General features: G+C 30.7%; 2 protein-coding genes across 3 annotated transcripts; both read left to right on the top strand.

Moving 5' to 3' along the window:
- Nucleotides 1-50,688: 50,688 nt before the first annotated feature.
- LOC105116298 (NAC domain-containing protein 72-like) lies at nucleotides 50,689-53,349 on the top strand. The gene is made up of 3 exons (XM_011013582.1): nucleotides 50,689-51,170; nucleotides 51,335-51,603; nucleotides 52,523-53,349. Exons 1-3 carry the CDS (start codon nucleotides 50,918-50,920, stop codon nucleotides 53,201-53,203), a joined length of 1,203 nt encoding a protein of 400 aa, XP_011011884.1. The 5' UTR covers nucleotides 50,689-50,917; the 3' UTR covers nucleotides 53,204-53,349.
- Nucleotides 53,350-62,427: 9,078 nt separating this feature from the next.
- Nucleotides 62,428-64,919, top strand: LOC105116297 (uncharacterized). Of its 2 annotated transcripts, XM_011013580.1 has the most exons (5): nucleotides 62,428-62,448; nucleotides 62,687-63,238; nucleotides 63,355-63,478; nucleotides 64,151-64,261; nucleotides 64,352-64,919. In XM_011013580.1, exons 2-5 carry the CDS (start codon nucleotides 62,688-62,690, stop codon nucleotides 64,880-64,882), a joined length of 1,317 nt encoding a protein of 438 aa, XP_011011882.1. In that variant the 5' UTR covers nucleotides 62,428-62,448; nucleotide 62,687; the 3' UTR covers nucleotides 64,883-64,919. The 2 variants fall into 2 exon arrangements, with proteins under 2 accessions (XP_011011882.1, XP_011011883.1); XM_011013581.1 differs by lacking the exons at nucleotides 62,428-62,448; nucleotides 64,151-64,261 and having other exon boundaries at nucleotides 62,646-63,238.
- Nucleotides 64,920-68,484: the final 3,565 nt, after the last annotated feature.

Here is a 68,484-nt window from a genome sequence, read left to right as displayed (position 1 = left end):
AGTGTCGAAGTAATAAATAACCCAGCAAGACCGAGGTCGAAGCACAGGGAGGTTAATTGTTCAAATTATAAATACAACAACAACAACAACAACAACAACAACAACAACAACAACAATAACAATAATAACACTAATAATAATAATAATAATAATAATAATAATAATAATAATAATAATAATAATAATAATAGAAGAAGAAGAAAAATAAAAAGTAGAAGTTGATAAGAATTTTGAGATGGAAGATTAATATAAGGATTAAACAATAATAACAACAAATGTCAAGGTTAGAGGATCCAATAATGGTATGTCAAACAAGTATAGTATAAACTCTTATTATTCAATTGGAAACCACACACAAAGGAGGTTCCAATCATATTATAAATTGCTAACATGATTACATTAGTTATCTTATTTGATTAATGCTAATACTTGTAAATCTCATCAAGCATTCATGATTATAACTTATGTTAACAACAAATCAAGTTTCTTTCATAGCTCAAGTGTCGGTTATACCATACAGTATGAGTTATGAAATTTCCAAGTATTTGTTATACCAAGTGTTATACAAGGTCCTGTTTGTTTCTGCGTTTCAAAAGCGCTTTTAAAAAAATTTGAAATTTTTTTATTTTTTTATTAACTTCAAATTAATATGTTTTTAATGTTTTCAAATCATTTTGATGTGCTGATGTCAAAAATAATTTTTAAAAAATAAAAAAATCATTGGCATGTATTTTGGCGTGAAAAGCTATTTAAAGAACAACCGCAACCACACTTCCAAACAAGCCCGAAAGATTAGCCATTTAACAAGCAAAGTATTAAAGAGTGAACAAGATAACTTGTACCAAGTGTTATACAATATAAATCAAGATTAGTCATTTAACAAGCAAAGTATTAAAGAGTGAACAAGATAACAAATACAAAACATGTTAGTATCAAACATTAAAGTCCATGTTAAGTTTACACTATACTTGTTTGACATAATATTAGTGGATCCTCTAACCTTGATATTTTTTGTTATTATTATTTAATCCTTACGTTAATCTTTCATCTCAAAGTTCTTATCAACTTCTTATTTTTCTTCTTCTATTATTATTATTATTAGTGTTACTATTACCATTACTACTACTAGTATTATTATTATTATTATTATTATTACTACTACTACTACTATTGTTGTTGTTATTGTTTGCTTGACCGCTTTTTATGATCAGTTTGTTTTAACTCGCAAGTGCACGAGTGTGCGATGTAGCAATTAACTCGGTAAGATCGAGGTCATATCCACAGAGAGCTAGATCTAGAAATTAAGCTAGGTAACAAAAAAAAACTCAAGAGAAATTAAATTAACAATAACTTGGTTGAAAATAATTGATGGATTTGTTTTCAAAGATGAAAAAGTGTAAATAGATTTTAATTGACAAGAAAAGGTAAGTCTTGGTCCAAATCAATTTTAATGGTGATGTATTGGTGATTTCTTCAACATATATAAGATAACTCAACCTAATATCAACGATGGTGATATTAGATCGGTAGATATTACAATGAAGTTTAGAAAGATGAAGATTGATTATTGCTTAAGAATGAACAAGTACTTTCATATTAAGTAAGACATTGAATCAAGCAATCTCTATACCAAAACTAAAGTTTGTGCATAAAAATTCAAGATTATAACATTACCTAAATGATTTCTAAAATTTCTTTGCAATAATAAATCATTCATGAAGAAAATGAGAAGATAAACATTAAGATTCATTCATATCCTAAAGAACTCACCTCAATCACCATCATCCTTGATTTGGCTCCAAGAAAGAGATTAGCCAACCATGATTATATATAAGAACACTTCAATAAACATGAAATAACTTGAATCAAACTGAAATAATAAGTTTTACAAACTAAAGAACCGAAATCTATAAAGAAGAACACAACACAATTTCAGAAAAAATTCAGACACAAATCTGACTCTATATTTGGACAGCAATTTGACCCTCTTAGAAGCCTCCCCTCAAGATGTCTATTAGAGACATATTTATAGGAAATTCTGTCACCTTTCCAGATCATTAAAGAATAGCTCATTTGGACACCTGAGTCACAAGTTATGGGTAAAATACCGAAAGGTATTCTGAAAAATCAAATCAAAACAGCTTTGCAACCACTTTGGTGCACGTTTTTCTTCCTCATTTATGAGCTATCTCTTTCTTCTTTTTGACCCCAAATAATGTAAAAATATCCCCTCCAGCTTTCCATCCATGTGCTTGCCTTTTTGGATCAATGGATTACCCAAAATAAATCAATTGTTGTTGTGTGGACATATAAGATCATGGATTGTGTTTGGGCTGATTTGAAGGTTGATTTGGGGCTGATTTGGGGCTGAATTTAAGCATCAAATAAGTATACAAATATACCTATTATTTGGGCTAAGATTGACATTGAAACCTTGAGTGTTTAATGGTTGAAGTTTGCACACAACATAAGGCAAGTTTGGGCTTGAAATAGATCATATTATATTCTTTTCTACAATTGGAATAGAATTGATTTTTGGGACAAATTTAGAGCACTTATTTGAACCAAGATTTGCTTCAATCTTCAACTAAATGTCTCTTCAATTCTTTGTTCTGAATTCCGACGTTGAATTTCCTGAATTAATTCATTTAAGCTCCAAAAACCTATCGAAACATTAAAACAAACTTCATTACTAAAAAGCACATCAATTATTATAAAAAAAAACAAATAAAAACAATAAATACATATGTAAAATAAGAGACTTAATGACACTTTTGATGCACAATCACACCCCCCAACTTAGATTTTGCTAGTCCTCAAGCAAAACAAAACATAAAACCTTTGAAATAAAAGGAATAATAACAATCATAATTAGGCTTGATTCATCACACTTGAAGGACCTATCATGCAAACATTGGTATCTTTAACTTAGTGTACACAATAGCAAATAAAGAAAAATAAGCATACTCACATTCTCTAAATCAAACATCCATACAAAATTTTCAAATACAGTCATATTTATCATGCAACCAATATAATTGATTCATACGAAAACTCAACTTGTAATCTTCCCTTCTCACCAACACAAACAAGGTAGTAAATTAGAGAAATATCTATATATTTTTTCTTTCTTTGTTTTTTTCTTTTTTGAAGATATGATTTATTCTTTGTCTTTAAGTAGTCACTTCCCTTTTGACGTGAATACAAACATTTGTGATGAATGCACCCGGTTACTCACAAAGTCACAAACTTAAAGTGCTTTGCATACTCATATTTTAAGCTGCCGTTTGACGTAAAGATAAACATTTGTGATGAATACCCCTAGTTACTGAGCAACTCAAAACATTGGAGTACATAGAACTTTGTACACATTTATTTATTTATTTGTGTAATAATTATTACTCTATTTACTTAAACCTTGTTTAGGACTGGATCAAAAGGGATAATCACAAGTAAAGCATCATACTCATCTTTCATGCATAATCACACAACTCACACAACTTTTACAAGGAAAGATGTACTTCAGTAATCTTAAAAAAAGTATGCTACATCTTGCTTTATAAGATATTATCTATCCCAAATTAAAGCATGCAATGTTCAACATAATAATGAATTCAAAAATGTAATGATGATCCTAAACAAGTCTCATTCACATACGAATGCAAGTTTTTTTTTTTTAACAAGCATGGTTATCTCAAGCATTCAACATAATGAAATATCTAAAATTAAGTTTTACATTATCCTCAATGTAAAAGAGAAAGAGAAGAAAAGTATAAAGATTAGAAAATTGTTACTCCCCTTCTGTTTTCAAGGATGAATGGCTGATTGAATTGGGCATGAGCTGGCTTCTTGCTTGATTTTTTTTTTTTAACCTGCATATCACAACTAAAAGAAAACATTGATTTTTTTTTTTGAAAATAAAGAACCTCACACCCCCCAACTTAAAATAATGCATTGTCCCGAATGCATGAACAAGAAAATATAAGAGATGGAAGAAAGAAGAAAAAAATAAAAATGAAAAATAAAAATAAAATAAAAATAAAAACTCATTACTTCTAATACTACAATGGTATTGGATCTTCAAGATCCAATGTCTCAACTTCAGCCACAACGTTTTCAAGATAAGGTTTCAATCGATGACCATTTACTTTGAAAATATTTCCATTCTTGGGATTTTCTACCTCAAATGCACCATGCTCAGAGATGGATTTAATCACAAATGGACCAATCCATTTTGTCCTCAACTTCCCAGGAAAGAGATGTAATCGTGAATTATACAAGAGAACCTTTTGACCAACATGAAAGGATTTTCTAAGAATATGTTTATCATGCAAAGTTTTCATCTTATGTTTTGAAATTTTTGCATTTTCAAATGCATCATTTCTCAGCTCCTCTAATTCATCCAATTGAAGCTTTCTATTTTTGCCAACCTCGTTTTCATTGTCATTGAATTGCCGGATGACCCATTATGCACGGTGCTCAATCTCAACAGGGAGATGACAAGGCTTTCCATAAACTAGCCTATAAGGAGACATTCCTAAAGAGGTCTTATAAGCAGTGCGATATACCCATAAAGCATTAACTAGTCGTAGGGACCAATCTTTACAGTTTGGATTGACTGTTTTCTCTAAAATGTTCTTGATCTCCCTATTTGCCAACTCAGCTTGGTCACTTGTTTGTGAGTGATAGGGGGTACTGACCTTGTGAATTACACCATATTTTCTCATCAAAATCCCAACGGGCTTGTTACAAAAATGTTTTCCCCCATCACTAATCATAGCTCGGGGCATGCCAAAATGAGAGAAAATATTTTCTTTCAAGAATTTGACCACAACTCGATGGTCATTGGTTCGAGATGCAATGGCCTCCACCCATTTAGACATATAATCAACAACTATAAGGATGAATTGGTAACCAAATGAACTTGGAAAAGGTCCCATGAAATCAATCCCCCAACAATCAAATATTTCCAAAACAAGGATGGGCTTAAGGGCATCATGTTACGCCTAGTGAGGCTACCTAGTCGTTGGCATCGGTCATATGCAACACAGAAGGCATGAACATCTTTAAACATGGTGGGCCAATAAAAACCACACTGCAAGATTTTGGCAATGGTTTTCTTGGAAGAGAAATGCCCACCATAGGCTAATGCATGACAAAAATTAATGACACTTGGAATTTCATGATCAGGGATGAACCGCCTAATAATTTGATCAGGACAGTATTTAAATAGGTAGGGGTCATCCCAAAAAAAGGTGCGCACATTGCGCAAGAATTTTTGTTTGTCAAGTTTAGACCAATGAGAAGGAATCTGATTTGTGGCTAGGTAATTTGCTATGTCAGCATACCATGGAGAACCAATGTAGGAGACAGTACCTGCACAAAATAAATTTTCATCAGCAAAGAGTTCATTTATTGGAGATTCATCAATTATGGTCTCATAGCTTGAAAGACGAGACAAATGATCAGCCACTACATTCTCTACTCCCTTTTTATCTCGAATTTCAAGGTTAAACTCTTGGAGTAGGAGGATCCATCGAATCAAACGTGGTTTGGCATCTTGTTTTGTGAGCAAATATTTCAATGCTGCATGATCAGTGAAAACAATAACAAGAGATCCAACCAAATAAGACCTAAACTTGTCTAATGCAAAGACCACAACTAAGAGTTCTTTTTCAGTTGTAGTGTAATTCAATTAAGCATCATTCAAAGTCTTGCTAGCATAATATATGACATGAGGTTTCTTGTCTTTTCTTTGCCCTAAAACAGCCCCAACCGCAAAATCACTAGCATCACACATCAGTTCAAATGGTAAAGACCAATCAGGAGCTTGCATGATTGGTGCAGTTGTCAACAACCCTTTAAGCTTTTCAAAAGCTTCTTGACATTTTGATGTCCAATCAAATTGGACATCTTGTGACAACAAGTTACACAATGGTTTGGCAATGGTACTAAAAGAATGAATGAATCTTCGATAAAAACCAGCATGTCCTAAAAAGGATCTCACATCTTTCACAGTCCTAGGGATAGGTTATTTTTGAATGATTTCCACTTTTGACTTATCTACCTCTATTCCTTTTGAAGAGACAATGTGACCTAAGACAATGCCATGTGTCACCATAAAATGACACTTCTCCCAATTGAGTACAAGATTGCTCTCTTCACATCTTTCAAGGACTTTTTCTAAATGCATTAGACACAACTCATAAGAATCCCCATAAACTGAAAAATCATCCATGAAAACTTCCAAAAAATTTTCCACCATGTCACTAAAGATACTCATCATACACCTTTGAAAAGTGGCTAGTGCATTATACAAACCAAAAGGCATTCTTCTATAAGCATATGTACCAAAAGGACAAGTGAAAGTGGTTTTTTCTTGGTCTTCTAAAGAAATCTCAATTTGGTTGTAACCTGAGTATCCATCAAGAAAACAATAGAAAGCTCTTTCAGCTACTCTTTCAAGCACTTGGTCTAAAAATGGAAGCGGAAAATGGTCCTTCCTAGTCACCATGTTCAATTTACGATAATCAATGCACATACGCCATTAAGTTTGGATTCTAGTTGGTACCAGCTCATTATTTTCATTCTTCACTACCGTGACTCCAGATTTTTTAGGGACAACTTGGGTTGGACTAACCCATTTTGAGTTTGCAATAGGGTAAATGATACCTGCATCAAGTAGCTTAAGCACTTCACCTCTCACTACTTCCTTCATGTTTGGGTTCAATCGTCTTTGCATTTGCCTCACAGATTTAGCCTCTTCTTCTAGATAGATTCTATGTGTACATAAAAGAGGGCTAATTCCTTTCAAGTCAGTAATTTTCCACCCAATTGCTTTCTTGTGTTTTCTCACCACTCTCAAAAGTTTTTGTTCTTGCTCTATGATAAGTTTTGATGAGATCACAATAGGATATGATTCATCTTCCCCTAGAAATGCATACTTAAGATCACTCGGTAAAGGCTTCCTTTCTGGTTTATAAGGCTAGACAAGAGATGCCTCAACTTTCACATGGGGTGAAATCAAAGGCTCAAACGATGGGGTCCATTGACCTATTGACATAATAGGTATTGGATCTAGATAAGTCTCGAGTTCACTTCCTCATCAACATATTCCAAAGAACAAAATCTTTCATCATGAATTAAAGTTCTCTCCAATGGATCCTTGATCCACACTCTCTCAAAGTGTTCTTGACAAACTGTTTAGATCAAATCTACCTCTCTAATGTCCTCATGTTCCCCAATTTGTTTGGAGACATTGAATATGTTCATCTCTACAGTCATATTCCCAAAAGACAATTTCATCACTCTATTCCTACAGTTAAATAAGGCATTGGATGTAGCTAGGAAAAGTCTCCCTAAAATGACTGGGATGGGAGCATTAGAACCTTGAATTGGTACGGTGTCCAACACTACAAAATCAACAGGAAAGTAGAATTTATCTACTTGGACCAACACACCCTCAACGATACCCCTGGGAATCTTGATTGACCTATCAGCTAATTGAAGGGTGATTCGAGTAGGCTTGATTTCTCCTAAACCTAATTGTTCGTAAACAGTGTAGGGTATTAAATTCACACTTGCTCCTAAATCCAACAAAGCTTGATCTATCTTATGACTTCCAATAATGCATGAAATGGTAGGACAACCAGGATCTTTGTATTTGGGAGGGGTCTTAAACTGGATGATGGCACTAGCATGTTCAGTCAGAAAAGCTCTTTCTTTCACATTCAATCTCCTTTTGACTGTGCATAAATCCTTAAGAAACTTTGCATAAGATGGAACTTGTTTAATTCCATCAAGGAGTGGAATATTGACTTTCACTTGTTTGAACAATTCATAGATTTCTAAGTTCATAAGATCTTGTTTAGGTTTCCCTAACCTTTGTGGAAATGGTGCCTTAGGAACAAATTCTAAATCACTCACTTTGACTCCAATTTTTCTTGAATCATCTCCTTTCTCACTCATCTCTTTCTCATTTATCTCACCTTCTTTGTCACTCAAACTCTCATTTGTCACTTGTGTTTTGATTCCCTCTTCACTTTCCCTAGATTTCTCCTCCACAATACTTTTAGGAATCCTAAAACCTATACCTTTGTCAACAATCTTTCCACTTCTAAGGGTAGTGATGGCTTGGACTTGTTCATGGTTTGAAGGTTCACTAGGTGAGGATTCACTCATGTGTACCTGACCTCTAGGATTGGGCATTGATTGAGCTGGGATTTTTCCCTTCTCTTGAATGCTTAGTGATTGAGTCAACTTAGTTAGTTGACTTCGAATGTCATCTAAGGTCCTATTGGTCTGGTCTTGGAATTTGTAAGCTTGGTTGTTGATTCCTCTTTGCGTTTGCATGAATTGTTGAAGAGTGTCCTCTAGGGATCTCTTATGAGGTGGTTGGTATGTGTTATGTGTGGGAGCATGAAATGGTTGGGGTGGAGGTTGAAATGTTTGAGGTACTGAAGAGCCCTCATTTCTCCATCCAAAATTTGGGTGGTTCCTCCATCCAGGATTATAGGTCTCAGAGTAGGGATTGCCTACTTGGTTTGGAAATGGCTTTCTAACATTACTTGAATTAGAAGTTTGGCCATATAGCACTTCCTTGAAGGCTGGAATGGTAGGACACTCAGTTGTCCTATGCCTTTTGCTCTCACAAACAACACAACTTTCCTCTTGTTGTTCACTCATGACATGCACTTTTTTAATCTCAAGAGACTCTACTTTCCTAGCCAATGAGGCTAATCTAGCATTGAGGTCATCAGTCTCTTTCAATTGAAACTTCCCACTTGAATGAAAAATGGTGTTTCTAGACTCAACATGAACTGGGAGAGAAGTCTCCCATTGCTTTGTGTTTTCAGCCAATTGATCAAAAAAATCAAAGGCCTCACTTGGTTCTTTGTCATAAAACTCACCATTACACATGGTTGACACTAGCTTTTTAAAATCTGTGGTAAGAGAGTCATAGAAGAAACTCACTAACCTCCACATCTCAAAACCATGGTGGGGGCATGCATTTAACAAGTCTTTGAACCTTTCCCAAGCTTGGTGAAATGACTCATTTGGACTACAAGAAAAAATTCATCATTTGACGTTGTAAGGCTGCTGTCCTATGAGTAGGGAAGTATTTTTTCAAAAATTCAGCTTGCATTTCTCTCCATGTACCTATAGACCTAGGACGCAGGGAGTTTAGCCAAAGCTTGGCTTTATCCTTTAGAGAGAATAGGAATAATTTCAGCCGAATAGTTTCTTCAGTGCATGTTCTATCAATAAAAGTATTACATACCTCTTCAAAGTCCTTAATGTGTATATATGGATTTTCAGAATCCATACCATGATATGTGGGAACAAGTTGGATCATGCCTGGTTTCAAATTGAAAGCTTGTTAGTTCAGAGGCAAGATAATACACGAAGGTGTACTTTGTCTAGCTGGGTGAAGATACTCTCTAAGAGTTCGAAAATTAGGTTGATCATTGAATTATGGAGGTCCATTACCTTGAACACTCCCTTCACCCTCTATATCTTCAACATTAGCCATGATGAAAAAATAATAATAATACAACAATTATATGAATATGAAAAGAAACGAAAAAAGAAAAAGTAATAATAATATAACAATTATATGAATATGAAAAGAAAGGAAAAAGAAAAAGAAGATTGCAAATAAAAGTAAATGAAATGTAAAAGATAAAGTAATAGCTCAAAAATAAAAATACAACAAATTAGAAAATTCACACTTCAACTAATAAGCAATATTAACAATAATAAACATTAAAAGACAATTATAACAAGCATGAATAAAGAGGCGGTAATACCAGCCAAGTACAAAAAACAAAAACAAAATAACAACAATACAACTAGATAAAATAAAATAAACAAGAGGCGGTAAAACCAGCCTTATAATATAAACAATAAATATTATAAACTAATTAGAATAAACATCAAAAGAAAAATGGTTGAACCAAACAAAAGCTAACAATTAGATGTCCAATAGTCCAATATCTGAAAAGTTGAGGTCAATTTTCTTGAGGCGGTAAAACCAGCCATTTGATTTTTTTTTTCAATTTTTTTGAGGTGGTAAAACCAACCAATTGATTTTTTATATATGATTTTTTTTTGTTTTTTCCAATAATCAAATCTAAATTTGTTACCTTTGCTTGCTAGCTCCCCGGCAACGGCGCCAAAATTGCTTGACCGCTTTTTATAATCGGCTTGTTTTAACTCGCAAGTGCACGAGTGTGCGATATAGCAATTAACTCGATAAGATCGAGGTCATATCCACATAGAGCTAGATCTGGAAATTAAGCTAGGTAAAAAAAATCTGGAAATTAATCTAGGTAACAAAAAAAAACTCAAGAGAAATTAAATTAATAATAACTTGGTTGAAAATAATTGATGGATTTATTTTGAAAGATGAAAACGTGTAAATAGATTTTAAATGATAAGAAAAAGTAAATCTTGGTCCAAATCAATTTTAATGGTGATGTATTGGTGATTCCTTCAAGATATATAAGATAACTCAACCTAATATCAACGATGGTGATATTAGATCGGAAGATATTACAATGAAGTTTAAAAGGATGAAGATTGATTATTGCTTAAGAATGAACAAGTACTTTCATATTAAGTAAGACATTGAATCAAGCAATCTCTATACCAAAACTAAAGTTTGTGCATAAAAATTCAAGATTGTAACATTACCTAAATGGTTTCTAAAATTTCTTTGCAATAATAAATCATTCATGAAGAAAATGAGAAGATAAACATTAAGATTCATTCATATCTTAAAGAACTCACCTCAACCACCATCATCCTTGATTTGGATCCAAGAAAAAGATTAGCCAACCATGATTATATATAAGAACACTTTAATAAACATGAAATAACTTGAATTACACTGTAAGAACACTTCAATAAACATGAAATAACTTGAATCAAATTGAAATAATAAGTTTTACAAGCTAAAGATCCAAAATCTATAAAGAAGAACACAACACAATTTCAGTAAAAATTCAGACACAAATCTGATGCTAACTTTGGACAGCAATTTAGACCACCTTGGAAGCCTTTTCTCGAGATGTCTATTAAAGACATATTTATAGGAAATTCTATCACCTTTCCAGATCATTAAAGAACAGCTCATTTGGACACCTGAGTTAAACGTTATGGGCAAAACACCAAAAGGCATTCTGAAAAATCAAATCAGGACAGCTTTACAACCACTTTGGTGCACGTTTTTCTTCCTCATTTATGAGCTATCTCTTTCTTCTTTTTGACCCAAAATATGTAAAAATGTCCCCTCTAGCTTTCCATCCATGTGCTTGCCTTCTTGGATCAATGGATTACCCAAAATAAATCAATTGTTGTTGTGTGGACATGTAAGATCATGGATTATGTTTGGGCTGATTTGATGGTTGATTTGGGGCTGGGGTTGATTTGAAGGTTGATTTGGGGTTGATTTAGGGCTGATTTGGGGCTGATTTTGGGCTGAATTTAAGCATCAAATAAGTATACAAATATACCTATTATTTGGGCTAAGATTGACATTGAAACCTTGAGTGTTTAATGGTTGAAGTTTGCACACAACATAAGGCAAGTTTGGGCTTAAAATAGATCATATGATATTCTTTTCTAGAATTAGAATAGAATTGATTTTTGGGACAAATTTGGAGCACTTATTAAAACCAAGATTTGCTTCAATCTTCAACTAAATGTCTCTTCAATTTTTTGTTCTGAATTCCGACGTTGAATTTCCTGAATTAATTCATTTAAGCTCCAAAAACCTATGGAAACATTAAAACAAACTTCATTACTAAAAAGCACATCAATTATTATAAAAAAAACCAAATAAAAACAATAAATACATATGTAAAATAAGAGACTTAATGACACTTTTGATGCACAATCAAGTGCCATGAGAACCGCTCAGATATCATGTGCTCAATATATGCCGTCCATATATCTCCTGAGAGAATGGCGGTTTGAATTCCTGCCAAACCACCACCTCATTTCATCCTTTAAGACCGTTGTCCTTCGCATATCTTTTTGCCTTTTTTAGATGTCATACCAAAAATCATGCAACCTACTTCTATAGTAACTAATTAAAATTTAGAACATAAATTATAAATCAAAATAAATATTATTTTCGATGTTAATTAGTTGTCGTATGATTCTCTCATACCCTCCTGACAACATTGTTGTCTGTTATATCCCACTCAAATTTATTCTGTTTATATAAATAATTCATTGAAAATAAAAATAGTCCAAGATATAAAATTTCAAAAATTATTTATTAAAAATAAATTGAAAATTAAAAATTAAAACCTACCAGAAATCACTAAAACCAGGCATCAATATTAGGTCTCCACTCAAGATGTCTGGAGACCTGACTCCACTGAAACAATGAAATCTCTATTGATGATTTAAACAATGTAATTGTCCTGACAGCCTTAATTTTATGAGCCTGAAATTAAATAATAAAAAATTAATTAGTTGTTTATAAATTATGTTATAAGTACAAAAAAAAAGCTAAAACCTAAACAAACTTACACTAAGAGGTCATTTTTCCATTGTGCCTGGTACTTACAGGTGAATTGACCCTGCAGTGATGGCACACCGCCTCTGCGCTTTGAAACCGCGCTAGAAGAGGCAGCATCACAAGTTGGCGCAGATGCATCGCTATGATCAACATTTAAGGAGATGTCCTCCTCACTACTAGAAAAACTAGTTGCAACCGTCTGCTGATGATATGTTGTAGATTTCATTCGATGCATTTACACAAATGTATATGAATTATTATATAATTAATTTTGATTATTTAAAAAAATTCAGCAACACTTTCCCTATACTGAAGACTACCTATAGTTTTCAAACCAACAATCTTTACAATAACCACAATCTAATTGACTCTAGCAACATCATATATACAACTTAATATCTATAGACATTAAATCATTAACAAAAATTTGGCAGCAACTTCCCTATATTTGAGACTACCCACAATTTTAAAACCTACAAATATTGATAATTACACAAATATTACAAAATCAACTCTATACAACCTTACATCAATAGAAATTCAACGTCTATATATTTTCAACTACCATCAATACAAATTCATAAGTAATAATTAAAATTAATCAAAATAAGAAACAACATAGCAAATAATAATATCCTAAAGTTAATATAAACTAATTAAATTTAATTCTATATTTCAATTCACATTTAAAGCATAAATTCAGCAATAAAGATTATTCCAATACAAACAAAAATATCCTAAAATTAATATAAACTAATTAAATTTAATTCTATATTTCAATTCACATTTAAAACATAAATTCAACAATAACAATTATTGCAATACAAACAATAATATCCTGAAATTAATTAATAAAATGAAAAAACTAAATAATACTACACAAAATATCCTAAATACAAAATAAACAATACACAAAACTAAAAAAACACTACACTACAATTCAAAATAAATTTAGGAATAAAAAATGCCTACCTTAATGGTGTGTTGATTTTAAGATTTTATCTACAAACAATACACAAAACAAAAGACACAAAAAAATCATAATTAAAATAAAAAAATACAAAGATAAATGAAGAAGAATACATACCTTTTAATATGTTTAAAACTACCACCAAAACAATAAACCTTTTGCAAAAACTTAACAGAAATGTAGATGAGAGGAGAAAAGAGAACAAAAATGAACCAAATAGAGGGAGGGGGAGTTTTTATATTGCAATTTTTCTGATAGGATTACTAATGGAACATTAATTGTTGTTAGTGGCATTAAATTTTGTAATAGAGGGAGGGGGAGTTTTTATATTGCAATTTTTCTGATAGGATTACTAATGGAACATTAATTGTTGTTAGTGGCATTAAATTTTGTTGGTAATTTCCATCAGTAAGTAATTGAAATCGCACCAAAAATTTCAAAAATCCCGTTGACTTTTTGAGCCGCCAACCAAACCGTAGGTAAATGTGCTGACCAACTACGCTTCTGACAGGTGTGCACTTTAAGATGTGTGTATTCAGTCTATGAAGCCGTCGGTGATTGTGGCAAAATTCCATAATTGTTTCCCAATTCTTGGTAAAATACCGATGGGTACCATTCCGTTGGAGTAACCGTCAGTGATTGTGGAAAAATTCTGTAATTTTTTTCCAACTCTTGGTAAAATACCGACGAGTACCATTCCATTGGCAATGTCATTGGTGAAACTGTCAAAATGTTTACAACTCCATCTATTGTTGTCTATCCTCCTGTATAAAATCTTGAATTGCATTTTACAACGCAATGACAAGAGCTGGCAATTAAAGAAGAATAAATATTTCATGTTCCAAAATATCATCCTTAATATTACATTATAAAAATAAGGCTTTACAACATGTTTAGTCATAATTTTTATCCTCGTCCTCAATTGAATTGTTATCATCAACTTCATCGCACACTTCAATGTAGTTATCATCTTCTTCATCAACATTTTCTAGTCTATTAGTAGAGCTTAAAATAACATTCAACTCCTCTGCATAAACATTAACAAGACTATCATTGAAAACATGAAAATTTAAATTTTCTTCTAAGTCAATCGAAGGAGCAACTTAGTATGGTTCAACCATCTCACTAGCTTGAAAGACTTCATCTATCACACTTATGTCTTCTCTTTCATCTTGAACAACCTTGACACGATCTCTAGGTTTTATTTTTAAAACAGATAACCAATCAGCTCTTGATTGAGCTTTTCTAAAAGAAAGGGTGTATGTGTAATAAACTTATTGGTATTGCTTTGCGAGAACAAAGACGTCATTTGTGTTATGGTGTCTAGCTTTGGAGTTGATTTCAATGAGACCATAATGAGGATCTACTCTGATTCCTCTGTCAGTTGTGTCGTACTAATAGCATTTGAATAAAAACACTCTATTCCTCTCACTATTATATTGTAGTTCGATGACCTCTTCCAATTTACTATAGTAGTCAACTTCAAACTCACTAGAAATCGATCTCTTAATATAAACCCTGTTGTTGTATGTCTTTCTTCCATGCCCGTATTCTTAAGTATGAAAGACATATCCATTGACAAAATACTCGTTATAGCACTTGGCTTTTCTTTCAAGGCTTAGGCTTAGTAAAGACAATGAAATAGTGGCACCACCTCCCATTTGATAAACCTTGTATATTAAATACAACAACAATCAATAAACGGATATTATGTAATATTGACATACAGTTAATTACATTACAATAGATAATGAGTTTATGATAGGACTTACATGTGTTTTAAACCATGTAGCAAATAATTCATCTTGTAATTGAAAAATCTGGGATTCAGTCAATTGTGAGTTATTGGATAGTAAGTATCGTCGATGTTGCCTGCAAGGTTATTCTAAATTATATGTGTTTATGATATCATAAAACATAAATAGTACATTGTTGACCAAGTTTATGTCGAACATCTACTTACTTAATAAAAGGTCTCAACTTATCACAGTTAAATAGGACATAATTGTGTGCTTGTTTGAACTCTATTTCAGACAAATATCTTCCATTTTTAGGTGTGGGTCGTCTAGGATTGGAAAATATTGACAAGTTCCCACTTGAAAGCACTTTACCACCACCATCAAGCCGTGGAACATGATTGATTCTCATTCTCAAATGAGATTTGAAATAGTATGAGATAAATATTGAGATCTACTCAACAATATAGGCCTCACATATTGATGCCTTAACATGCGTCTTGTTCTTAACCCTTTTTTTTAAGATTGAACAAGTACCTATATATATAATTAATAAAAAATTATCAATTAAAAAAATTAAAAAAACATTTAATTATAAATTACATAACAACTGTAATATTTAATCTCTTAAATGGATACATCTATATGTACTAGACTAGTCCTCCAACTTTTACCTCAAACGATAAATGTACGGGTAGATGCTCCATTTAGTCAAAAAAATAATGGAGGGAATATCATCTCAAGTTTGTATATTGTCTTAACGATATTCATTTCAAGCCTCTCAATGTGATCAAATATTCAACTTGTTGGAGCATGTATCTCTAAAGAAATAACTGATCTCCGTTAGTGCATCTTATATCTCCTTTGACAACAAATCACGAAAAGTTAATCGGATGAGTGTTTGCATAAACACATGGCACTCATGACTCTTCATTCCATATAACCTACATTCCTCTATATTAACTAGCCTTGATATGTTTGAGGCATGTCCATTGAGGAAACACAGACTCTTAAGCTATTTGTAGACTAATAATTGTGTGTTTTTCTTTAATACAAAGTTTGCTCTTGGTTTTGCAACGTGTGACTCATCACAAACCAACTCTATATTTTTACTGTTATAGAACAGTGCTACATCTAATCTAGCCTTAATGTTGTCCTTTGTCTTCCCCTTCACATCTATGATAGTGTTGAAAATATTTTTAAACATGTTCTTTTTAATATGCATGAAGTCAAGGTTATGGTAGAGAAGATTGGTCTTCCAATAAGAAAGCTCCCAAAAGATACTTCGCTTCACCCAATTATGGGTTAAACCAAAACCAGAAAACTTCTACTTACCTATTTGGAGATCAAATATAAAGTCATCGTACTCTGCACAACATCAAACAATTCTTCACTAGAAAGACATAGGGGTACAACATCCTTTTCAACTCTACCAACAAAGAAATCCTTTATGTTCCTTTTGTACCTATGATTCAACAACAAAAAAAGATGGTGACAGTAAAAAAAGAAGAAGCTTTACCCCTGTTTATTAGTGTGAATGTCTTGTTGTTCTCCATATAGTATGGACATGCTAGCTTTCCATGCGTGCTCCAACTAGAAACCATTCCATAAGCTAGGAAATCATTGATAGTCCATATTAAAGCCGCTCTCATAACAAAATTATGTTTTCTAGAGATGTCATAAGTCAATGCTCTAGAGGACCATAATTGCGTCAACTCATCAATTAACAAATGAAGAAAAACATCTATATTTTGACTTGGACTGCTCAGACCTGGTATGACCATAGATAAAAATATGAACTTCGGCTTCATACACATCTCTAGTGGCAAGTTATAAATCGTCAGTATGCCCAGCTAATAAGAATAAGGAGTAGTAAATGACCCGAATGGGTTGAATTTGTCTATACACAACCCAAGACGCATGTTCCTTGATTCAGCTGAAAAGTGAGGATGCATACTATGAAAGTGTTTCTAGGTTTCACAGTTAGAAGGATGCAGCATCACTCCATCAACCGCATGATGTGATTAGTGCCATATCATGTGCTCAACAGTCCTTGGTGACATGAATAACTTCTGCAGTCTAGGTGTGATTGGGAAGTATCTAAGTTTTTTATATACCACGATAGTCTTCCCTCTACCAGTTCTGGGTTTGTAACAAGAATGCTCATGTGTCATGCATTCGGTCAGCTCAGCATTTTCAAGATAGTATAACATGCAGAAGTTAGGGCATATGTCAATTTTCTAGTATCCTAAACCGAGGGGTTTCATCATGGACTTGGCAACATAGAAGTTCTCTTTCAACCTGTTCCCTTAAGGTTTTTGCTTCTCACTTATTCGATAATCTTGTCATAACCGGCCTCACTTAACCCGTGATCTGACTTGATGGTGAACACCTATGCTACGACTGATAATTTACTGTGGTTTGTGCATCCATCCCATAATAGTTTGTTAGAATCTTTCAATAGATCAAAAAACTTTGCTGCATTTGTATTAGGTTCTTCTTCTACGATTAGACATTCACTGACATTACCTTTACTCATTCTCATTGCATCCATAACCATATTCCTGTAAGGATTATTGTTCTCATTTCCAACTTTATGCATGTTGTTAGCACTAGAAGTTGACCCGACCGCCCTTTCAACCATGCTCTCATTAGGAACAAATAGTTCTTCGTGTGCATACTAACACAAACAATCTTCCATGAACCCTTTGGTTAGAAGATGCAACGTTACAACATTTTGATGTAGAAATTTTAAAGTTTTACACTTCCTACATGGACATCTAATACCGCCATCAGTAAAATTTCTCGGAATAGATGTTGTGAAATTAATAAAACCCTAAACACCGTTACAATAATTCATCCTCCGCAATCCTTGAGGTGAATCCCAATACATTCATGAACGAGCATCCATGACTTCTATATATTGAATCTTTATAAAAAACATAACAAAAATATTGGTTTCTTATATTAAATATTTATTATCAATTATCCAACAAACTAAAAAAACACTTATGATAAATATTCATTATCAACTATCAACGTTCAACGTTCAACGTTCATACATACATGCAAATTTATAAATATATAAATTTACGAAAATCACAACTTTGTAATAGAATTGATAACAATTAAAACAGACCCGTTAAACAAGCTATTATTTATTTCATCACAACACATCTAATTCAGTGTAATTCAAATAAAATTTCAATAATTTACAAACAAATATAATTTGATAAAATCTAAAACAAACAATAACAACTACAAAATTATACATTCATACTACAAGTTTCTTTGACAAATAACAATCAAACTAGTACATACATTAACAAAATACATATACTAAAAAAATAATAAAATTCACATTTAAATTTTAAAACTAAAAAGGATAGATTTACTTACAAAAAATGATAAAATCCACAAGAACGGATGTTATGACCACGTACAAAAATATAAGAAACTTGAGTGCTTATGTTGAGAAGAGAGGAGAGTTGAGATGGATGGTTGGCTGCAGTTTGGGAGGGGAGAGGTGAGATGAGGAAGAAGAAGGGGAAGAAGAATGAGAAACAGAGGAAGAAAGTGTCGACAGAGGGGGTATATACTGGCTTTTATTGATGGAATCACCGATAGAAACGTTCCATCGATAAACCCGTTGGTGATTTCGCTGGTGGCAAAGCCACGACGCTATATGGTTATCCTAGTTTGAATCCCTTGGTAATTCCGTTGGTCAACTCGTCTGAAAAATCCACGTCATCACACCGTTGCGGCTTTTGTGCCTTGCGTATATCGATTGATAAATACTGATAGATTTTGAGACACAATTATTTTCGTCGGTAAAAATTGTCTATGAAAATATTTCGTCGGTAATTTCGTTGGTGTTCTTCGATTTTGTGGTAGTGATCGGATTCATTTTATTTTTGCATTTTGTTTTTAATTGAATGATATTTTGAGGTTAAAAATAGATATATTGAGGTTTATAAATTTGTTTTAGGGTTTTCTAGTGAAAAAAATAAAAAATAAAGTTTTTTTTGTTTTTTTTTGGATTTGAGAACTCAAACTTTTTATTGATATTCCATGGTTAAAATATTGACTAAAAGACAACAAGTTGTCTACATTGTTTTTCTTTAAACATAGTGAATGACCTGTTATTTTTGTAATTGTTGGTTACTTTTAGATTTAAGTAATTACTAATACAATTGTTACTTTTGGAGCCTTATACCGCCTGTCATTTCTAGCAGTTTTGATTGTTCATTCTTGTTTTCCATCGTTTTGTTTCAAGGTTAGCTTGTCATACGATTCCAGCTAGAAGCAAATAAAGTCATCGAAGAGCTTTACAGGAACGCGTTTCCGTCCATCATGGAGACGATCCTTCTCAAAAGCTTCACCGTGGGAGACATTTGATTTCATTGCCATCACAAATTAGGTAACTAGGTTTGTCTAAAACATGAAAAAAAAAAAAAATTGAGGTCAATGGTTTTGGAAGCACGTAAAGAAGACTTCAACTTTCTAGTATTGGCGCTTTCTTTGCATTCCAGAATAAAGATCCACTCGAATCTTGGTAGGAGCCTAAGCTAGCTGTTGGGCCATGAAGTGGGGCATACATGTATCAAGCTATACACACTATATATAGCTTTCATGTCATATAATTAACCTCACTTGATTAAGAAATTTTATATAAAGTCAATAAATATGGGTTTCTTGATGAATATTTTATAAAAGTCGGTAAGAATAATACCCTAGCTTTCATCATTCTTGTTAAAGTATATTACCTGGTTGTTATTTGATGACCACTTAAATCTCTAAATTGGGTAACCAAACCTTATTAGGAATATAGATTCTTGTTTGAAGAAAGAGAACTTTACTGTATCGCTCACTGACTAAATAGCTAGGGTTTCAGCTTCCAGTATAATCTAAAACCACTGACTTAAATATATACATAAGTTATATTGATGATGACATTAATTGATGGAGAGCAACTGGGAGTCCTTGTCATTGAAAATTCTCTCTCTCTCTCTCTCTCTCTCTACATACACACACACACATATACATACATACATATATATATATATATACATATATATATATATATAAACCATTTACGTATTCAAGTATGCCATGGATGCTGCCTCCCTTGTATAATGCAAGTCAAGTGGATCCTTCTGGAAATTTATACTTCGATTTTCTTTTCCACAATACTCGAGAATCCAAAGGAAAAGGCAAATCCAAGAAAATGTCACCGGCTTATACTACAACCTCTCTTCCTCTTACTGGTTAGATAGTTAATTGTCTTGATCAATTAATTAGCCCCAATTTGACAGGGAAGAATATTGTAGCTACGTTTCTCTTTCTTGGATTCCTAAGGACCCATGTAGATAAGACAAGGTTCTGCTTTTACAAACAAAGTGAGAAGAACCACATTTTAACAAGACACGGATGAATAAACAGCGACCCACGAAGATAAAATAAAGAATAGAAAAGAAAAATCTATCTATATGTGATGGATTTGTATCTAGAGAGGCACATCTACAACTAGTTGTGCACATCCTATAAATACAAAAAGCTGTAGAGAAGATCGCGAGTCATGACACAACTGCTGCTCTGCCAGTACTATTTTAATAAATTGATCAACACAAAGTTAGTGACACTTTAAATAAAATGTTGAAAGAGATATGAGAGGAAACAAGGAGAAGGAGGCCATGTTATTGTCCTCAGCAGGAGTGGTCACGGGTTTCTCTTGAGCCTTGACTCTCATGGTCACCCCACCTTACACAAACTACTCATTTTTCACATCCCATCCCCCACCTATATGCATTTTGCTCCCTTCCTAGCCCCACAGCAGCCTCCCTACCAATTACTTCTCTACAACAACAAAAATTTCTTTTCTTTCTTCTTATTTTTTTTTTTAAATAAACAAAGGGAGTTTTAATAACATTTTAAAAAATACTAATGCAAAAAATGCAATTATAAGTACATAAATTTTAGGATAGCATTTCAAAATTGTAGTTATTAAAATAAAATTACACGTTAGGGGAAAATCTCCTATATTAGTAATGCTTGAGGTGTTTTTGTGTCTTGAGTTGCAACTTCTCCAATTCCTTCACCAACACCATATTCTCATAATTAGCATTGTCAAGAATCATATTACACTCCTAACTTTTTATGTTTTTCATGGTACAAGTTAAATGGAAAAGGTTAATACATAACCAATCCTCATTTTAATAACCTTTAAAAGTAAACAATTTCTTTTAGATAAATAAGGTAGCACCAATATCATATTGAAAAAGCTTTCCACTACCATTCAAATCAATATAAATAAGATCACTAGCCTTTTAGTTAAGTTCTTCTACCAATAAATTTTTACTCAAATGATTATTTAGCTTACAACACTTCAAGGATCTAGGCCCCAGCTAATAATATCTACAACATCAACATTTAAACTAGATACAAAACTCTAATCTATAGTTAGTTTAGTTGTTGATTTAAGTTGAGTAGATGATTTTTGTTCGCTAGTGCACACCTTTTGTTATTTTAGGCTTTTAAAACTATGTATAAATAATACAAACACAATACATCTTAATACACTTTTATAACCAATAACTTTTTTATTTTTAACAAATCATTCTTAGCCACTAGTTGGTAAAAATCATTGATGTATTTCTCAATAGTCCCCTCCTTGTCTCAATTTATGGAGGAGTTATTGTATAAAATTTGAGTGTATTTGAAAGGAAGAAGATTCTTATTTATATTATTCATCATCTCCTTACAATCATTAATCTTTTATTTTTTGTTTAGGCCTCTTATATTTCTCCCACTAAGTAAAATCTTCCCTTTTCAATCCGATCACGATTAGCTTTACCCTTACCTATCTTGACATTTTCTTGCATTGAAAAAATCTATATATTCATTCAACTAATGGATAAACTCCTTTATTTAAAAACCTAAATATCTATAATGTTCATCCGATCAAGAAGTTATCTCCTACACTCTTGCCTCTAAAATGAGTTTTCAAAGTTAGTTATAGATCCAAGATTGTTAGATAATAATATAAATTATATCTTGAGACCTTACCTAATAGCTTAAGCTTTTAGATTGAGATGGTTCTTTGACATGGTATCATAGTTTTACTGACCACGCGGTCACAAGTTCGAATCTCACCATCTTCATTTATTTAATGAAAATTAAGCACAAAGTAATGTGAGCTTATGCAAGTTTCAAGTTCAGAAGGCTTTCACTTGAGAGAGTGTGTTAGAGAATAATATAAATCATATCTTAAGACCTCACCTAATAGCTTAGATTTTTAAGTTGAGAAGGTTTTTTTGACAAAAATCACTCTTATGATTCCTTAGGTTCCTTTACCACCACTAACTAAAGGGTTAATTTTGTAACATTTCTCCACATGTCTTCTACTATTAGTTTCTATATGTTCATTTCCTAAAAGGAATCTCTTTATTTCTTATTACACAAGCACATCTTATTTTATATTATCTTCTAGCTACATTTATTTTAGCACACTATATAGGATAAATTGGTATCAATTTATTCAATAAACATCTACCAACTAATAGAATTTGTTCTAGATAGATGGAGTTTGTTATAAATACATATCATATAGGTTGTTATTATAATTACATAAACTTGAGTTAGAGAAACATATTATATTCTCATAACTCTTTTGATATAATGAACAATTATAGAAAAATACAACCACCAATATATTATTTTAACTTGGTAATAAAGCTTTAATGACTAATTTTCCATAAACTTGAGTCTTATCATCTTTGTTTTTTCAAATGACATTAGTATAATTAAGTATAAGATATTGAGAGGCTTTTGCAAATTTCAAATTGAATGAATTTTTTGCTTAGGCTATCTGTTAGAGAATTTATACAAAAAAATTATTATCTTGTTGAAATATAGTCTCTCTTTTTTTAGGAACATGAACACAACATATTCCTTGGCTTGGTGCCTATATGTTACAAAAAGAATAGTAGTTAGCAAATATATTTACCAAACTCCTAAATAGTTTTTATTTTCTTCAAATAAGGAATAAACTTAGGTTATTGCACAAACCTTCTACGCTTGAGGGGTGATGTATCGATCCAAGTGAGTCTTAAGAGTTATCTCATACTCAACAAAAATATATCAACTAATAGATTTTATTATAGATATATAAAGCTTATTATTAATACATATTGTATACATTATTAACATGTTAGATAGTTAAATAGTTAAAGATGATTATCTAATTTTCATACCAGCATAATATTGCACATTATATTCAATCATTATATATCAAATTAAGATGATTTCTTTTATCAAACTATTCTCATATTCTTTAAATAAGGAAGAAATTTAGTTGTTGCAAAAAACATTATAAGCTTCAGGGGTGAGGTATCTAAGTGATTTTGAAGAGTTATCTCATACTCAATAAACATGTATTAACAAATAGAGTTTATTATAGATATATAAAGCTTTTATAGATATATATTATACAACTTATTAACATGTTAGACAACAAGATAGTTAAAGATGATTATCTTATTCTCATATAAGCATAACTCTTACATATTATATTTGACAATTACAGATCAACTCAAGTTGAGTTTTTTCCTCTAACATATCATTTTAATTTTCTATAAAGTATATTTGTCAATATAGATGTATTAATATGTATTTTTATCAAATACTATAGTGCCATAGCTTGCAAGACAAACCATAACTAGTTATATTTTTCTTTTTTCTTTTAAAAAAGAACAATAAAAAATCTCATGGAATTAAATAAATATATACTTAATTACATGTAAGAACTTACTGTTTGATGAAAGTTGTTGTATAAAAATTAATTTAATATCAAAAGACTACACATTTCACTAAAAGAAATAATATGAGGCCAAGTTGATAAAATGGTGACTATATACTTCAACTCACCATACAAGGCTTTAAGGATAAACATAGTTAAAAGCACAAATAAGAAAACAAACAATAAGAAAGAAAAAGTTTTAGTCAAATAGTGTTGTACACAAAAAAATCTATTTTATAATTTTATTTGTAAGAATGAAAGTTTGATATATTCTACTGAAATACAAGCTAAACAATCGTATTTATAATAGTGCTAAGTCTACCTTGAAGAGAAAAATAATCCGCCGAGTTTTTTTCTCTAGCATAACATTCTAACTTGCTATAAAGCATATTTGTCAATATGGATGTATTAATGTACATTTTATCAAATATTGTAGTGTCATGACTTGCAAGATAAACCATAACTAGTTAGATTTTTCTTTATTATTTTTTAAAAAGACAATAAAACTACCATGTAATTAAGTAAATATATGCCTAATTATATGTAAGAACATATTGTTTGCTAAAAGTCCTTGTATAAAAACTAATTTAATATTAGAAAACTACACATCTCACTAAAAGAAATAAGATAAGGCCAAGTTGATAAAATGGTGATAATAGCCTTTGAAGGCAAATATGGATAAAAGCACAAATAAGAAAACAAAAATACAAAAAAAGAAAAATTCTTGGTCAAATAGGGTTGCACACAAAGAAATCTATTTCATAATTTAATTTAAAAGAATAAAAGTTTGATATATTCTACTAAAATACAAGCTAAACAACCTTATTTATACTAAATCTACCTTGAAGAGGAAAATAATCCCAATTAATAATTATAGAGTTATAAAGAGGAAAATAATCCCAATCATTAATGACTTGTTTCTTAATGATCTATAAAACCATCACCTTCTTAAACCTTCTCATTGCCATATGAAATCATAAACATGATCTTTCGCACTTTTATATGTTCTTCTACCAACAAATTTTTACCCAAATGACTCTCTATCTTATGACACTCATTAATTCAATGCCTTAGCTTACCATATTTGTAACAAGAAAAAAAAAACCAAAATCTTGACTTGTAACATGTTGATTTTATAAAAGAGCTATTTGGTTGAACAATGATGATTATTTGATGATGGTTATAACCTTTTCTAGTATCTTAGTCAATTCAAAAAAAATTGTTGGCTCTCTTAAAGCTTGGTGTTTTTTTATTGTTAAGTCCCTTTAATATGCTTCCAAAACTATCCATAAAGATTGACAACACAACATGTCTTGGATAGACTATTGTAAGCCATTTAAATATCTAATAACCAACTGTTTTTTTGTTCTGATGAATCATTTCTATCTACTAAATCATAATATTCATTAGTGTAATCATCCGTAAACTCACCTACTTGTCTTAGTGTATGAAATCACTATTATAAAGTTTGTGTATATCTTATAAGAAGAAAGTGCTCATTCATTTTTTTATATATATATCTTCTCTTAATCATTAATCCTTGAATTGCTTTGTGTTTCCCAAAATATCTTCAATTTCTCCCACTAAATGAAAGCTCTCCCCTTTAATATAATAGCAATATGTTTTAACTTCATTCACTTTACAATTTTCTTATGCTAAAAAATTATTTATACATTGTTTAGTTTATCAAAAAGCTCTTATGTTTTCAAGTTTCCTGTAAAATCAGAGAGCTTTATCCAAAGCTTAAAATCTTCATGATACTCTTCCTAATCAAGAGTTTGCCTCATATGTTATTGCCTTTAAAAAGGTTATCAATGCTGACCAAGGATCCATACTCACTCTCCTCATGTTCCTTTTAGGTTCTCTCTACTAAATAGTACGCCACTCTACAGTCTACCTTTATATGTCTTTTATTACTATCTCATAAATGTTTTTTTATAGAGAAGGAACCTCCCCATCTCTTCTTGCCTAAACATGTCCTACTATATGACCTCTTCCATCTATAATTGTTTGGAAGCACATAATAGGTATATAATCACCAAGATCCTTGAGCTTTAATAGCAACCGACATAAATGAAAGCACAAACAAGAAGACAAAAGGTAAGAAAGACAAAGTTTAGGCTGAATAGAGTTACACATAAGGAATCCTAATTCTTAATTTTTTTTTTAAGAATAAATTATCTTCTATACAAGCTAAATAACCCTTCTGTACTAGTTTTAGGTCTACCTAAAAAAGGATCTCAATCAATAATTATAAAGTTATTTTAGGAATTTCTAAACTAAAAAAGAAAAATAAATAAAATTATCAATCTCAATATTTGATTTCCTAAACTAAATAGAATAAAAATAAAAATACCATAATAGAAAATATTTTCCTAAACTAAATAAAAAATCATACTAACTAAGAAAAATATTTAAAAAAAAAATCCTTTTATATCAAAGACATAAAGGTTGAAATTAGTAGTTGAAAAAGATCATATGACCATTGCTATTTCATGACTATACTACTTTCGTATGTTAAAATAAATAAAAATACATTCATAATTTTGATGAAGTTCTACAAAGTCATGACTTGAGTATTAGATGGTGAAGTAAGGGTACTCTCCAAAGTGTACCATATACAACAAGAGGTTAAGCATTCAATAACTAAATAAAGCATTTCTTGACAAATAAGTAATCAATATGTCATTGACAATTAATATGTCTTATATGTTGATTTTGATCTGATTTTAGAGGTATTCTTAATGATTTCATGATATGAAAGTCACAATTTGGTTCCATATATAAAGTTGAAAGTCACAATTTGGTTCCATATATAAAGATGAACAATCTTTATCTATGAAGGATGGATTTCATCTAAATTTTAAAGTATAAGCAATTGTAAGTAGTTACTTTTTTTAAAAAAATAAAGTTATGTGCATTACAAAGAGGAAGGAGGATTGCACTTAGATTTATGAGTGATTGCTAAGATTGATTTTGAATAATAATGATTATGCTAGCTAAGTAAGAGGGGTTAATATAAATATTTGATTGCCATTGTTGCAATTTTTCTTAAAACTCTCATATCTGGTTACAATTTACAGAAACAAAGATTGAGAATCCAAAAACCAACATCACTAAGATGTTAGTTATGTTGTATATAAATATAGGATTACAAGAGTTATTATTAAATATGAAAGAGTTTTCATCCATATACAACTCTAGTGTAGATCCCCTATATAATACACATTGAATAAGCAATGCATATATATAATAAGTGAATAATAATACCTTGTATTACTATTTTCCATAATATTCAATAGGTTTGCTTCTTTTTTTGAAGTCAAAACTAAGGATCGACATCTTAGAAAAATTAGTATCTTGAATGTATTAGGTTATTGTGAGAAATGTATTTTTAAGATAGTTTAAAAGGAAGATTTATCATCAATGAAAGTGTAGCTCTAATATATTTATCAATTAAGATTGACAAAAAAGAGTTTTTGTTATGCTTTTAAGAACTTAAGGGATAATATGATACAATAGAAAATTTGAAGGGAACAAATTCAAAGAAAGTGTGAACCTTAGGCGTGGAAAATTAAATTTACCAAAAAAATCAGTTCCTAAAGTGATATGAAATTCATAAAAGCAAAGTAGCAACTAGTACCATATGAGATTGATTAAATTAAGTCAACTTCACTTTCAACATATGGTTAATGGATTTGGTAGAATTAAAATCCATGTTATATATATAAAAGGTGTGTATTTTGATCATCATGTCTCTGTAATGAAACACATATATGAAAAAAAATTTGATTTTGTTGTCTCAACAATTCTTTAGGCTTAACTTTGTCATCCAATACAAAGGCACATAATATACTGTTATCTTTACTCGCATAGCTAGTACATACCACATAAATCTGTGACTTTCTGTCTCATTAATCAAACAACACTACTTGCATATGGCTTAGTTATCAAAATGTTATGTTTTTTGTTTTTGAGAAACTACACACACACTAAAGTTGTGATTTTTAATATGCTAGTGGAATTTATTTTAAACAATGTTATCGATTTAACTTCAATAGAAAATTTTTGACTATCCCAGCAAATTATCAAATCTTTCACATAATAATTCTTACATAATCGATATATCCACACACCAATTATATATTGCACAAATAGATATGAAACTACTATACATAAGACAATCAGTTTTCATGACAAATATTGTTTTGAGCTAACTACATTGTTATTTTTAAAAAAATGTCTTTATATAACAATTCAAGTAATCACCTTTATTACACTTAGCCCTAATTATATTCATATGTATATCTATAGTCTATAAAGAAAATGATAAAGGACAACAATGATAAATAGAATATTTATTAGATTTGGATTTTTAAACTCACCCATTAAATTGGAAATGAAAAAAAAAGGCAAGAAAAGAAAAGGAGGATAGGATTTGAGAGATTATGTCCATGAAATTTATTGAACTACACAAGTAATTATAACATTAAGTTTAATGGTAATCATCCAAATCTTTATTGGCATTGAACCCTAATGCATTTTAGCAGCCTTTAAGGGGTGTGTGTGTGTAATAATGTTCTGGATGGATTCAATGCTAGTAAAATATATTCTAATTTTATTTATTGAAAAAATCTACGTTAATGTTGCTAAATATTTACTAGGCATAAACTTAGATCCAAGCATTGGATCAAATTTCAATTTTCTACAAGATTCTAGAAATCCTATTTCTTCTAGGTTGAAATATCATAGTCATCAGATTTTGGGAACTTCTTTAAATGATACCTAGATGTTACTATTGAGGATTTGTTATATTTTCCTAGCCGATTTTAAATTCTTTTTCTATATGGTTCAAAAATCTTTTATTACTTTTTTAATTTTCTATAGAACTTTTTACTAATGTATAAGCAACCTAGAAAAATTCTAATAAATATTTTTCATTAGAATAATCGTGTACCAAAATATTTAGTAATAAAACTTCAAATTAGGGTTTATGGTGTTACCATATTCAACATAATTTTACATTATGTATTGTTTTATTTATCTTGTGTTGCTTTCATCTACATCAATTGGTATTAGAGGTTTATACCAGCTGTTTTCAAAGTTTAATGATCTTAAGTTATTGCTTGTAATGTGTTGCAATCCTAAGTAAAAGATAAAATTAACTCGTTGATTGGAAAACAAGGACCTATAAGACTAAGGTGAGTAAGAGAGTGACCATGGGTCTTTGGCTAATACCAAAAATCCATTTTATAGGTAAGAGAAGACAAGGGAGCCTTTTAATCATGAAGAATATAAAATTGAAGATTTTAGATTTTGTATCAAAATTCTTGAATTTGTAAGAACTTTATAAGTGGAGGAGTTTATAGACTAGTTGAATGAGGTCGGTAGGATTTTTTAGTACAACAAGGTTCCTGAATAGATACTAGTGAAGCTAATCATAAAAAAGTTGAAGGGATAAGCTTCTTCTTAGTGGGAATAGTTGAAGAGGTCTTGGAAGAGACAAAGCAAACAAAAGATTGATGATTTGGAAAAAATAAAGAAAAAGATAAAGGAACACTTTGTTCCATTCAAGTATACTCAAACTTTATATCAACAACTTCATATATTAAGACAAGGTGGGAGAACTGTTAATAAAGATAATAATGATTTCTAATAACTAGTGGCTTGGAGTGATATGTAAAAAATGAAAAAGCATTTGGTTTTCTTGGTATCTAAGTGGATTACAGTGGTTCACCCTAGACATGTCGTCTTTGTAATCTTTATGGGAAATTTTAGAAGTCTATTAGAGAGGTATAATCATAGAGAAACCACAAGTTTTTAGGGTTACTAATAGAGATGACTTTGATTTGTTTTGGAATGATAAAGAGATGCACATAATGAATAAAAGTCATTCATTCAATTTGAATAACAAACTAAATAAACTATAAGATAAATTCTGGATCTGGATTTGGTTTAAAATTTTAATGTTTCAGTTGTGGTGAGCTAGGGTATCAAATTATTAAGTCTTATAAGCCAAAGAGTAGTCCATCTAAAAATCTATTTATAGAAGAACATAATAAAAAAAACATGTGATCTTGTTTATGAAGATTCAGATGATAGTGAGAAGGTTTTTTAAGGCAATGGTTGCATTATCTTAGCATTAAAAAAACATGATTGTTTCTAAAGTTTATTCAGATATGGATTAGTTGCATACAAGTCTTTTTTTGTTTAATACCAAGGATAAGACATGTAATTTGACCATTAACATTAGTAATTATAAGAACATGGTATCATCCAAGATAGTAGAGAAGTTGTAGCTTAAGATTGAAAAACACTTATAGCCCTACAAATTGAAGTGGTTAAATCAAGATAACAAGGTAATCGTGGATGCATGTCATCTATTGTTAGGTAGACTATGGTATTATGATAGGAATTTTATATATAACAGATGATGTAATACATATATCCTTTGAATAAAGAGGAAACATATAATATTAGCACCTAGGAGAGGGGGTAATTATTAAGAGTAAGGCTAAAAATTTGTTATTTTTATCTCAAATTATAGAGAAATAGGATGATTTAAGAAAGGGCACGATGTAGAATAAACCATTGACAACTTGTAATGGATCTTAATGATTTAGAGTATTTTAAAAATTGATTATTCACCTACTTTATTCGAGTCGGCTAAATGTACAGTGTCAGCAAACTAAAGGTTAGCGAAATAGAAGGGAACTAACATTGATTTTAATGATAGATGACAACAACAAGGTAGGCAAATGAATGATTAGAACTTAAGGATGAATTCTTTCCAACTTAAAAAAACTAATGTAAGAGATTGTTTTCCCTACCATATAATTTGATGTTAATGGGTATGTAATGATCCAACCATTGGTTCAGTATTTAACTTGCTAGAAGATTCTTGAAACCATGTTTTTAGAGCTCTTCAAATAAAGCTTAGAAGTTACTATTTGTAATTAAGTTTTTAATTGGGTATATAATGATTCAACTATTGGTTTAGTAACTTCTAGGTAATAGATATTTTGATATGTTTGGTGTAATTAGGTTTTTAAAGATGTGATTGATTATTGTTAGACAAACCATGACAATAGAAAAGGAATGCCATACATGATGAATGTCATGAGACATATACCCTTAATATAAATAAGAAGTATGTTGTGTTAATTCATAAGAGAGAGAAGATAGTTGTTAAGAGAAGGATAAAAATATATTATTTTTATCCTAGCTTAGAAAAGGAGGAAGCAAAGAAAGAGAGAACAGAATCAAAATGATGTTAGAAAATATACAAAATGGAACAAGCCATTAGCGGCAAGTATTGATTTTATATAGATTGAGAATGTCACGAAAATTGATTTTTGACATACTTCACATGAGTCTTTAACTATATAGTACCAACATCCTAGATATCAATGGAATATAAGGGCAGAACACCACTTCTAATGGTCAATAATAGTAACAATATAAAAGATAGATGATCAAAAATAGGATAAGTTCTTTAAAACCAGAAAGAGTAATGCAAGTGGTTTTGATCAATTGATTGTTCTTGATTATTTTTGTTTCTTTTTTTAGTTTAGAAATTTTATTTTTTTGTATATTTTTTCTTCTTTAGTATTGTTAGGCCTTTCTAACTTTTCTATTTCAAGCAATATTTTTCTTATTTTTATTTTTCTATTCATATTAATCAGGTTTTCAAGTTTTTTCTACATAAAATGTTGTAATATTTTTTTGGCAAGTGAAAAATAAAATTAATTTTTTTGGTTTTTTATTATTACAATGTTTTTTATTTATGATTATTTTAATTTATAATGAACCTCATTATTCTTTGTTTTTGTTGCATCAATAAAAGATATGTTTTGAGACTTACTTTGACATAACAATCAATGCTTGATTAATATGTTTAACCACTACTTAGATGGACAAGTTAATATGACACATAATCAATATGACTTGTTATATGGACAACTTTTTAAACATAACAAAAAAATATATCAATTTATTAATTGTAATCTTACTATGTAATGATAGAATGTAGTCATGCCTATTATGGAAATAGCTTTTAAGAATCATTGAAGAAAAAATTTAATGCTAAAAAGCCTTAAAATAGAAATGTAAAAAATAAGTGATAAAACATATTATTATTAACAAACATAATATGATTATCATATTACACACACACACATAAACATAATATGATTAACAAGTAAAATTTTGAAAAGAATTTTTTAAAACTAGGAAAAAAAAAGACTAATGATTTATATAAGATGCATGATGTTTTGATTACCGACATCTTTTAATTGCATCGATCATTATCTTGAATTCGGCTTAGATCAGATGAACATGTCTATACATTATCAATAAAAGAACTTGTGATGTAGTTGGGCATACAAGAACGGGTGATTTTGAGTAGTTAGATGTTGATCTGCCATAATTAGATGATGATGTGCCCAAGACAAATTATATGGATATCCTAGCAAATGCATTTATTGACCAGTGAGAAAGATTTAGTCCGAAGAAAAGGTTCGGTTGCACTAGACCAAAATAACAATTCAGAAGAGCCATAACTTTTCATCTGATTATTGGGTAGTTTGATATTTAGATTTTGAAAATCTCATTTTAGGGCTTTGATTTTGGTAGTTTTTGTGATTTTTGTTTTTGGATTTCACACTTCTTTCCTTTAGAATTTTATATTTGTTTCCTAATTTAGGTAAGGTTTTTAGCTTATTTAAGTCATTGTAAACCTCTTAAAAAGGAGCACATGAGGATTGTTATTCCAGAGGAAAAAAAAAACAATTTGTGAACTTGTAGTTCACATCTGTGGCCCCTTTCACTTATTAAAATTTCTATATTTTTTCTTTGTTTGTTGTTGTCTTTAGCTTTTATCCACATCAGTTGGTATCACAGTCCAACAATTCCAGGTTTATTATGAGTTGTGTGCTGCAATAAAGTGAAAAAGAATTTGTTAGTTGCTGTGTGTGCTAACCAACCATGATGGGAAGAGGTTGTGGAGAAGGGTGTGGCCAAGAAAAGGATAAAGAGTCCCCCCTTTTAGAGAGGAACATCCAAAAGTTTATTAAAATGCAGATCGTAGAATTAGACTGTAGGCTGGAAGAGAGGAACCTACAAGACTAGGGATAGCGTGACTAGGACCAGGAGTGTGATCATAGGTCCTAGCCAGAATTAAAAATTTGAGACTGATTTGGAGGAAACCACCCTTTGAGTGAGAAGAGAAAAAATCTAGGAATTTTGGATTTTGTATCAAAATTCCTGAGTTTTTAAGGACATTATAGGTTGAAGAATTCATTGACTAGTTAAATGAGATTAAACATATTTTTTAATACAAAGATGTGCTAAAACAAATTAAAATGGCAAGGCATCTACTTAGTTGGAGAAGTTGAAGAAGACAAGAAAGAGATAATGAAAAGCTAGAATCAATAGCTATGATAAGATAAAGAAGAAGATCAAAGAAAACTTTCTTCCTTTTGGCTATTCATATACTTTATATCAAAGGCTACACAAACTGAAATAAAGAGGTAGATCCATTAATGACTACACTAATGAGTTTTACCACTTGGTTTTAAGGTATGATCTAGTGGGAATAGAGGAGTAATGATTAGTATTTAAAAGTGTATTTTTATCAAGGTTTTATATTATCATTTTGCACTTGAAGTATTAATAACTTTTTAACTAGAACATGTTTTATAATAACAAGTTTGATAATCTAAGATACCTTTAATTTATGGTAAATGTTTATTTTAAATATAGGCCTATCACATAAATAAAAGGATTGATTGATGAGTTTAACTGCTGAAATTAAAAAGACAAAGAGAGGGCTAAATATAAAAAGAGATGTTGGTTGAATACAAATTGAAACACTATTATGTTATTGGATCATAACTAGAGATGTAGAACTTGAATTTAGGTCTGGTTTATATGGATAGAAAGCTAAGACATAGACCTAAAACATTCATAAGAGTCAATGATTCAGAAAGATTGTTTTCAAGTTCAAATTATAACAAGAACAAATAAGTCAGAATATATCTTGTAACCTAGATATTATTCAGTATTTAACCCATATCTCAAATTCTAGAAATCCAAATGACCTCTTTCTTATTTTGTTGGTAACCTAAGACAATTTCTTAGAACTTTCATATAGACTACTTCAAATTCTAATATAAGCAATGATGTTTTTTATAGAAAAGAAGATAAAGTTTGTTACCAAGTCAAGAGGTGGCCACCCACTCAACAATAAGTCATTAAATCAATAGTTTTGAATTTTAGTCAATAAAAGGAGGTGTTTGCCATACATGTAGGCATCTTGGTTGTTCAGATTAAGGTCTTGCTTTTACTCTCTTTTGTTTTTATATTTTGTAATGTTCAGGTTTTATTTCATGTTATATTAATATAATCTTTATGTTTTTCATTTTCTTTTCTTTACTTAGTTAATGCATTACAACCTTGGTATAATAAATGCTTGATCCTTTCATAACCAACTGTATGGTATAACTGACATCCATGTTATAAAAGGAACTTGATTCATTGTTAACATAAGTTATCACCATGAATACCTGATCACATTTACAAATATTGACATTACTCAAATAAGATACTTAATATAATTATATTAATAATTTATAATCCAATTAGAACATCTTTTATGTGTGGTTTTTAGTTAAGCAATAAAAAAACTTTATACTATACTTATTTGAAATACCATTAGTGGATCCTCTAACCTTGACAATTGTTTTATTCTTGTTTAATCCTCTCATTAATCTCACATTTCAAAGTCCTTTTAAATTCTGTGTTTTACTATATATATATATATACACATATATACATATATTATTTTTAATTTATATAGTTGATCTTCCTATGGTTTGACCTCGATCTTGCCAGATTATTTATTACATTGATACTCCTGCAATAAGGTTAAGACATCAACTTTTCATTCATGTCATATTTTTGGCGCTATTACCAAGGAAGGTAAATTAATATATAATTTATATATTTTATTTTATTATCTTTTCTTTTCTTTCCTTTTATCTAACTTTTGTTTCTTTTATTTGTTTTTTGTTATTTTCTTTTCTTCCATTCTATTCTCTTCCTATACTTGCATAAGAGTTTGAACATGTATATTAAGTGGTAAACTTTCTAGGAAGTCCTTATCATTTTTAGAAAACATGGTCAAAGAGGATAATTAGTCACTTCATTATGACAATAATGAGAATAATCAAGTTAGAACACTTGAAGACCATATGAATCCTAGAAGAACAAGTGCATCTTCATGTATAGTTTTCCGTCCTAATGCATCTCACTTTAATTTTAAGCTAGACATTATTCAACTTTTACTTTCTTTTCATGGCTTAGATCTAGAAAATCTATACTTGCATTTGAGAGAATTTGAAGACGTTTGTAATACTTATAATGACTCAAATTGTAGCATGAACACCATCAGATTAAAACTTTTTTCTTTTTCCTTAAAATATAAAGCTAAAACATGGTTACAAAATTTAAAACTAGGATCCATTCGTACTTGGGATAAAATGCAACAACAATTTTTTTTCAAAATATAAATTACCACATTCACTTAGAAGCCATAAGAAACATTTTACCAGCGTTGGGATAGATATAAAGACTTACTTAATATTTATCCTCATTTTGGTTTAGAAACATGGAGATTGATTTTATTCTTTTATGAAGGTTAAGACCTAAAGATAGGCAAATGGTAGGATGGATGTACAATAAAACTTTTAAAAATAAGGACCCTATTGAAGCAATAGAGTACAGACTTGCTAGCTAAAAATGCTCAAAATTGGGACACTACAGGCACTTATAAGGTATCAAATAAACTTAACCTCATACATCTAGTGGAGATATGTTCAACCATAGGGAAGATCATGACCTGCAAGCCAAATTTGCATCTTTAGCTAGAAAAATCGAGGCACTAAAATTAAAAAAGAGTAGTCAATTAAAACCTGTTCGAGACATTGTGTGTCAAATTTGTGAAACCAATAAACACTCAACTAATAATTGTCCAACTTTGGCTTCTTTCATGGAATGCCTATATGAACAAGCTTATGCATTAAATAGTTTACAAAGGCCTAATCATAATCCATACTCACAAATATACAATACTAGTTAGAGAAATCACCCAAATTTCAGTTGGAAAAGTGATAACAAAAATGCATAAACTTCATAATCATCGTTTCAAACATACCATAATTTCTAAAATTCTCATAGATATGCACTTCCTTATGTACCATCTCTTAGAAAAAATCTTGAGAAAACATTGTGTGCATTCATTGAAAAGCAGGAAACAAATAACACTCAAAATATTCAAACCATGGCAGATTTAAAAGACACTCTTGCAAAATTCACATCTGCTCTCAGTTTTCAACAGAAAGGTAAGTTTCCTTCTTAACCACAATAAAATCCTAAAGGGCAATACAATGCAAATGGAAGTAGTTTCGAAAGCCAACATATGGATCAAGTTAAACCGGCTTCGCAGTGGTAATATTATTACCCACTGACATGGCCAAAAGATTGATTTCTTCTCCCAAGTGCAGGAGTGTCAAAGTAATAAATAACCCGGTAAGACCAGAATCGAACCACAAGGAGGTGAACTATATATAATTATAAACAATAAATAAATAAAAAAGTTGAAAAGAATTCTTGAGATGTGATATTTATATAAGGATTAAATAAAGATAAAATAATTATCAAGGTTAGAGGATCCACTAATGGTATTTTAAACAAGTTTAGTATAAATTTTTTTAATTACTCAATTGGAAACCACATACAAAGAAGTTTCTAATCGGATTATAAATTGTTAATATGATTACATTATATATGTTATTCGAATAATACTAATACTTTTAAATGTTGTCAAGTATTCATCATGCTAACTTATGTTACCAACAAATCAAGTTCCTTTCATAGCACAAGTGTTAGTTATACCATACGGTTGGGCTATGAAAGTATCAAGTATTTATTCCAAGGGTTATATAACATAAATCTAGATTAACTATTTAACAAGCAAAGTATTAAAAGTGAACAAGATAACAAATACAAAACCTGTTAGTATCAAACATCAAAGTTCATGTCCAGTTTATACTATACTTATGCTTACACTATTAGTGTAACCTTTTCACCTTTCATAATAAACGTAACTAAACATAATAAAAGAGAGAAACATAAATAAACATGATAAGAACATAAATAAGATATAAGTTAACTAAGTGAAGGAAAGGAAATGAAAAGCATAAACAATAGATTAATATAAACAAAACTTAGGCATTATAAAAATATAATGAAAGAGAGCAAGAACATGATTTTGATCTCAAAACCAAGATGCCTAAATGCATGACAAATACCTCTTTTTATAGGCTAAAATTTAGAACTATTGATTTGATGACTAATTGTTGAATGGGTGGCTATATCTTGACTTGGTGACAATCCTTATCTTTTTATCTGAATAAAAAGTCATTGCTAACATCAGAATTTGAACAGCTAGTCTTATGAAAGTTCTAGAAAATTGTCTTAGCTTTCCAACAAAAAAAAAATCGGTGCATTTGGACTCTAGAACTCAAGCTATGGGCTGAGAACAATGTCTGGGTTGTGGGATAGATTCCAACTTTTCTATTATTGCTATATTTTGAACTTAAAAATGGCCTTTTTGAATCTTGAACTCCCTATGAAAGCTTTTTATCCATATAGGCTAGACTTAAATTTAGGTTCTATAGCTCTAGTTATGATGTAATAACCAAATGGTGTTCCAGTTTGAACTGAACCATCATATCTTTTTTAAACTTAGCCCTCTCTTTATCTTCTAAATTTTAGTAGTTAAACTCATTAATCAATCCTTTCATTTATGTGATAAGCCTAAATTTAAGAAGAGTATTTACCATAAATTAAAGGTATCTTATAGTATTAGGTTTGTTATATTATAAAATATACTTTTGTTAAGGAGTTATTAATACTTTAAGTATAAACTAATAATATAAAACCTTGATAAAAATGTCATTTTAAGTACTAATCACACCCTCCAACCAGCTTATTACTAATCCCTGGTAATTAAAGTGTTAAAATAGAAATACAATTTGCAAGTTTCACAAAGCAAGACATTCATCATTCAACTTCTATTAATCTATCCACATAAATAAACTCTCATTATATATATATGCTTCATACTTCTTAGACAAGTTATTAATAAACTTTCCTTTTGTACTCAATATATGAAATTATTCATGATGGGGCTTTTATTAGAAGAAAGCAAAATTGTATTCTAATGTTTAAGGTTAACTTTCTTGGGTTGGGATTATTATATTTTTTTAGTACCCACACACACATACATAACTTAAAACACAATACATCTTTAACCCATGTAATGAGCTTTAGGCTAATGACTCCTAGACCAGTTGGTCTTAGGGAATTAGGTGTTAAGACACCCCTTCGAGCTTAGTAATTTGGGTTACATTTATTGATAAGTAGATAGTGCAATGTTTGATTCCCTTAAGCTTTTCTCCTTAACTCATGTAATAAGTACTAGGTCAATAGCTTCCAAATTAGTTGACTTTAGGGTATTAGGTGTTAAAACACTCCTTTACGCTTTATTGCTTAGGTTAGGAAGGCCACGAAATCAAATTTATCTACCTTTTTATTATCGTTAATATTATCATTTTTTTTTACAAATTATATATTATCCCTTTCCTTTAGCTGTTACTTTTACCAAAATAACATAAATAATATAATAATCCATCATGCAAGAGGAGTGTATGAAAATGAAGGTTTAAAAATACTTGTTAAATGAGTAAATGAGTAGAATCAAGTGATAATATTGCAAGAGTTCATAAACCTGAATATTTTGAGAAAATTATGTGATAGATCTTGTTATGAATATTGCAAATAACCATTAGAAAATGTTTGTTAAAATGCGTCTCAAGAGTCAATGAAATTCTCCTTTACCCTACCATCTTAGTAATAACAATTTTATCAAATGGTTTTATTAAAAACAAAAGCAGTTAGTTAGTTGGTTAACCCTTTTTTTTTGTCAACTACTACCTTCTCCTCCCAACCAAAACAAGAGATTATGCTCAATGTCACAGGGTAGAAAGATAAAGTATAGAAGACATTACCTGAAATAGCAAACATTGACAAACCTGAAACACACTTAAAAAAAATACAAGAAATAACAAAACAAAATAATATGTTATTAATAAAACTAAAAGACATAAGGTTTCACAAATAAAAGCTTAAATCCAATCTAAGCTTTTTACGGCTTTTCTTAGTTTACCAATTTATACGACTCATAGAAGGATCAATTATAAAGATGAAATATTGTAGTTGGTCAATTAATTGTTCAGCAGTAACAGTACAGATTATGATTTATCGTGCCAAAGATGTTAGAAATTGTTGTTCCACAGCTTGATCAAGAAAGGACAACAAATTATCATAAAAATCATTAACATTTAACAAACCTATGAGTTTATGGTGAATATGAAGTTGGGACTAAGAGAAAATATGAAAGATCTCTTTCAATATGTCCAAACCACTTGGTAAGGCAATGAAGGTATCAACATGGTTAAACATTACATGCATTCGATCAGACATTATGGAGACTTGTAGTTCCTCTCCAATTATGTTTCCAATGATGTCCCCTTTTGTTAAAGCTTTGGGGACGACTCCTAAAACTTGACTGCCTCATAAAAATACAGTTATTAACACACCTCTCATTAACCCAAGGATGCTTCCCTCATATACTAAATGAATCTTTCTCTCAGCTAGTACTTGACCAAGGTAATTTGCTGATTCTAAAAGCCCCTTTTCTTTTCTAAGACTATATCCACCAAAAAGACAATTTTTTTTTATGACTTAAGGAACCTACCATTTCTAACCATTTATATATCCGTTGAATGTATGAGTTGGTTAGAAATGAAGTTAAGAAATAGAATATTTTATAAATAAGAAATTGAAAATGCAATCATAACACCTATATATAGGTTAGGTGAAGTTTCTCTCTTTCTTTTTTTTCTTTTTTTCTTTTTAAAAATATGTATGTAAAAGTAGTTATGATTGTAGATCACATCTTCCCTTGCTTTTATATCCAAGAATGACTTAAATGCCCTCTATGGGTCGGGGATAAGCTTCCCATCCAGTTTTTAAAAAATTGACAAATAGGGTCTTTTTTAGTGTTTGTCAATTTTAGTCAGATTCCCAAGACTATGACAAGCATGTTCTTTATGAAAATTAGATTATAAATCATGAATTATGCAATGCACATCTCCACTAAAATACATCTCAAAAGTTAATAGAAGATTATCTAAAGATTCTTTATGTTTTGAAATAAGTCTTGACTTTTGACAATTTTCATAAGCTTTGTAGAACACATGTGTGTCTGCGAACATGGCGGGCCAATAAAATCCATATTATAAGATTTTTACAGTCGTTGTTTTAATGAGAAATAACTCTCATATGCCTCAGAATGACAAAGTTTAATGACACTACTTACCTCATTGTTTGAAATGTATCTTCTAAATATTTTATTAGGACAATATTTAAATAAGTAAGGGTCATCCCAATAAAAATTCTTCATTTTGTTCAAAAACTTTTCTTTATCTTCGATACTCCAGTGAGTTGGCATTGTTGTTTTATAATTTTTTTTTATAATTTGTACAATTAACCTCCTTGTGGTTCGACCCCGGTCTTGCCGGGTTATTTATTACTTCGACACTCCTGCACTTGGGAGAAGACATCAACCTTTTAGTCGTGTCAAAAGTAATCATCAATTGTTGTGATGTAAGATGTCAAATCTATTATCAATCTTGACAAAAGATTTGTATCAATATTTTCGGTGCCTTTCTTATCCTCGACTTCTTTTTTAGAATAAATTATTTGCAAATCTGCATATTCATCACTTTGTTCTGCCCATTGTAGATTCGAATTGATCATAAACTAATTATTCAATAACATCTACTTCCTTTTAATCATTATCATCTCTAGGTTACTTGTAAATATTAAAAATATTCATCTCCAATATCATCTTTCTAAATGATAGCTTTATTATTCCATTGCTACAATTAATCAATGCATTAGAAGTTGCAAGAAATGAACATCCTAAAATAACATGAAATGAGTTACATGCTTCAATAGGTTGTGTGTCCAAAACAATAAATCCACAAGATAAATGAATTTATAAACTTACATTAACACTTCTCCAACTATTTCTCTAAGCACTTTTATATATTTATCGGTAAGTAAAAGTGTTACTGCAGTTGGTTTTAACTCACCTAGATTAAGACTTTGAAAAACTAAATATGGAAGCAAATTCACACTAACTCCAAGATCAAGTAAAACTCTTTTAATTTTATGTTCTCCAATAAAGCAAGAAATTATAGGACAACCAGGTTATTTATATTTCAAAGCATTATTGTTTGAAGAATAACACTCATTTGTTTAGCTAAAAAGGCTTTCTTTTTCAAATTCAGTTTTCTCTTCATAGTACACAGATCTTTCAAAAATTAGCAGAGAAAGTTATCTATTTAATAGCATCCAACAAATGTATATTGATCCTTACCTATTTAAAAGTTTCAAAGATTTTAGATTTATGATTGACTTTCCTTCGTTTGGTCATGACATGAGAAAATGGAAATGCTTTTGGGGAATTAGTCTTTTCTTTGCAATATTTAGGTTCAACCTCTTCCTTACCCTCAGAGATTGACTCATCATCTTTCTCATAGGGTTCATGAATTTTATTATTTCCTAGATGGCTATTTAGGTTACAACCAAATTCAAATTGCATTGGAAGATTAAGAGAAGACTATTTTTACATGTCCATTTGGTACTTTTACATATAGAAGGATGCCTTTTAGATTATGATTATTTAACAAACTAGGAAAAAGTTTTTGAATAGGTGTGAAGAGAAGAATCTTATGCTAAATTAGAAAAAATGTTATTTTATGGTAATAAATGGCATTATACTTGGTTAGATTATTTCATTAAAAGGAATTGAGGTTGACAAATCTAAAATCAAGTTAATTGCTAACTTGCCAACACCAAAATCTATTAAAAATGTTAGATCATTCTTAAAACATGTTGGTTTTTACAGAAGGTTTATCAAAGATTTTAGTGTAATATCTAAACCATTGTGTAACCTTTTAACAAAGAAAAATATTTTCGAATGAACTGGATACTATGAAAAAGCCTTTGATAAACTTAAAAGCCTGCGTGCTTCTACTCTAGTCATTCAACCTCCTGATTAGCCATTACTTTTTGAAATAATATGTGATGCTAGAGATTATGTTGTAGGTGTTGTCTTAGGACAAAGAAAAGATAAGAAACCCAATGTGATTTACTATGCAAGTAAAACTTTAAATAGTGCTAAAATGAATTACACTACCACTGAAAAGGAATTACTTGCGGTAGTATTTGCATGTGACAAGTTAAGATCTTATCTTGTTGGCTTATTTGTTGTCATTTTTAATGATCATATAGCTTTGAAATATCTTTTTTCAAAAAAAAATTTAAAAGCTAGATTGGTACAATGAATTTTATTACTTTAAGAATTTAATATCACAATTAAAGACAAGAAAAGTATCGAAAATGTTGTTGTAGATCATTTATCAAGATTGACAATAGATTCGAGATCTGACATCACACTAATCGATGACTACTTTTCTTATGAATCTTTACTTTCTATCTCTACAATGTCTTGGTTTGCTAATATTGTTAATTTTCTTATTTTAGGACAATTGCCAGCTGATTGGAATACTCAAGACAAAAGAAAGTTCTTGAAGAAAGTAAAAAACTTTTATTGGGATGACCCTTATTTGTTCAAATATTGTCCTGATTAAATATTTCAAAGATGTATTTCTGATAATGAGGTAACTAGTATCATTAAATTTTTTCATTTTGAGGCATTCATTTCTCATCAAGAAAGACAACTGTAAAAATCTCACAAAGTGGATTTTACTAGCCCACCATGTTCAAAGACTCACGTGCATTCTGGAAAACTTGTGAGAATTGTCAAAAGTTAGGATCTATTTCAAAATGTCACATGATGTCTTTAAATCCTATTGTTGTCATTGAGATCTTTGACTGCTGGGGTATAGATATCATGGGTTCATTTCGTCCATCATTTGGTTTTGTGTACATATTAGTGACAGTAGATTATGTTTCAAAATGGATATAGGCAATTCCAAGTCGAAACAATGATCACAAAACAATGATAAAGTTTTTAAAAGAAAATATTTTAAATCGATTTGGAATCCCTCAAGCTATGATAGGTTATAGTGGAATATAATTTTGCAACAAACCATTTGAGTCTTTAATGAAAAAATAAGAAAGCACACATAAAGTTGTCACCCCTTATCACCCTTAGATAAGTGGATAAGTAGATATTGCTAATATGGAGATCAAACAGATCTTGGAGAAAACATTGAATCCTAATAGGAAAGACTAGTTTTTACAACTTAATGATGTACTTTGAGCTCATTGAACTACTTATAAACATCATTAGCCTGTGGAACTTTAACATAAAGATTATTAGGCTATTAAAGTTTTCAATTCAAACCTTGCTGATGCTAGTGAACTGCCAAAATTATAAATAAATGAGCTTGAGGAAATAAGAAATGATGCATATGAAAATTCAAGAATTCATAAAACAAGAATCAAACAGTTTCTTGATAAGAAAATACTGAGAAAAACATTCAATGTTGGTTAAAAAGTCTTGCTTTATAATTCTCCACTCCATTTATTTCCTTGAAAACTAAGATCAAGATGGAGCAATTCTTTTATTATGAAACATATGTATTTATATAAGGCATATGATATCGAGAATCTATAAAATGACAATGTTTTCAAGGTAAATGGATATTGTTTGAAAGTTTACTTTGATAATTTTTTAATTAAAAATGACTCTATTGATTTGGGTGATCCTATTTATAAAGATTGATTATTTTTTCTCACATTGTTTTTTTTTTTGCCTTTTTTTTTTGCCTTTTTTTTTGTTAGTCTCTCTCACCCAAGTCAAATGACGGATAATGGTACTCCGTGACTTTTAAGTCGTTTTTTTCAGTTTTCCATGATAACTAATATCTATGTATATATTTGTGCAATTCTTTGCTCTTTCCCTTTTCTTTGCATCTTTTTTTCAATTTCCATTTAAAAATGGACACCACTCTTTAAAAATTAAAAAGTATTTTCCTACTTTCCCTCAAAATATGATTACAAAAAATTACCGTGCTAGGTGTAAAAGATTGAGGTCATTAATAAACCATGTAATTCCTGAAGATATTCGCTGGTTAATTAAAATAAAGAACTGATTATTAGGTGAGTCCTCTAATTATTTTATTTCATACATGTTTGGAATAGGTAAAAGCAGTTTTACAAAGAAACATTGTGCAAAACAATTGAAAGTTTGCCACAGATGTGGTAAATGCATACATGTTTGGAATAGGTAAAAGCAGTTGAAAGTTTGCCACAGATGTGGTAAATGGACTTGTAGTGTCAAATGTCATTCTTTAAGAATGATATTTATAAATCGTGAAGATAAAATACAATTCATTAAGGATAGCCTAAGTAAGAGGTCTTCAAATAATCTTCTATTAACTCTTGTGACGCATCCTAGTAGAGATGTGCATCATGCAATTCATGATTTATGGTTACAATTCCATAAAGAACACGCTCAACATAGTCTTGGGAATCTGACTAAAAAAACCGTTGTTTGCTAGTTTTTTAGAAAGTTAGATGGGAAGCCTATCTCCAACCCATAGAGGATATTTAAGCTGTTCTTAGACATAAAACCAAGAAAAAATATGAGCCACAATCATAACTAGTTGTACATACACATATTTTGACAAAAAGTAAAAAAAGTTAGAGAGAGAAAGAGCGACACTCTAGTTGGCCTATATATGGGTGGCATGATTGCATTTTCAATTTCTCATCTATAAAATCTTTTCTTCCTTCCCTTCATTTCTACTCAACCTATACATTTAACAGATATAGAAGTGTCTAGAAATAATAAATTCCTCAAGTCATCAAATAAGAAATATTTGTGTTTTTGGTGCATCCAGTTCTGGAAAAAAAAGAATTTTTAGAATCAATAAATCATATTGGTCAGGTACTAGCTGAGAGAAATATTCATTTAGTGTAAGTGGGAGGTAGCATTGGGTTAATGGTGAGGTGTGTCAATAGTTGTATTTTTTGGAACATCGTTGGAAAAATAATTGGAAAGGAACTACAAGTCTCCATAATGTCTGATTGACTAAATACAATGTTTAACTATGCTGACGCCTTTATTACTTTACTAGATGGTTTGGAGATATTAAAAGAGACTTTTCATATTTTCTCTTAGGCTTAACTGAAAACCCACTATAAACCTATAGGATTGTTAAATGTTTGATTTTTATGATAAATTGTTGTCTTTTCTTGATCAAGCTGTGTAATAGAAATTTCTAACATCTTCACCACAACAAATCATAATCTCTGCTGTTACTAGTAAGCAATTCCTTAGTGAGCTATAATTTTTCATCCTTATAATTGATTCATCTATAAGTCGTATAAATTGATCAACTATGCAAAGCCGTAAAAAGTTTAGATTGAATTTGAGCCTTCATCTATGAAACCTTACATCTTTTGGTTTTATTAATAGCATATTATGTTGTTTTCTTATTTCTTATTTTGTTTAAGTGTGTTTTAGGTTTGTTAGTATTCGCTATTTCAGGTGATGTCTTCTATATTTTATCTTTCTACCTTATGACATTAAGAACAATATCTTGTTTTGGTTGAGAGGAGAGAGAGATAGTTAACATTACAAAAAATAACTTATGACCTATTTTTGCTATTATTAAAACCATTTGATAAAATTGTTATTAGGATGGTAGAGTAAAGAGAAATTTTATTGACTCTTGAAATGCGTCTTATTAAATATTCTTATCAAGGTCTATTAGAATACTTCTTGAAATATTCAGGCTTACAAACTCCCTCACTATTATCACTTGATTTTTCTCATATATTCATTTAACATGTATTATTAAACCTTCATTTTCACACACATACTTTAACATATAATTATAGGTTGCATATTGGATTATTATAATATTTATATCTTTTTTTTGTTAAAGATAATAACTAAAGGGAAAAAATTGATAATATTGATGATAAGAAAATATAAATAAGTTTGGTTTCGTAGCCTCCCTAAGTTAAGCAATTAAGCCCAAATGGGTGTATTAATACCTATATCCAAAAGTCATTGGCCTAGTACTTGTTACATGACTTAAGGAGAAAAGCTTAAGAGAATCAAACATTGCACTATATATGTGTATCTGCAACTCAAGTTACTAAGGTCGCAGGAGTGTCTCAACACCTAAAAGACCAACCAGTCTAAAAGTCATTAGCTGAAAGCTCGTTACATGAGTTAGATATGCATTATATTTTAAGTTACATGTATATATATTTAAAAAAGAAGAAGATAATAATATCAACCCAAGAAAGTTAACCTTGGAAAAACATTAGAAGAGAATATTATTTTCTTCCAATAAAAGCCCTATCAACTATGTTTTCATTCACTAAGCACATAAAAAGAAGGTTTATTAATATCTTGTTTCAATAGTATGAAGCACATGCATAAATTTATTTTGGGTTTGTTTATTTGGATATGTTAATGGATGTTGAATGATGAATGCATTGCTTTGTGGAACTTGCAAATTGCTTTTTATTTTAAGGCTTTGACTACTAGGGACTAATAATAAGCTGGTTGGGGAATGTGATTAGTACTAAAAAGTGCATTTTATCAAGGTTTTATATCATCATTTTGCATTTAAAGTATCAATAACTCCTTAACTAGAGCAAGTTTTATAATAAAAAGTCTAATAATATAAGATACCTTTAATTTATAGTAAATATTTATTTTAAATGCATGTCTATCAAATAAATCAAAGGATTGATTAATGAGTTTACGTATTGAAATTAAGAAGACAAAGAGAGAGCTAAGCTTAAAAAAAAAATGCTAGTTGAATTCAAATTGAAACACCATTTAGTTATTGGATCATAAGTAAAGTTGCAGAACTTGGATTTAGCTCTGGTTTATATGGATAGAAAGCTAAGACATAGGCCTAAAATTTTCATAAAGAGTCCAAGATTCAAATGGATTGTTTTCAAGTTTAAATTATAGCAATAATAGAGAAGTCGGAATCTGTTCTATAGTCCAGGCACTGTTCGGTGTTTAGCCTATATCTCGAGTTCTAGAAGCCTAGATGACCTTATTCTTGTTTAGTTGGAAAGTGGAGATAATTTTCCAGAACTTTCATGGAGACTATATGTTCAAATTTTGATGTTAGGAATGATGTTTTTCGCAAACAAGAAGATAATGTTTGTTACCAAGTCAAGAGATGGTCACCCACATAAAATTTAGTCAACAAATTAATTGTTCTAAATTTTAGCCTATAAAAGGAGGCATTTGCCATGCATGTAGGTATCTTGGTTATTTACATCAAGATCTTGCTCTTATTCTCTTTTTTTAAATTTTGTAATGTTCAACTTTTATTATATGTTATATTAATCTCTTGTTATGCTTTTCATTTCCTTTCCTTTACTTAGTTAATGTATATCATTGTTATGTTTATTTATGTTTCTCATCTTTATTATATTTAGCTAATTTTATTTTGTCAAAGAGAAAAGGGTACACTAATAATGTAAGAATAAGTATAGTATAAACTCAACATGGACTTTAATGTTTGATACTAACATGTTTTGTATTTGTTATCTTACTTACTCTTAATATATTGCTTGTTAAATGGTTAATATAGATTTGTGTTACACAACCCTTGGTACAACAAATACTTATCCTATAATAACCAACTGTATGGTATAACCGATACCTATGTTATGAAAAGAAATTGATTTGTTGTTAACATAAGTTATCACCATGAATACCTGACCATAATTACAAGTATTTGCATTGCTCAAATAAGATAATTAATATAATCATGTTAATAATTTATAATCCAATTGGAACTTTTTTTATTTGTGTTTTTCAGTTGAGTAATAAAAAGAGTTTATACTATACTTACTTGAAATATCATTAATGAGTCCTCTAACCTTAACAATTGTTTTATCCTTGTTTAATTCTCACATGAATCTTATATTTCAAAGTCCTTTTAAATTCTATGTTTTACTATATATATTATTTGTAATTTATATAGTTGACCTCCTTGTGATTCGTCCCTAGTCTTGCCGAGTTATTTATTACTTTGACACTCCTATACTTGAGATAAGACATTAACTTTTTTATTATGTCAAGTAGTTGTTGGCTTGGTACCCTAATGGCATGTGATAGTTTATTCAGGATGTATTGTGTTTTTAGTTTTTATGAATAGTGTTAGAGGCATATTAGAGGGATTTAATGGTATAGAAGCAGTAGACTAACATTAATGTTAGTAGGAATGTTTGGTCAGAACAAACTAATTGAGGATGCAGTAGTGACCTAAGGTAGACCACCAATGAAACTTGGCCAAACCAAAAAAATTAGCAAGCAAGTTTTAGACTTTGTTGCTTTAGATGTGGCGATTTGAGACATCAAATTAGCAAGTGTAGCAAACCAAAGAGTCATTCGGGAAAGAATTTACTAGTAAAGGATGAGCTTATAAATTTTACTAATAATGAGGATGATTCTAATAGTGATAATAATGTTTTGCATGGAAATGGCGGTACAACCCTTGTGATCTAAAAGAGTTTGTTGACACCTAAAGGTGTGTGATTGTGATAAGGATTGGAGGCCTATTACTTATCTGCCACTCTATATGCACCATCAAAGACAAAGTCTGTAGTTTGATCATAAATAGTAGGAGTTGTAAGAATGTGGTCTCTGTAGAGGTAGTAAGGAAACTTTAGCTGGGGATTTAAATCATCCTAAACCCTACAAGCTAACATGACTGAATAAAGATATTAAGATAATTATGGATAGACGATGCCTTGTTTCTTTCTCTATGGGTCAAAAATACTTTGATAGTTTTTGGTGCGATGTGGTCTCGATAGATGGGATAAGTTGGAATTATAAGATATAGCATTGCCGTAGGTAGAGTTTACTTATTATTGGTCTCAAACTTGAACCACCCAACCAAGTTCCTTTAAGATTGTCTATAGACATAATCCTTCTAGAGTACTGGAGTTAATTCTTCATACCTTGCATCGGACGCTTAGGCATCCAAACTACTAGCATGGCAAATTACTTGCATGGCATTCATAAGCAAGTTAAGCAAACAAACGGTGACAATAATGCCACATATAAGGTAATAAGTCATCGTAAGAGAGTGGTATATGAAGTTGGTGATTTTGTATAGGCAGTCATTACACATGACAAGTTTCTAGTAGGTGAGTATAATAAGTTGAAGAAAAAGAAGATATGTTCTTATCAGGCATTGTAGAATATAAATTATAATGCCTACAAGATTCGTCTTCCACATCATTTGAAGACTTCTAATGTCTTTAATTTCCAACACTTGACTTTTTATTTAGAGGAGGAACTAAACTTGAGGATGAGTCCTCTCCAACTAGGGGAATGATGTAGTTAGACTTGTGATAACAGATAATTTTGAGCACTCAAGTGTGGGTTTGCCATAACTAGATGAGGATCTGCCCCATGTAAACTATATGGATGGTTTAACAGATACATTTATGAATTAATGTGATAGGTTTAGGCCTAAGAGGAAGTCTGGTCCCACTAGATTAGAATAACAACTCAAAAGGGCCACAACTTTTAATCCAATCAGTGGATTGCACTTAAATTTTTACATATTTAGAATCACTACTTCAACTATCAGATTTTTAGATTTTAAAAATCTTACTTTAGGGGCTAGGTTTTGATAATTATGTGATTTCTCTTATTATTTTTAAATTTTCTACTTTTTTTCTTTATAGTTTCAATTTTTTATTTTATTTTCTAATAGAAGTAGAGTTTCTGATTTATTTAAGAATTTGTAAAACCCTAAAGAGAGGCATTAGAGGATTGTTATTCTACAAAAGAAATACCTAGAAACTTGAGGTTGATATCTATAGCCTCTTTCACTCATTAAAATTTTTATGTTTTTTCTTGTTGTTTTTTGCATGCATTAATTTGATTAATTTGGTTGTACAATATGCAAAAAAATATTATTGTATAGAAAAAAAAGATCCATGTACTTATTACTGCTATTGGAATGCAACACATATACTTATTATTGGTTTTAATAAAAAGAAATCAAAGCTTACATATTAATTTTTTATTCTATTTTTTTAATTCTATAATAAGGAATAATTTTGGATTATATTATATATCATTTAAGATTAAATTCGAGGATATTAGTACTAAAAGTAGAGGATGATGAATTGCAATAAAATTTTGTTTCCATGGATAATTTTGCGCACGATTTGGTGAATGGAATAGAATTGACAGAGGTATTAAATAAATTATAAAAAAAATAAAATTTGCATATGTAATTGTATGGGTAAGGGAAAGGTCCAAAAGCCACCGCTGAGAGGCTGTGGCCACCCTGGCCTCCTTTCGAAATGTCATTTTCTCTTCTTAAACACCCTCAAGGAATACCTCTTTACATGTAGGGCCTGAAAGCTATGTAGATCTTTCTATGATAAACTCTCTCCTCTCTCCAAATATTTTAAGAGATAGAAAGAGATATATAGACGTGGAGAAGAGTAAATTTTTGGGCATATCTAGTACCAAATTTTTAACCATGATATCACTTATCTTAGCATATATCCATACCCACTTGCACTTGCACACGCAGCAGCACCACTCAATTCGTACAATTCTCTCAAGTATAAATTAGAGGGGAGGCCACACCAAAACTGGATTTATTTCATAACCTTAATTAGTAGTTGGTCTTTCTTTCTAGTTTATGGCAATTGCAGCAACCATGAGCCACAACACAAACAACGAGCAAAACAACAACAATAACGATTGCAACAGCAACAGCAACAACAAAGATGATGACCATGATCATGACATGGTTATGCCAGGATTTCGTTTCCATCCAACTGAAGAAGAACTTGTTGAGTTCTACCTTCGCCGTAAGGTCGAGGGCAAACGTTTCAATGTGGAACTCATTACTTTCTTAGATCTTTATCGCTATGATCCTTGGGAACTTCCTGGTATATATATGTATATATATATATAATATGCTGAACCCAACCTTTTCTTTTATTTTAATTTTGCCTTGTCTTTCTTTCTCTTCCAATTTGTCTAGTACTGGTCAGTACTAGTTCCAGTGATGATGCATGATCATTGATTATATATTTATGTTATTGTTGATCAGCTTTAGCAGCAATTGGAGAGAAAGAATGGTTCTTCTATGTCCCCAGAGACAGGAAATATCGAAACGGGGATCGACCCAATCGTGTGACCACTACTGGCTACTGGAAGGCAACAGGAGCTGATCGGATGATCCGAACTGAGAATTCAAGATCAATTGGTTTAAAGAAAACCCTAGTTTTCTACTCCGGGAAAGCTCCTAAAGGAATCCGAACTAGTTGGATCATGAATGAATACCGGCTGCCACACCATGAAACTGAACGATACCAAAAGGTACTTATAATTTATTTTCATTACATGTTCTTTACCTACCTTTAATTAAGCTTTCTAGTGTGTATAAATTGATATATAGATGAATGAAAATGATAATGTTAGAAAACAGATACATATTAACGAGTCTCCAAGCTCTCCTATTCTTGTTCTTCTTTCTAGGAATCTTTCTGTGAGTGTTCTTGTTTCTTCATGGTGACCACGAATCCTATGATTTCTCATCCATATAAATACCAAGATTTTCATTATTATTTTTTTTACTTCTTTCTGTTTTTTTCTTCTTCTTTTTTCCCTTTCTTTCCCAGGTCATAAATACGAAAACCACAAGCCATAAATCTCAATCCTTTACTTTCCATTTAGTAATCATCCCTAGCTAGTTCTTGGAGGTCTAATTTATACATCCTAATTTGAGTACTAATCCGATTATATTAAGGGATTAATTGAACGCAAAGCTAATTGTTAAAAAAAAAAATCTAACAAATAGATTCATAGCTAGCACACTATATATGCTATCTAGCAAAGAAAAGTAGCAAAGGTGCATATATGAAACTATATATATAGATAGAACACGGCAAAAAAAAATAAAGGCATAATTAAAAAAGAGTTGGTAGCTAGGAATAATACAGGCAGTTAAGTTGCAATCTCTTGTCATTTAATTGGATTCTTTAATGTAAGGTTCCTTCACAAGTTAAATTTATGGTAGCATCAGAATGCATGAACTTTAATTCAATGACCCCCAAAGTTTCCCTATATATTGAACTCTACTTCATTAATACCACCTCATAACTGCAACCGATGCTCATTGACGTCGGTAGCTGGATAAATATTCATTCCGTACTTCGTTTTGTTCCATAATTTCATGATCCATTTGCTTTCTTTTAATCATCAATTCGTTAAGTTCCTGATTTTTTAACTTTTTCAGGTTGAAATATCACTTTGCCGCGTCTACAAGAGAGCTGGAGTAGAAGATCATCCATCCCTCCCTCGTTCACTTCCATCTCGGGCATCCTCATCGAGGGGGACTCAATCTGACAAGAAACACCAAAGTCATATCACGGTGGAAAGATTTCAACCTTATGTAGGACAATCGTCACAACAAATTGAAATGGAAAAGATGAGTGAAACAGATGCAAGCAGCAGCTCAGATGTCACAACTGCTCTTGGACTCTCCAAGCATAACAGTAACGCATACCATCCAACCCCTCCAATAAGCAACTCACTTGGACTTCCAGCTTCTGTAGGAGAAGGAATGTTTCTAAACCTGCCTAAGCAAGCTTCCAGCTCTTTAATCCCTAGCTTCACTAATCTATTCTCTGTTACATCCTCCGTATCGTCGAGTCCAATAGATGATCTGCATAGACTACTTAACTACCAACAAGCTAGCATTGATCATCATTATCAGCAGCAGCAGCAGCAACAATTTTATCTTCTTCAACAACCACAACACCAATCCTCACAGCTTTCTAGTATGACACCACAAACATCGCAGCAGCTGCCTCTCAACATGCTACCAGAATTGCTGCCACCCACCTTTCCAGACAGAATATGGGAGTGGAATCAAATGCCAGAAGCAAATAGAGACTTCAATAACCCATTTAAGTAACCAATGGAGTGCACATATATAGGTAGATTATACTTTCAAGCTGCTACTGATATATCTAGTACTCTCCTTTGATTTATATATGGATATTAATCTACTCTAATGCCTTTTGCTTGCTGATATGACTTATAAAAATTTATGTTTGATTACCCTCGCGTTCTATATTAGGGTTTAAATGGTGGTGCACGTAATTTGATTACTTGAAGTAAATTTTGTTTGGCCTGGCTAGAAAGTTTGTGTCTAAAGATTGAGATTGGTGGCTTTAAAAATACCCAGGCTGTGTCTAATGATTGAGAATGGGGCCTCTCTCTATTCATTTACTTTTTAATTGTCCCTAGCAAGTGTAAAAAGTAAACAGTGTTTACTGTTTATAGAGGGAAATAATATTTAGACTGGTAAAATTCCTTCCCCAAAATTTCTAGTAATGGTCCTCACGAATGTGTTAGCGTACAACATTGAAGAGTTTAACTAATAAAAAAGGACTCCTCCCTCTCTCCAAAACTATGCATGATACAAGTCTAGAGAATCAAGATACCACGATTGATACCCATAGACCATGGCGGGGGACCGGACCCATTTCACAAGCAAATATTCAGATGAAAACAGCATATATAGATTGTCTCATTTGCAATCTATTAAAGATGATCACTTGCATTAAAGAGTATAAGGAGACTGCAAAATCTGCCCCAGTTGCATTAGTTGCTCATGAAATCTAATACTTTGTTTTAATTTTTTAAATTTTATTTTTTTATCGATGAGTCAGTATTTGGTTGCTAGGTTTGTGAAAATTATTACTGCGAAGTCAGTGAGACCCCGCATGTGCATACAAAATGTGGGGGTGTATTCCTCATATATATATATATATATATATATATATATATATAATGGAATGCTGCTGGATAGAGAGGTCCATTGCCTGAAAGCGAAGACAGCGCTCTCCTATAAGGCCTAATTATGGTGTTATATTATAGACTCCTTTTATTCCCTAGCCGATGTAACTACGTGTTGACATTCCAAAACGAACATCTACGTAAAGTTTTGCTTCTTAGGCTGAGGATTGACCTATATGAATGTGAAGTTATTGAATTCAAGTTTGCATATGGTAACATCCATGTCTTGCTGTGGTATACGTATGCCTCGACTTGGTTATAACTGGAGTTGGATGGTGACTTGAGTATTCCTGTATACTTGGTAAAATTCGTTGCATTTTTCCCTGGTAGACGGATAAGTCCCTCTGACAAATTCATCGTCAAAAACGTTCTTCTAAAATTATTTGGGGTAAAAGACGTGTTGTTCCTCAATGTTTTTCTTTTTTTTTTAATTTATTTATTATTTTTCCACTCTACTGAAATTCAGCAAAGTAATAGGACCCTGAACTCAAATATATGCAACATTGATTATGATTTCGTCTCTCCCTCCATATAATATGAATGATTGTCTCACTGTAACAAAAATGATATTCAAAGGCATATTTTTTATAGAAATTGATTAAAAAAATTAAAGAAATGGAGTTATTATAAATATATTTTATAATAACATTACATAGATGGTCTAACTAAATTTTTTTAGCATAAAAAAAAGTTTCTCAATGCCAACATGTATTCTATATGTAAACCTCATCAGAAAGTTTAAGTTAAAATAAATTATAATAGTATACATAATTATTAAAAAAAATTGACTCGATACCCACCTAGAAAAAACATGAGAAAATCAATCAAGGTACAACTTAAAAAAATACTAGGATAAAAAATACAACACTACAAAAAACAGGGGCTATTAGCATCTGAATTTAGCAACGGATAATTCCGTTGCTAAATTCAGTAACAGATTTGCAACGGATTATATATATATTATTTTTTAAATATTAGCAATGGATTTTAGTAACGGACAATCCGTTGCAAAATTTACATTGAATTTAGCAACGGATTTTCCGTTGCTAATTGAAAAAATAAAATTTAAATATTAATATAAAGCTGAAATTATGTTGACCGTTGATTGCATAAAATCTAAACCGTTTATTTTCGCTCTTTCCCCCCACACCGAAATACAGACACCAACAAAATCATTTACAGCTGAAAATTACATCATTTTCACTCTTCCAGTGCATCCGTCATCCCTAATAACAATATCAATCCCTAACTGTTGAAAAATCACCCTCTCTTCATCGATTTCATATTCCTTTATCCGAAACTGTTCATCATTTTCTCATTCATCTTCAGCATCCGTAATTTCTTTTCTTCATCTTCTTCTCCTTCATCGATCTTACCAGTTTCAATATTTCTATATAAAGCAAGAAAAACAGAGACCCATGGTAACATCACACCAGACCCATCATCATCAGTATCGAACATCCTGATTTACCCTTTCTCTGTAAACGGGTTAGGTTTTGCACTTTTTTCTTCAATAGCTCAGGTAACTAATTTAGGGTTTTTATTTTTTTTGTTGCAATTGAAGTTACACTAAACAGTTCTAACCTAAATTTTCTAATCTCAGGTGTTATTTTTTCGTGTTGATCCATCTCTCTCATCTGTAACTGAAGAACGTACAGGTAACAATTGTTTTTCCTGATACTTTGAATAATAGTTTTAGGCTATTAATTCAATAATATAAGGTTTATAAAATGTTTTTACCATGATTTATAATCTAATTATGCATGTTTAATTGAAAATTTATGAAAACCCCCAAATTAATTTTTAGGGTTACGGTTCATAAATTGAATGATTTTATGCAAATTGACTAATGCTGGCAATTCTTGTGTCTGGAAGAGAGTGATTTATGGAAATTATGCCTGTTTAATTGAAAATTTAGCAAAACCCCCAATTTAATTTTTAACAATTAGTTTTTTGATGCTGGGTGTTCTTTGATGGGTGTTCTTTGATGTCTGCAAGTCTTTTTGTCCTCCTGTGCGCCAACACCTAGGTGATTTGAATGTATTCATATACTTATATATATAAAAAGAAACTTGGTTGTTGATGTTGTGTTTTGTTAATAAGATTGTTGTTTTATTTTTGTATCTTCATTCATTATTTTTAAGCAAGCTAAACATGCTCTCTTTATTTGTGGGGTAATCGTGTGGATGGCTTGTCCTGGATAATGACAGTGGAATGTCAGCACCACATACTAGTTGAACATGCCATAACAGTAGCAATTGCTTGGAGATATTTCAATTGGAACTCTCTCTATTCTCTGTATACATTGTCTCGGGTTTCCAAGTTCTTAGTAGTTGGGCGGCTTAATGTTTATGGTGGTTATGCTTGGAATAGAAGAAAAAAATTGCTCTCAACAAAGTATATTCTAAAAGACTATCTTAAAAGATAATTGTATATGATAACATAGATATATTCCACTTTTCATAACTGAAAGATAGCCAAAAAAAACCTTGTAATATCAAATATGTATGTCAATTCTTGGATTTCATTGATGTCAGATATTTATGAAATTAATACTTGCTTTAGGAACTTGATTCTAGTTCCATTGCTTTATTTATCAAAGCCCTTTTCCTTTTCCTGAATAATAAAGTTCTCAAGTGATTTATTTTGACTGCTAGTAGACATAAATGTATGTATATGTGTGTGTGGAGAGCATGAAACATGCTTAATCATTTCAATCAACTAAAGGTTAGTTGAAACTGAAAATCAACTAAAGCTAATTTGATCCCTGTAGTACCATAAAGCAGTATGCTTTCAATGTTTAATTATCCATAAAGACATAGTTTATAAAGGACAAATCCAAATCAGTATAACCTTGTGTTTATTCTTGAGTATGCTTAATAAGGTTAATCTTAAAAGAGAAGTATTCTCAATAAGGTACATGAATTATTTCGGGAACATTTTAGCAACACATCATCTCTTCCTTTGTTGAGATGACTAAAGCTCACAACTGTTATAATACCTAATGTTTGCTTTGTTATTTGGCTTTTTTTTTAATTTCTGGGTCCTGACATGACTTTGTTCAATATGATGAATTAGGTTTTTAAGCGTGGCAGCAAGTTATCTTCCTCAATAATTAATCATCCTTTGGGTTCTTCTTTGCGCGAAAACGGTGTGTTGCGTTCTTATTACTATTTACTATGGTCTCCTTAATGCTTTGTTCTTTTGAGGTCTTGTGTTGTTATACTACATGTCATTTACATGGAATATCATTTAATGCATCCAGCTTTCGTTGTGCTATGCTTTTTGTACCTTGTTGTTTTGCTCTTTGAACTAAAAGCATGTCATTAGAATTTCCTTTTATGCAAAGGCTTGGTTTTGTAGAAAAACTATGTCCTGCCCATAAAAATTCATATTAAGTTATAGGTTTTAAGAGATAATAATTACAGTAAATTATAATTAATTTTTTTGAAAACTATAAGTTAGTTCCTTGTTATTAAATTAAATGAAATTTATCAGGTTGGATCTTAAATGAAAAAAAATATTTGTTATGAGAAGACAAGTATCAAAAAAATAATTGATATTTAATTATTATTTCACTATGATATAAAACATAGATACATTGTATATAATTAAAGAGACAAAGATACAAATGTTGGAATAAAAATAAAAAGATTTGAATATATGATTATGATTTCATTTACCATTTCTTAGTTTACCAAAAAAAGATTTGAATAAAAATAAAAAAGTTTGATGGATCTAATAAAAATAAAAGGCTAAAAAAAAATAAAAAACTCATTTGAGGTTGTAACAAAAGTTAGAAGGATCAATAAAAAAAAATTAAATCCAAAACTACTGTAAAGATAAATTTATTTAATATTTTTTCAACTAAATATTTTTTTTCTTTATCGATTTATTCTGTATAGAATACTAATCAAACATAATCTAAAAGTGTACTTTTGTCAATAATTGGCTTATATAAATATAAATGAAAATTATTAAGATTTATTTAAAGCATTTAACAAAAACTCAATAACAAAGACTAGAAGGAAAATAATTATCCAGGTTTTAACAAACACATGTGCATATATCCCATCATTAACATTTTTTGGCTTGATATATGTTTGAACTGGACAAATAATTATAGTTTATTCATGTTGTACATATTTTATTTTAAAGGATTGTTTAAATAGTAGTAGTTAAAGAAGTATGCTTATTTCTAAAAATACTTATTGGTGTTGTCCTGTTAATTAGATTAACATGGATGATCGATCATGGATGTATCGTCGTCTTATGGATGGTCGCCTTCGTCCTGAATACATTACCGGTGTTAGAAGATTTATCAATTTTGCATTTTCAATTGATAAAAATATATCTGGGGGAAAAATTAGATGTCCTTGTGTGAGGTGCAAAAATCAAAAGTTTTTAAAGGAAGATGATGTTTGTAAACATCTATTGACAAAAGGTTTTATACCTTGTTATGAAAATTGGACAGTACATGGGGAGCCTTATGTTACGGAACCAATATTGGCTGGACCTTCATCAATTGGAATGAGTCATGTTATGAATGATGTTTGTCTAGAGAATCCATATAGAAATCTAGTTATAGATGCAATGGGGGTTGGTGATGCATTCTATAATGATAACATGTCTAGTCCTATGGTAGCAGGGGAAATTCCAAATCCGGAGGCAACTAAATTTTTTAATCTTTTGAAAGCTGCGGAGGAGCCGTTGTGGGATGGGTGTACCAAGCAATCCAAATTATCTGCTTGTGTACAATTGCTTAATATGAAGTCAACATTTAATTTGACTCAGAATGCCTTCAACAATTTTATTGATTTTACAAAAAGTTGCATGCCTAATGATGAAAATTTGGTATCAAATTTTTATGATGCCAAGAAATTTATGCGACCACTTGGACTTGGGTATGAGAAATTTGATGTGTGTCCTAATTATTGTATGTTGTACTATGGGGCTGATGCAATGAAAACAAATTGTGATTTTTGTGGAAGTTCACGATACAAACCTAGAAATCCAACCAGTAAAGGTTCCAGTAAGGCAGAGAAGCAACTTCGATACTTTCCCTTAACACCAAGGCTTCAAAGACTGTTCATGTCTCCATATCACGCCAAAGATATGACATGGCATCATTATCACAAGTCAGATAATGGGGTTATGGTGCACCCATCTGATGGGGAGGCATGGAAGGAGTTTAATCGTGTTCACTTCAGCTTTGCATCAGATCCGAGAAATATTCGATTAGGGTTGTGCACTGATGGGTTTTGTCCATTTGACATGTCTTCAAATACATACTCTTGTTGGCCAGTAATTGTGACTGTTTATAATTTGCCTCCGTGGAAGTGCATGACTAGACCATTCATGTTTTTGACAATGCTGATTCCTGGGCCAAAGAATCCGGGTAAAAAGCTTGATGTTTTTCTAAGACCTTTGATTGATGAGTTAAAGAATTTATGGTCTGTTGGTGTTGAAACATATGATGTCTACAGAAAAGAAAATTTTCAATTAAGGGCAGCTTTGATGTGGACCATTAGTGACTTTCCAGCATATGACATGTTATCAGGGTGGAGTACTCATGGAAATCTGTCTTGTCCTTATTGTATGGAGCATAGCAAGGCTTTTAGATTAAAAAATGGACGGAAAACTACATTTTTTGATTGTCATCGACGATTCCTACCCATGAACCACCCATATAGACATCAATCAGATAAGTTTTTGAAAGGAGTAATTGAAAGGCTCCCTCCTATACCTCGTCCATCTGGTTTGGAAATGTTAAATGAAGTGTCCAAGTATACTGAGGGATATATTGGAGGTTCATCATATAATGTTAAAATTCCAGGATTTGGTGTTAAACACAATTGGGTGAAGAAGAGTATTTTCTGGGAGCTTCCATATTGGCATATAAATTTGATTCGTCATAATCTTGATGTCATGCATATTGAGAAAAATGTCTTTGACAATATTTTTTATACAGTAATGGATTGTCCTTATAGAAGCAAGGACAATTTAAAGGCTAGGTTGGATATTCAATTGTATTGTCATAAGCCAAATTTACATTTGCAACAAGATATGAGTGGTCGGGTTTACAAACCTAAAAGCACTTATTGTCTACACAAGAAACAACAACAAGAAGTGTTGTCATGGATGAAGGAGTTATCATTTCCTGATGGTTATGCTTCAAGCATTTCACGATGTGTGAAAGAGGCACAATGTAAGGTTTCGGGGATGAAGAGCCATGATTGTCATGTCTTCATTCAAAGACTTCTTCCAACTGCTTTCCGACCTTACTTACCTAGACCATTGTGGGAGGCATTAACTGAACTATCCGTATTTTTTCGAGATATTTGTTCAACAAATTTAAATGCCCAGCACATGGAGTTAATGCAGATGAATATAATTGAAATAATTTGCAAACTTGAAAGGATTTTTCCTCCATCCTTCTTTGACTCCATGGAACACTTGATGATACATCTACCTTACGAGGCAAAAGTTGGTGGACCAGTTCAATATCGATGGATGTATCCATTTGAACGGTATGTTTCATACTATGTTCATTTTATTCATTTTTTTTTAATAAACTAATTGAAAAAAATGATATAGGTATATGTTTTATTTGAAGAAGAAAGTTACCAATAAAGCTAAAGTTGAGGGTTCCATATGTGAGGCGTACTTGATTGATGAAATTACCAATTTTGCATCTCATTATTTTGGTGATGACGTGCAAACAATTTGGAATCGAGTTCCACGGAATGATGATGGTGGCCTTACAAGTGTAGATGGATGTCTCTCTATTTTTTCCTATCCAGGAAAAAAATTATCCAAAAGATTTTATAGAAGGCAGTTGTCACATGCTGAAATGCAAATTGCGCACAACTATGTGATATTCAATTGTCAAGAACTGAAGCCTTATTTAGAGTAAGTATGAAATATTATTTTTTACTAAATTTATAATAATTTATTATTAACTTTAACATTTTTTAAATTTTAGGCAATGCCGTCAAGAGCTAAAGTCACAACAACCATATGCGAGTGATGGTGAAATTGAAAAAATATGCGAAGTGATCTTTCCAAATTGGTTAAAAAATAATGTAAGTATTTTAATAAAATTAATTTATATTTTATGTCAATTAGTTACTTTAAAAATATTATTAATCTCTTTTAAATTATTATTTCTTATGGAGTTAACTATTATGCTAGGTGGAATACCAATCTAATGGAATTCAAAATCAGCTTTTTGGACTTGCTATGGGCCCTTCAACTTCAGTGAAATGCTATAATGGGTATTATGTGAATGGTTTTAAATTTCATACTCAACGTTATGGTCGTTTTAAAAAGACAATGAACAGTGGAGTTTGTGTGAAAGGAAGTTGCTATGATGATAATGAACGTGATTATTATGGAATGCTTAAAGAAGTTGTTCGGCTAAAATACTTAGGGAGTAAGTGCAAGTTATTCATGTTTAAGTGTAATTGGTATGATACAAGACGAGGAATTAGAGTGCATCCTTCGAATGGTTTGGTTGAAATCAAGCATACATCTCGACTACAAGGAAATGAAGATTTTGTGCTAGCACAACAATGTCAACAAGTCTACTATACATATCCACCTGGTAATAAATCATCTGAATGGTGGACGGTTATTAAGACAATTGCTAGAAGTCGTTATAATGTTGACATGGGTGAATTTATTAAAGATGCCAACAATGTAACATCATTTGATGTTGATCAATCAGATGAGATTTCTCAACCATGTTATGTCCTTCCTACTCAAACACTTGATGATCCAAATATACTTGTTGAATCATCTTATTATGAAGAAATCGGGCAACATGAATTGCTTCAACTTGACATAAATTGGGGAAACAAAGATGATGAAGAAGAAGATGATGATGGTGACGGTGATGGTGACGATGATGGTGATGGTGATGATGATGGTGATGGTGATGGTGACGGTGACGATGACGGTGAAGAAGAAGATGATGATGATGAGGATGAGGATGATTGTTATGGTGGTGATGGCTAGGAGTGATGATAATAATGAGTAGCGCAATTTAATTATATTTTGTAGTATATGTAATGAATTATCTTTAATATATGTATGGATAATTTCATATTATTTGACAATATTTACTTTTTCAATGTTTTTTATTTATTATTTTATCATAGTGTGTTATGTATCACATTGCATATATCATTTTCATTGACCTTTGAAAAAATTTCTAACCTTTCAAGTATCAATATTTAAATTGTGATTCTGATGATATATTTTATTTTGTGATTTGTTTTCTTGCTTATAGATGTTGAAGAATGAATGAAAAGGTTTTTCCTACTCAGTGTTTGATTTATAAGAACAAACATTAAGGTAAGTATACTCATAAATTTTGATTTCTGCTTAATTAATTATTTAGATTTTTATTTTTATTATTGTTTGTGTTAATTGGCTTTTGATAATTTAAACTTCATGGCTGATTTTTATCATTGCAAGGAATGCTTAATGAAAATATTGTGAATCTTTTGTTCCTCATAGTTTAATTATAAGCTAATTTATTGTTATGTGTATATATTCATATCATAATGTATATATTTTTTCTGGTTTTTAGCATGCCTCGACGAGGATCTATATTAGATTCTAGGAGTGACAGGTCCACATCAAGGAGTGACAGGTCCACTTCATCCAAATCATTTCAAACTACATCAAGGCATAATAACAAAGGATCCACATTTCATCAACCTGTGTATCAGAATGCAAATGAGTATTATATACCTACTTTGGGGAGTACACATCCTCCTCAACGTGATTATGGGAGGGTTGATGCATATCAATATTGTGAGGGCTTTCGTTTCCAAGATTTGCTTCAAACTCAAGGAGGTTTCCCTCGAGATAACCAATTTGTTTATGGAGGACATAATTTGTATAGGAGTTATGAGAGAGTTAATGGTGATGATGATGATGTGAACGTTAGAGATGAAGACGAGGGAGACGATAGTAATGAGAGAGGTGTATGTGATGAGGATCAAGATGGTGTTCCATCATATCATGGTTCAACATGTTCTCCACACAATTATGATCAAAGTGTTAAAAGGAAGGGTTTTGACACGCCAATAGATCCAATAACAAGAAAAAAAGAGCTTTGTTTGTATGGAACAACAGAGTTAGTTCAAACTTTTGAAAACAAACTTATTAAAGTTATATTTTCAGGTATGAAAAAAATTACTTTTTATTGTGTAATTATTTGTTTAATATAAGTTTGTTATTATATATTTTCAGGTTCAATAACGCATCGTGTGGGCGTGCAATCGGAGATATTTTGAGGTCCAATTTTAAGGGAGCATGGCACTCTTGGGAAAAAGTAGATTCAATGTGCAGGGATGAACTGTTTAAAGAGTTTAAGGTAAGAACCAACACTAATTGCCATAATATTCTTTTTAATTTTGATAACTTTAATGTAGGATTATGAAAATTATCAATTAGCTATGATTGATTTGTGTTATAATTTGTACTTATTTCATGTTTACTTTTTAATATCATTTAATTTCTATAGTTATTACATCATCTTGCAAATTTTGAACAAGATAACACAATATGTTAATTATTTATATAATTTGAAATTTTGTGCACTTTTTTTACTTCGTATATATATTATTTGGTAGAAAAAAATATTCTTTTCCTGAGGAAGATGAGTCGATTGTTCGTAATATTTGGGAAGATAAGGCAAGGATAGCTTTGAATCAACAATTAACACGAGCTCGCAAGAAAGCCATGTCAAAAGAAAACACTACAAATATTGTAGATTGCCTTGATAAAGGTCCTGCCTGGATAAATAATGATGACTGGAATCAAATGATCAAAGATGTTTGGTCCACCCCTGAATTTCAAAGGAGGTCTGAATCTGCTAGGAGGAATCGATTAACCAAAACAGATGGCAAAATAAGCACTCATTCTGGAGGAACAGTGTCATTTGCATCATATCGAGCTAACATGGTAAGAATTTTTTTTTTAATGCTTAAGATAAGAAATTATAATTTGTATTTTTATCTTTTATAATATTTATTAATCTTGAAAGCAAGAGGAAGCTGGTGGAAAAGAACCTCCATGGGATGATGTCTTTTCAGCTTTGCATCAAAGTACTAAGCAGTCTGGTGGCTTCGTCGACAACAAGTCGAAAAAAGTGGTTGTATGTATTTTTATTTGATTATTTCTTAATATAACTTAATTATCATTTAACATTCAAATGAATTTATTGTTGCATGTATTTTTTTTATAGGAAAATTATAAAATGGAGATGATTTCAAAGTATGGAAGTAATCGGGAAAATCATCCTTCATTTGATGGAGCAGCTTGGTGTGTGGCTTCAGGAGGAGTTACAAAGGGTAGGGTATATGGTGCACCTCGTATGCCAAAATCTATAGTTAGTCCAAGCTCTTCATCACATTCCTACTCAGTGGAGTCATCATATCCCAGTTCATCGTATCGAGCATTGCAAAAGGAGATAAAGGATAAAGAAGAGGAGATAAAGAAAAAAGATGAATTTATTCTTGAAATGAAACGACAGATGGATTCCATGAAAGAATATCTTGTGAACAATCTTGGATACAATGATGGGACATCAAATATTGATCAAGGTATGCCACCATCTTTGACTCCAGCAATATCGCCACCTATGGCTCCTCAGATAATGACATCTATGGGACCCACATCTCAACCAATTTTTCGACCTACACCTCGACCTTTATATCCTGATCAATCTTGTATCGATCCACAATATCATGGTTCGTCTTCGCAACCGGCACCATGATTGTATCTTTTGTTGTTTTTTTTATTGTATTTGAACTTAATTGTATTGATGTAAGTTTAACTAAATTTTTATTATATGAATATTAGTTTTATTCTATTTTTTATTAATGATACAATTATTTTTAATATTAAATTGTGTTGGTTATATATATTTTAAAATTTTTAAAATATCCATAAATAATTAAATTAATTAATTAAAATTAAAAATCATTGCAATAAACAAATAAAAAATAATTTAATAAAAAATAATATAATCACCAACGGATTCTCCGTTGGTGATTGTAACTAATGCATCATTCAGCAACGGAGAATCCATTGCTGATTCACAAAATAAGCAACGGATTATCCGTTGCTCATTTTGCAACGGATTATCCGTTGCTAATTATAAGCAACGGATTTTCCGTTGCAAAGAAATCAGCAACGGATAAATCCGTTGCTAACAAATCAGCAACGACAAATTTGCATCCGAATTTTGTCGTTGCTGATTTCGTTGCTAAATTGTTTTAGCAACGGATTTTAGTAATATTTGCAACGGAGTAGTCCGTTGCTAATTACTATATTTTTTAGTAGTGCAACATCCAAACATGGTCTACCCTTAGTTAAGAGAAAGTATAAATACATTGAGAAGAGAAAGACTATTCTTTTCCTCCGTAGCCAACTGAAATAGTCATAACAGTCTCTTCTCTTACAAGTTTCATAAAATAAATTCCTTGCACCCCACCCATACAAGATACTGGAGTGAGAGAAAAATAGAGATAAAGTGAAAAATCAAAAAACATTGAAGTAGTAAGAAAGAGAGGAGGTCGGTTAGAACAATAATGAAGAACGGAGGAAAAATCAAAAGGAGGGAGAAGAAAATCATCAAAACACTCCCTCAAAGTCTATTTAATTTCATGTGGAAAGTATAACCTTAACTTTGACATTTGTTATTTTGATTTTATTAGATGCCGGAGGAAAACCCCAAATAAAATAACATAGGGTTCTTATACCTTATGATTGTGAAAGACCAAATGAAAAGATTAGAAAGTTAATATAAAAAGATGATATTTTCACTTTCTGTAACAAAAAAAATTGATATATGTTAAAGAGAACCTTAACAAGGGCCAGCCTATTAAAGAAGTGAGGAGAGAATAGAATTGAATGATATAATTTGTGAATTAGTAACCTTGATAACTTTTTTAAATGAAGTACCCAGATTGAAACAAAATTTAAAAGTGTTCATGTTGTTTTAAATCATGAATTGTATTAATTGTAAGTTTAAAGTATTGATATATGATTATTTCATGTTAACATAGATATATTTGGAGTGAAAGTGATGATCTACTAAATAAATTTGAAAGAATGGAGACAATATGTTTAGCCAAGAGAAGAAAATGGAAGAAAATATCCTTGTATGATGAACATCTTTAAAGAAACAAACAAGATAGTAGAAATTGAGTTTATACATAATGTAAGGGTACTAGCTTGTGTTTAATTATTTGAAATAGAAATGATTGTGAATGATGGAATAAACAATTGGAAAGAAGCCTATGTTTTAGTCACCATAAAGATTTGGAAAAGAAAATCTTTGAAAGGTAAATACTTGAATTGATTGAATACTATTTAGCAACATTGTGATAAATTAAATGAAATTATGGAAGTAAATATTATCCTTGAATATGTTTAGTAGAATTACATAAATTGAAATACATAGAATACATTATGTCATTTTATAATAGATGAGACTTTAATGCTATTATATTGAAAAACACATGAATAGTCGGGAATAAATGATGAGATTAACTTTGATTAATGGAATCCATGTTAGATAGACGGGAACAAGGGTAAGATTAGCTTTGGCTAATGGTATCTAATTGGATAGTTGGAAACAAATGATGAGATTAGCCTTGACTAATGATATCCATATTGGATAGCCAGGAATAAATAATCAGATTAATTTTGGCTAATGATATTAATGTTAGATAGTTAGGAACAAATGATGAAATTAGCTTTGGCTAATGGAATCCATAATGGATAAGCAAGAACAAATGACAAGTTTAATGACATAAACAAAAAATTAATGTCTTTTTTCAAGTGCAGGAGTGTTGAAGTAATAAATAATACGGCAAAACTGGAATAGAACTATAGGGCGGTTAATTGTATAAATTATAAACAATAATGACAACAACAACAATAATATTATTAATAATAATAGCAATAGTAATAGTAATAGTAACAATAATAGTAATAATATTAATAGTAATAATAATAGTAGTAGTAATACTAATAATAATAATAATAATAATAATAATAATAATGAGAGCTTTGAAATTTGATATTGATATAAGGAGTAAACAATGCTAAAAACAATTGTCAAGGTTAGAGAATCCACTAATATTATTTCAAACAAATATAATATAAACTCTTATTATTCAATTGAAAACCACGCACAAAGGAGGTTTCCATCGGATTATAAATTGTTAACATGATTACATTAGTTATCTTATTTGAATAATACTAATACTTGTAAATGTTGTCAGGTATTCATGATTATAACTTATGTTAATGACAAATCAAGTTCCTTTCATAGCACAAGTGTCAGTTATACCACAAGGTTAGGCAATGAAAGTGCCAAATATTTGTTGTACCAAGTGTTATACAACATAATCTAGATTAGCCATTTAACAAGCAAAGTATTAAGAGTGAATAAGATAACAAATACAAAACATGTTAGTATCTGATTAGTACTTAAAAGTGTATTTTTATCAAGGTTTTATATTATTATTTTGCACTTGAAGTATCAATAACTCATTAACTAAAACATGTTTTATAATAACATATCTAATAATATAAGATACCTTTAATTTATGGTAAATGTTCATTTTAAGTGCAGACTTATCGCATAAATGAAAGGATTGATTGATGAATTTAATAACTGAAATTGAAAGGACAAAGAGATGGCCAAACTTGAAAAAGAGATACCGGTGCAATCTAAACTGGAACACTATTCGATAATTGGGTCATATCTGGAGCTATAGATCTCGGATTTAGGTCTACTTTATATAGATAGAAAGGTAAGACATAGGCCTAAAACTTTCATATGAAGCCTATATTTAAAAAGGTCATTTTCAAGTTCAAATTATAGCAACAACAAAGAAGTCTGAATCTGTCCTCCAGCCCGAGCACTATTCAATATTTGGCTCATATATGGAGTTCTAGAAATCCAAATGACCTCAATTTTTTACCTTAGAAATCTGAGACAACTGCCTACAACTTTCATGTTTCAAGTGATTCTAATTTTGACTTTATCAATGATATTTTGGGTAGACAAAAGAAGATAAAGATTGTCACTAAGTCAAGAGTTGGCCACCCATTCATCAATTAGTCATCAAATCAATAGTTTTTAATCTTGGCCTATAAAAGAAGGCATTTGCGATGCATTTAAGCATCTTGGTTTCCAGATCAAGATCATGTTTTTGCTTTCTCTCTTTGTATTTTATGTAATGTTTATGCTTTGCTTTCATTAATATCAAGTTTATACCTTTCATTTCCTTTCATTTACTTAGTTAACTTTTATTTTATTTATGTTCTTATTTTGTTTATTTATTTTTCTTTCTTTCATTA

Source organism: Populus euphratica, unplaced genomic scaffold, assembly GCF_000495115.2.
Source record: "Populus euphratica unplaced genomic scaffold, PopEup_1.0 scaffold879.1, whole genome shotgun sequence".
In the NCBI taxonomy this organism is placed as follows: Eukaryota; Viridiplantae; Streptophyta; class Magnoliopsida; order Malpighiales; family Salicaceae; genus Populus; species Populus euphratica.
This window is presented reverse-complemented; position numbering and strand designations above follow the sequence as displayed.

Excerpts from the sequence above, each read along its gene's own strand:
- LOC105116297 (XM_011013580.1), top strand. The coding sequence starts at position 62,688 with ATGCCTCGACGAGGATCTATATTAGATTCTAGGAGTGACAGGTCCACA. Across the intron at positions 63,239-63,354 it reads TGTTTGTATGGAACAACAGA|GTTCAATAACGCATCGTGTG; the intron begins GTTAGTTCAAAC and ends ATATATTTTCAG. Across the intron at positions 63,479-64,150 it reads AACTGTTTAAAGAGTTTAAG|CAAGAGGAAGCTGGTGGAAA; the intron begins GTAAGAACCAAC and ends TAATCTTGAAAG.
- LOC105116298 (XM_011013582.1), top strand. The coding sequence starts at position 50,918 with ATGGCAATTGCAGCAACCATGAGCCACAACACAAACAACGAGCAAAAC. Across the intron at positions 51,171-51,334 it reads TGATCCTTGGGAACTTCCTG|CTTTAGCAGCAATTGGAGAG; the intron begins GTATATATATGT and ends ATTGTTGATCAG. Across the intron at positions 51,604-52,522 it reads AAACTGAACGATACCAAAAG|GTTGAAATATCACTTTGCCG; the intron begins GTACTTATAATT and ends TAACTTTTTCAG.